This window comes from Palaemon carinicauda, chromosome 14, assembly GCF_036898095.1.
Source record: "Palaemon carinicauda isolate YSFRI2023 chromosome 14, ASM3689809v2, whole genome shotgun sequence".
NCBI classification, from domain to species: domain Eukaryota; kingdom Metazoa; phylum Arthropoda; class Malacostraca; order Decapoda; family Palaemonidae; genus Palaemon; species Palaemon carinicauda.
The window spans coordinates 137,360,492-137,432,580 of record NC_090738.1 but is presented as its reverse complement, the minus strand read 5'-3'; the positions used below and the strand labels follow the sequence as shown (position 1 = coordinate 137,432,580).

General features: G+C 37.7%; 1 long non-coding RNA gene across 1 annotated transcript; it reads right to left on the bottom strand.

Moving 5' to 3' along the window:
• Positions 1-43,233: 43,233 nt before the first annotated feature.
• Positions 43,234-50,674, bottom strand: LOC137653385 (uncharacterized). Its single transcript, XR_011046469.1, has 3 exons — positions 50,632-50,674; positions 44,832-44,979; positions 43,234-43,353 (listed from the first exon to the last, which is right to left on the bottom strand). It is a non-coding gene; the product is annotated as an uncharacterized lncRNA (long non-coding RNA).
• Between the last annotated feature and the right edge of the window lie 21,415 nt (positions 50,675-72,089).

Sequence of the window (72,089 nt, the reverse complement as noted above, 5' to 3'; positions counted from 1 at the left end):
ATCACCAGAACGCTCACCCTTGCTATAGATACATACATACATCCATATACCAAGGCACTTCCCCCAATTTGGGGGGTAGCCGACATCAACAAAGAAACAAACACAAAAAGGGGACCTCTACTCTCTACGTTCCTCCCAGCCTAACAAGGGACTCAACCGAGTTCAGCTGGTACTGCTAGGGTGTCACAGCCCACCCTCCCACATTATCCACCACAGATGAAGCTTCATAATGCTGAATCCCTTACTGCTGCTACCTCCGCGGTCATCTAAGGCATCGGAGGCAGCAGCAGGATGCTATAGATAAAGCGAGGTATTATTGTTTTCAAAGGCGTTAGGCTGAAAACAAAATTAGATTCGTTCTGCGTGTGTTACGTTTCATGCAGCGCAGACGCAGTACCGCCACCTCCACCTGATGGGTGTTGTCTCTCGACAGTGGCAAGCGCTATGGATCGACGAAGATAATGCTGAATACGTTTCGCCTAAGGTTGATCCTTGATCTTTGTAGTTAGGCATGAAACAGCATCTACAGTATCTTCGTGTATGCAGTCTTTTTAGCCTGCCATTAACAGTGCGGTTGGGTGTCTCGATTCCGGTCTTTGACACGATCGCACAGGCGACGTGTCTTTAACGGTGAGGACTCGTTGTCGCACAGGCGGCCTACCAACCGCAATGTTCAATGGTGGGGGAAAGTGGATGCTTTACTTCGATTACCTGCTCAACGCAAAATGACTGCTCATAGCACCTAGTATCAGTCTATACAGACACGCCGACGTTCGCCAGGCAGCAGAGCCGGCGAAGCGTCATCGGAACGGTGCGGCAAAGGAAACGGAATGTCGACAGAATGGAGCGAAGCGCCACGTTGTTGTGGACGCTTCAGCGTCAGTGAGGACGCTTCAGTGTCAGTGTGGACGCCTCAGCGTCAGTGTGGACGCTTTCAGTGTCAGTATGGACACTTCAGCGTCAGTATGGACGCTTCAGCGCCAGTGTGGACGCTTCAGCGCTAGTGTGGGCGCTTCAGCATCAGTGTGGACGCTTCAGCGTCAGGGTGGACGCTTCGCTACCTATGACAATAGACTTTGATGTCTACTTGACCATGAACGTCTTGTGTTAAGTTATTGTTGCTTCAGGCGCTATATTAAGAAATAAATCTTAACTAGAAAGATATTATATTCTCGGACCAAGGCCTGCTGGGCTAACTCTTGGTTGTGAGAACTAGAATTAAAACCTCTAAGTATTGAGGTCTGAATTCAGAATCATAAGGAGTGGATTCCTAAGAATCAAGACTTCTCTTCCTAGGATAGAGATTGTAAAAGGAAGGAAATAACTTTCAGAAACTCGTGAAAATTTTTCTAAAGAGTTTCCCTCATATTTTTTACCTGCTGCTCCCCGTTCCGACTTCAGAGTTTTCGCTAGTTGAGTTGATGGTGTCGCTATTTATTTTATTTTATTTTTATTACTAGCCACCTACAACCCTAGTTGGGAAAGCAAGATGCTTCAACCCAAAGGGCTCCTTTAGGGAACGATGGCCTAGTAAATTAATGGTAAAATAAATAAATAAATTAACATTAAATCATTCTCAGAAAAATAACTAACATTACTGTAGAGATTGATACAGCGCTTGCAGCTGCAACAACAGAAAGGGCATTAAGGCCTTTATGAGAATAGAACGTAAAAGTATTTCTCTCACCACGGGCAGATCTTTTATGATTTACTGTAATGTATTATGTTTTTAAACTGCTCTTGTTAGTGACTCGTAAACATAGCGCAGTGGTCTGGAGGAGGTGTTTGTTCGTGTCTACCTTGCCCCTAGTCCTATATCTCTTCCTTACGTTCCAACCCTTGGGAGAAGGAAGGTCGGTAGGCTGAGGTTCTTATCGGACCTTGTGCATTAAACGTCTGTTCCGCCGAGCGATATTGTTGATGCAGTCCAAGACGTTCTTTCTCCACTTTGGAATGATGAAGTAATGCTCTTTTCTTCGCCTATGATTGGCGAGCTATGACATCACAACCATGTGACATAGTATCTTGAAAAGAGTGAAGTTGGAATGTCTTGAAGCGATCAGTTCGTCATCGCTATGGTATCATGGATCTTGTAACTGTTTTCTGCATATTAGAATGCAGTTCCCTGACGAGAATGACATTCTACGTTTTCCCTGTCTACCAGACTAGGAAGTTACTCGTCATGTATGCACGCGAACAGAACTTACCTTTGCAGCAGACGTGTTTTGATGCTTAAACAGGAAGCAATCGAGTGTGTTTTTTCTTACAGCGAGAGAAGCGGAAGTCAGACAAGTCACATACAATCCTAGCTCTTCCTCTGGAATCTGACTCACTTTCAAGGAGGAAAGACTTTGTCCTCATCGAAGGACGCAAAAGCTAGACTTGGTAGTCACTAATCAATTTGTCCAAGCCCTTTCAGGAGTCGTATGTTTTTATTAACTTATCCTGCAGTATCTAACGTTCGCCGGAAGTTTTTTTCTTTTCGGAAGAAGGCGAGGTGTCGGCACCAAAATCGTGTAAGACACATAGTTCTTCGGGGGGAAAAAGGTGCTCAGTTTGCTTCTGTTCACACTTCTTCTCCTCCCCCAGTTTGGGGAAAGGCCTATTACTTTCTTCTTCTGAGGTCTAGCGACTACTGTTAACGATATCTCACAGCATTGGATACGTTCAGTTCGCGCACAAGGCGCGCTTGAAATGTCATAGGGACTCTCCCAGGTCGCTCACAGGACTGCGGTTGATGTTCTCTCCTGGCCTTCGCCCATGCTTGAGTTGGCGCACTCGCTACCCCGTGAGTGTAGATTTGGTCTGAGCTAAAAGAGGTCTATTTCATCTGTGTTTAGCATTTACGATTCTCGGGGGGAGAAAATTTTCTCCTTAAGAGTCTAAGGACTACCATAGATCAAAGAAATGGTTTTCCGATTAGTGTTAGAAGGCATAGTTCTCCTATGCTTAGTAACGCTTCCTTGCAGAGATACGCTCGCGTTACGAGAAGCATTAGAGCGGGTGCTTGTAGCAGTCTGGTCTCTCTCTTACCGCAGACGTCACGCTGACACAGACGCAAGTTCTGGTCTCTCCCTCATGCAGTCACAGACGCAGACGCCAGTCTGGTCATATGTTGGACGCTGACAATCAAAGTTGATCCTTTCAACAAGTTGTCCCATTTTCGCGGTCTGCGGGACGCGTGACTATCACTCATGCGAACGCATCCTACACGCGGACAACTCTCGGCAATCAGTTCCATCTTTCCTTCAATGACCGGACGCGATGCTGTCGCCTCCACGCAGCACGCTGTAGATTTACAACAAGCGGGGCACACACACAGCGCTGTATCCACACGACAAGGTGAACGCATACAGCACACTGACACCTTACGGCAATGCAAGCACATGCGACATTATGGTCGCATGCTAGACGCATACAGTCAAGTCTTTTTTCTCATAGCAGTATAAACAGACTATTGTCTCTCCTTCGCGTCTCTCTGGCCTCGTGTCAAGCTTTGGCTTTAAGTTTGTTGAACACTCGCTGATTACACACGATCAGGTCTTAACCTCACAGCATGAGGTTCACGTTGTTGATGCTTCTTTTCAACAAGCCTAGCTTTAATATCGGTTTCTTGCGACCGATATGGACGAGTTTTGGGAGGCGGTTCTAGATACCGATTCTCTCTCTCGACATGTTGAGTGTAGGCAGCATGCTGGAACCATACTGGGACCATGCTGGGTGCATGCTGGAAGCATGTCTTTAGTCCTTTTCCCCGTGTCAGGATCACGAACGTTTTATGTTAAACCATCAAGCTTTAGGTCTAGCTGCCTCCAGTATTTCGGAAAACCCCTAAGATCTAGAGGGTTGTTTGAAGGAGACAGCTGAGGCTTTTGCTTTTACAAAGGACATTTGCCTCAAGGTTTTCCAACCCAATTAGAGTGTTATATGGAGTGGTGTAGAGTTAGAGCCAGCTCTTCATTAGGTAACTCTTAACACAAGTGGCCTATTTTTTCTTAGACCTTAGAAGAAAACACATTTTCTTTCCTCCTCGACCATCAAAGGGTACAGGAGTATGCGGGCATCTGTCTTCAGATGCAGAAGATTGGATCTATCAAATAGAGACCTTATAGATCTTCTCAGATCATTTGAGAGGACTTGGAGGCATCAGCAAGATGCGCCAGCCTGAAATTTAGGGTTCGTTTCTGGAGTTTCGCGGTAGTAACAGATCCGACCTTTTACACTTGGTTTCTTTTTAAGGCCTAACTTTGGAGACTTTCTGATTAAGTCTACCATAGTTGAGAGTCAGTGAAGTTCACTCTTTTAGCAAGAACACGGACTTCACATTGGTTAAGCCATAGGTACCTTGCAACCTGGATTCTTGATCATTAACAAACATCTTTCTCATCCATAGTCTAAATCTTTCGGGATCACTATTCTCTCGAATTTGGTTTCTGATGGGCTGGGAAGAGTTTTTTGCCCGATTAAAACGATGAAGTTTTATTGGGACAAGAACAAAGAAGTTAAGAGTCTATTCATAACTCTTGGGTGCACGGTCAAGAAGCCTGCGCTATCCATGTCTAAAACATTCTATCATCTCGTATAGACTTTGATTACAAAGGTTCTTCCACACGGTTGGGTGACAGATCATAAGGTGTTGAAAGAGTAAAGACTCACGAAGTTAGAGCTGTAGAAACTTCTGTAACTTTTAAACTAAACTGTTCTCTGCAAAGCATCGTGTATACAGCCTTGTGAAGGGGTAATCCTGTATTCGCCTTGCATTACTTTTACCGTGTGCAGTCTCTTTATGAAGACGTCTACGTTTTGGGATCACTTGCAACAACGAGTGCAGTAGTAGGTGAAACATTCTCCATTACATTTCCCTAAATTCCTAGTACCCTTGTTCTTCTCTTGGAACTGTTATATATATTTTTATGAATGTACGTGAAGATTGATCGGCAATCTTCCGCAATCTTTGACCTAGTCAGGTGGTCATTTTGTTCCTAGAGAGTGCCCAGAACAAGGGTATTAGTTGAGATCCTGTCATGTTATAGGTGGTTGTACCGTTTGACAGCTCCTTGAGATCATCAGCCCCGAGTGGATCACTGGATCTCCTAAGGATAACAGACAAAATGAGGCAGAGCATTGCTGTCAGCTTCCTTATCAGGTTAGAACCGCTTAAGTTGTTTATGTAACTCATAAGTGAATTTCCATTTATGCAGCTGTCTCTGACCCACCACCAATGGGTGTCAATCAACCATTATATAACCAGCGGGTAAGTTTTATATTTAAAAATTATATTTTCATAATAAAATAAATTTTTGAATATAATTACCCACTTTTTATATAAGTTTTAGACCCACCCTCCTCCCCTCTAGAGACCATGGGGCATGGAAAATCTGAATGGGTTGAGTATAGTTCTACCTGTTGTACCACGAGGGCGCTGGGGTACACCTGGCATATCTGCGCTAAGTTGCGCAAGAGATTTTGAATTTCCTGCCGAGGCATCAGGGACTTTAGCCATTATATAACCAGCGGGTAAGTACATTAAAAAATTTATTTTATTATGAAAATATCATTTTTACCCAACACCGAATTTCAGTAAGTTGTGATATATAAATAGAAGGTTTAAAAATAAATTAGTTAGTTTCTAGTCAAGGTTTTAAATGTATGGATTTATTTAATCTTTAATTTATGAATTATGAGGGAAATTTACCGCGTTCCATGCCTCTTGTCATACATGAATTTTTATCTTGCAGAAAGAAAGTTATTTAAATCTTCAGGATAGAATTGAGTTGTACTTCATGTTGTATTCATGCAAATGATATTTTGTGAGGAGTGACATTGAAGGTACTGTACCATATAGTTGTAGGATAGGATTTAACTGACAAATTTGCTCTGCTTCTTTTTCTGAAAACTAGGTATAACTAATTCTCAGTCATCGCAAGATGTTTCTTTTAGCGAAGTCATTTTCTTACAGTCAGGTGCAAGAATCTAATCAGTCGTCAGTCATCTGTAAACCTATTTATGGTCTTCAAAAGAGAAGAAAGAAGTACCAACTAAAAATGGTAATTGGTTTAAATTGCCACATTTTTCTAAAAGTAGTTTCAATGGCAGTTGTTTAAAATAGAAATTACTTCATAAGACTGGGCCCTATAGATTATATTAAGGGGGAAATGTTTAGAATAAGTATGATAACAAGAGCTTAGTTTTGTACTGTATTTGGTATGAGTAGGTAGTTGTAACTTATGTTACTTGATATTGTGTAAGGTACATACATCATACATATACCAAAGGCACTTCCCCCAATTTTGGGGGGTAGCCGACATCAACAAGAAACAAAACAAAAAAGGGGACCTCTACTCTCTACGTTCCTCCAGCCTAACCAGGGACTCAGCCGAGTTCAGCTGGTACTGCGAGGGTGCCACAGCCCAACCTCCCACATTTCCACCACAGATGAAGCTTCATACTGCTGAGTCCCCTACTGCTGCTACCTCCGCGGTCATCTAAGGCACCGGAGGAAGCAGCAGGGCCTACCGGAACTGCGTCACAATCGCTCGCCATTCATTCCTATTTCTAGCACGCTCTCTTGCCTCTCTCACATCTATCCTCCTATCACCCAGAGCTTTCTTCACACCATCCATCCACCCAAACCTTGGCCTTCCTCTTGTACTTCTCCCATCAACTCTTGCATTCATCACCTTCTTTAGCAGACAGCCATTTTCCATTCTCTCAACATGGCCAAACCACCTCAACACATTCATATCCACTCTAGCCGCTAACTCATTTCTTACACCCGTTCTCACCCTCACCACTTCGTTCCTAACCCTATCAACTCGAGATACACCAGCCATACTCCTTAGACACTTCATCTCAAACACATTCAATTTCTGTCTCTCCATCACTTTCATTCCCCACAACTCCGATCCATACATCACAGTTGGTACAATCACTTTCTCATATAAGGTAAGGTAAATGGTGTAAATCACAGTAATTTGAATTTTACACGGGCTCTTCCTGTTCAGTAACTTAATGACTTAAAATGTTTTTTTTTTATATAAAAAGTAATTGTTCTGTAACTGGAATATAAACCACGCACGCTATTTAATAGCTGAAATGACGAGCCATTAAAATTTAATGAGGGTTTACTACCCACACCACTAGTTAGCGGGGGTAGGGGAGGGTAGCTTGCTACCCCCGTCCTCCCCTCACACACACACCTGTGCTTGAGCTCACTTTACTTTTGGCTCGGAGCGAGAACGGTTGTTTCCTCTCTCTCTCCTCGCCTATTTGGACTGCCATTAATTTTTGTCTTTTTACTTACTTTTTCTTATACTTGTAAATATATATATAAACATTCTTAATGTTTGTGTATATATATGTGTATAGAAATGTAGTAAGTTTTCTTTTCAGTGTTTGTGATGTGTGTGTGATATACAGTACAACAACGACACTTGCAGCCATCGCTCCAGACTCACCTACACTCGCGCAATTGTCAGTAAAAAGAAGTAAAACTTTTTGGACAGATCACCATTGCCCCATTCCTCCCCGCAAGCACATAAACCTTGCCACCGGGAAAAGAGGAATAAGGCTCCGCAGAGGATTCAAGATCCCGAAGATTCCATCCTACAAGGGAATTGAATCGGGGAATCCTTGGTCCCTGTCTCTTCTAAAGTTTCTTTTTTCCTTGACAGACCAGCAGCAGTAAACAGGAAAGCATCAACAGACTGATCTCTAGATCACTGTTTGCTGATGGCTAGTTCACAGTTTACTGATCGGTAGGTCGCCGATCACCGGATCGCCAATTGCTACCTCAATGCTGATCTGTGACCTCTAGTCCCTCCAATGACTAACGATCTCCAATTGCTAGCATTTCCAATCATCGATTGCTAGTCAATAACGGGTCATCAGCTTGCTGATCACTAGATCACCGATGGGCAGCTCATCCTTCTTCGATCATTGAACTCAGCTCGCTGATCTCTGACCAGCCCATCTTCAGCTTGCTCATCTCTGACCAAACAGGGGGGATCATAATCAGCTGGCTGTTCTTGAATTCACCATCGGTGCACAGACCACCGATTCATGGTCATCTGTTATTTGCCAGCAGTTCGTGACTCGAACTTACTAGTCAACCGCTTCCTGTAGTTCCTAGATCAGAAGTTATACAACATACTTCTCGCTACTGGCCGTTTGCCATCACGCTAAAGTGATCGGTAAACGTTCAACAACCCTCATCAACAGCTTGCCAACAGGGAACTACTTGCGAGCACTCTCCAACTGCACAGTATCCACGATACACAACGGTTAACCAGTGATTAACATTCGCCAGATTAATTCTATTCTAAGGAATAGCATCAATCCCATCAGGGCGCGTGGTAAGGCTAAGCGTGGCCTTCCTTCTAAAGAAATTCTCTCTCAGAGAAGAATCCTTACACGGGATATCGCTCCTGTTCCTTTACGACACGAGTCAAGACTCCAGCGTCGACAATCTTCCATACAAAAGGATCGCCAAGGAGCTGTCCCTTTGGGTCGATGCCCACTCCATGTTGGAGTTTGATTGAGGGTTAAGACCTCAGGTCTTCTTTTGCACACTGGACCTTAAGGACACTTACTCCCAGGTCCAAACCATCCATCTAGGAAGGTTGGGAAATTCAGTCTAGACAAACAAGAAACACTAGTTCAAAGCACTGTGCTTCGGTCTTTCCATTACACCCATCCTGGTCTCACAGGATCGGCTTCCGTCTCCTCTCTCTCGGGACGGCTGACTGACCTTAGCAGACTCAGTGGCAACCTTGCATTAACACTGGAATTTCTGAAGTCTTTTTACCAAGATCCAGTGATCAGGGTAAACCTACGGAATCTTCCCTACTTCCCTCCCAGGAGACGTGTATCTGGGAATGATTCTAAATACCAATCTCCACAAAAACCTTCTCGAAACGAGAACGACTTCCATTCCAGGAGACTGGAGTCAGAAAAGAAGAAAGGAGGGACCATAGTGCTGCACCACACGACCTCAGCCCTCTGGACAGAGCCCGAAGGTACCTTCACTTAGATCTCTTAAGAGATGAAGGCCAACTTTCCGGTCCTTCAACAGCCTCATCGGTTCCTAACAGACCCTTCAGTGATGTGATGGACAACACACCACACACCACATAGAGACTCACATCGACAAGCAAATAGGATTTGGCATGTAGAATATTCCCATCTAATAGTATAAACACTAAGATGGGCCAAAGCCCGTTCGGTACCATAATGCTGCACCACACGACCTCAGCCCTCTGGACAGAGCCCGAAGGTACCTTCACTTAGATCTCTTAAGAGATGAAGGCCAACTTTCCGGTCCTTCAACAGCCTTATCGGTTCCTAACAGACCCCTCAGTGATGTGATGGACGACACACTGCACACCACATAAAGACTCACATCGACAAGCAAATAGGATCTGGCTTGTAGAATCTTCCCATCTAATAGTATAAACACTAAGATGGGCCAAAGCCCGTTCGGTACCACTTTCAGCACGCTTCATTCCAGACTGGAAGAACAGGCTCGCCGACAATCTGTGGACAGCATCACAGATAGGTATACTGAATGGACTTTGGATCGCCATGTAGCCGACAAAGTCCCGACTTTACGAGGTCCTCCAACTAGGGGGTCTGTTCACAATGCCCCTGAACCTCAGGCTACCGTTGCTCACCAACCCTAGACCCCAAGGCTCTCTGGCAACAACGGTGGGTACAACAATGTCGTTTACGTCTCGTCCCTGTTTTATCTAGAGAAGGGCACTCAACGAGGCTAGAACATCGGTCAACCTATCAAGGACTCTCCTAGCTCCGCTATGGCATTATGTTGAAAGGTCTCCAAACCTTTTGCAGCTCCTGATAGAGCCTCCAAGAGAACCCTCTCCGCATATCAGACAACCCACTTCGACACCTACCACAAGCTATAGCTTTGCTATGAGTGTACGCCTAAAGACTACCCAATGCCTCTTTGCAAAGAAGTTGTCTAGATACCTGAGGAGTTCCTCAGCATCAGTCTATTAGGCAGTATCATGTCTTGTGGGGTGGGCGTCATGGGAAAGTGTCTCTTCTCTCGATACCTCGATTCTAGCAATAGCGGAATTCTCAAGTATATGCAAGAGGAAAAGATCCCCTATTCAGTTTCGATAGGTAAAGATGATCACTCAACCTTGATCCTTCACCTTCATACTGAAAGAAAGGGACACCCTTTCATCGATAGACTTTTCCTAACTCATACGGACTTACTACTTGCCTTTCCCCAGTCAGAATTGAGACCTTCCTCTCAGAACATAGTTCAATCTCCGATCCCTAAAGGGACCTCCTTGTGTTCCACTTCACCAGGCAACAAATATCCTCCTGATTTAAGAACACAATGTTCCTACACACTCGGATAGCAACCATACGAGTTAAGGAACTTCATGGCCTCTCTTTCGACATCGCCCATTATTGAGAAGGGCGAAAGACAAGGGTCAGTTTCGTCCCTGAGTATGTCACCAGACACAGTCTCCAGAGATGAGTCTCAACTATATAACGGTCGATCCAGATCATCCGTTACTGTACCTCAGGGTGAGGTATGAGACTTTACCTAAAGAAAACGGCAACAGCCGGCCTGGGTCCCTCCTCTTGTCAACACCGAGAGAGACTAGAGGAGGACCGCCGAAACATCATCTCGACATGAAGACTCACAGTGTCAGGGGCATAACTATGCCCCTGGTCCTTCTTAGCAGATTACTCTGTGACGCAGGTTTTACAAGAAAGAATGTGAATGCTCCAGGTAACTTTCACAACCTTTCTCCTGCAAGACGTAACTCACAGGAACTCGATACGATCTCTATCGGTCCAGTGGTGGCTGCACAACAGCTGGTTGTATACCTCAAGCTCCTTATTGGACAAGTAGCAGAAGGTTGAGGGCACTGTTACCCAGTTTTAGTCTGCGTGAATGAAAAGATTTGACTGGCTCTTATTCTTTTCTTCATCCTACCCTCTCGTGGGGAAAGCAGCATCCTGGGTTCTCTGCATAGCTGACCTCAAACCACTGCGGGTAAACCATTCTCCCTTGTGTTCCTAGTATTAAGACTAATGCTGTTATGTCCCCATACCCTGACGAGGTGGTATTGGGAAAGTCCTAGGCAACTAAGTTTCCATCTAAAGAACTTCAGGACAACTTCCTAGGACGAGTCACACTTCTTCATACCTGCACACACAGCTTGCGTAGGCCGCAGTCCTTGCGTAGCAAGGTTCTAGCGAGGTGCAGGGACTAAATAACGAGCTCCCGGGCAAAGCCAAAATGCCAGACTGGCAGGGACATCCACCCTTCCTAATGGGTGAGTCACCCCTAATAAATAGCGTGGTTTGTATTCCAGTTACGAAACAAGTGACAGATTCGTAGATAATTTGTATTTTTCCTAACTACACAAACCTTAGCTATTTATACAAACTTACCCGCCAGTCCTATCCCCCTTGAAGTCCTACCTCCAAGCAAAGTGAGGTAAATCACTGATGTGTGAATGGGAGTGGTAGCAAGCTACCCCCCCTACCCCCCGCTAACTAACAGTGTGGATAGTTAACCCTCACTAAATTTTAATGGCTCTTCATTTCAGCTCCGCTGAAAGTATAACCCCTAATAAATAGCTAAGGTTTGTATAGTTAGGAAAAATACAAATTATCTACAAATTTTTCATATTATTCATTTAGATTACATGTTAAAACATTTTCATAAACTTGATATATTGAAAGCATGCGTGCTTTTTTTCTATTGGTTTTCATGAAAGAATAGGTATGAAAAACAAAATAATTTATATTGCTATAATCTCATCTGACAGTTTTTGTATGATGTTTTATTATATCTTTGAGTTTGCCGATTTAAGCATCTTTATTGTCCTAAATTGTAAGAGCAGTTATTTATAGTTGTTTTTATTTTCAGGATAACATTTTGTCGCTTGAGATTAACCGACGACTGATGGCAGATATCATTTTGATGTCCATTAATCACAAGAAAACTTCTGTTCTTCTGCACAAGTGTGAACAAATATGTATTTCATAGTTTCAAGTGTGGGGAAAAATAGTCATTTTCAAAATTCCTTTGTAGGTCTGTTTACAGTGAGGTTTCAAGTACCTTGATATTGCCTAAGTAATCTGTTGAAGTAAGCAGTTAGAATTCAACTGCAAAACTATTTTTTTATAATTTTTAACCCTTTTACCCCCAACGCTATTTGGAACTTTCCAACCCTTAACCCCTAGGCATTTTTTTTTCAAGCACATTTTGCAATATATTTTTTTTAAATTGCTCTAACAGCCTTAATTTTCGTCATAGAGAGGTCAGGTTGGTCTCATTCTTTTGGAAAATGTCTGAAGTTTCTTATAAAGTTATCAAAAATATGCCAAAAAATGTAAAAAACAGTTTTTTGCAAGGACGTACCGGTACATCCATGGGTGTAAAGGAATGAGTTTTGTGAAACGTACCAGTACGTCCATTGGGGGTAAAAGGGTTAAAATCTGTTTCTGTCTGTGCAATATGGTTTTCTTTTTAGATTATACTAATTATATTCTTAACTGTCATAAACACTAGTCAGTTTTTTATATGAAAATTTCAACAAACAACTTGAAGTATCACCGAATCACCTCTTCATTAACTTTGATCACCATCCCAGTTTTCTGCTATTTTGTGTCTTACTAAATTTACTAGAAGCCTCTATATCAAATCTCGTTCACGAATGTACTGCATGGTCATCGATTGAAAATTTTACTCAAAATATATTTTTTTTTCGTATTTATACACAGTATAAAATGATGGTAATATCTTGTTTTATCAGGACTATGGAAAATGTTTAATGATTTTCAATTTTGTGTCATAATTCTAATTTGGTTTGACCACAATTCTTGTATGTTTGTCATTCTTCTAAGCACATATGGGATAACTTTTTTATGCTACCTAAATTTGTATTAATGTATAATTGATAGCTGAAATTTCTATGTAGCATTTGAAGTAACACAGCCACTTGATCATAGTACTTTTATAAATCAGAAAACATATTTAGCTAAAACTTTTAATACTAATATTAAACAGCCATTTTATTACAAACAAGCATTGTTGGTATCTTTGGGTCATTTTTTTCTTGTTTTTACTAAAATAATATTGTAAATCTGATTATATGGTATAATGTATGTTTTTGAAATGCTATATTATCACGAGTCCAGATATCTGATCTGAACTTTATATATTTTTGTGACCTAAATTTCAACTGATAACCCATTTCTCAATTAGGTGAGGTCCTACTGGGTGAAGATCTTTCCTACAGCGATTTCAACTGTTCATTGTATGTCTATAGTACCTTTTCTCTTGGTGGTACCTTTGGATATTGGACTAAGGCTGATAGATTGGAAAGCTAGGACATTATAAGGTTTTGTTTCTATCCTTACTTTCCATTAGGGCTTCCTGTTCTGTGAGTATTTGTTTGACAATTCTTGGATTTTGACCCTGTGTTTTTGCTCGTCATTGCAATGTTTTGTCTCTACTTTCCATAGGCTTTCCTATTCTTTGAATATTTGTTGGCCATCCAGCTTTGCCTTTAATTGGTAACGTCTCTGCCTGGTGTTTGCCAGTCAGGGGTTCGAGTCCCGCTCAGACTCGTTAGTGCCATTAGTGTCTGCAACCTTACCATCATTGTGAGCTAAGGTTGGGGGGTTTGGGGGAGCCTATAGGTCTATCTGCTGAGTCATCAGCAGCCACTGCCTGGCCCTCCCTGGTCCTAGCTTGGGTGGAGAGGAGGCTTGGGCACTGGTCATATAATATATGGTCAGTCTCTAGGGCATTGTCCTGATTGCTAGGGAAATGTCACTGTCCCTTGCCTCTGCCATTCATGAGCGACCTTTAAACCTTTAAACCTATGAGACGAGTGTCATGCTTTTTCCAAGTTCACTTCTTGGATGATGCATTTTCTGGGAATAATCAAGTTTCAGCTGCAGTGATTTACTTCCGTTCTTGTGGCTTTTTTCATTTGAAATCTGCTCATGATGTTGAATAATCTGGAGAATTGCACATGATATATTCTGTTAGATCGTAGTTCTTACCTTTTGTTAATTGACTGATTTGAACGGACAATGCTATACTTTGCTTAAGCTACCAAGTTTATGTTGTTAGTACAACTGATTATAGATGAAGGTTCTGTCCATTGAGTTATTATCTCGGAGAACATGTAGACTTTTAATAAAAGTTTTGTAGTCTCTTTTCAGGGATCTTGGGGAAAGCTGATATTTTCATCATTGGCTAATTATCGATGGTTTGTTGAGTTGGAAACTTTAGGGTTTTTAAGGAGTCGCGGCTTTCCACGCAGTTCAAAGACTATGTAGCTTGAAAATTTATTCCTAATCAAGCCCTGAAACCTAATAATTTTGACTTTCTTAAAGTTTATTTCCCTTTTCATGATAGGTTTATTGTGTTTTTTTTATATAGAAAATATGGATCTCATTCATAGATGTGATGATGATTTCACACCTGAGTTTCCTTTACATCTCAGGTTTTCTAAAGGATTCTTGTTTATATCCTTTTTTAGGAATAGCTGAAATTATTTTCCTCTAGTGGTTACTGGAGGAAAGCGTTGAAATTGAATTTGAATTTAGAATATTTCTAAATATCCAGAGAATTAAATGTTTTAATAAGATCTGTTGAGACCAATAACTGGTTGTTAATAATAGTAATAATTTCTCATGTTTGTTTCCACATGGTGGCCGATGTGGTAACGTCCCTGACTGGTGAATGCCAGACTGTGGTTAGAGTCCCGCTCAAACTCGTTTGTTTCTTTGGTCGCTGCAACCTTACCATCCTTATGAGCTAAAGGGGGCGATGTTTGTTTGGGAGAGCCTTTAGGTCTATCTGCCGAGTCATCAGCCATTGCCTGGCCCTCCTTGGTCCTTTCTTGGGTGGAGAGGTGGCTTGGGCACTGATTATATGTATATGGTCAGTCTCTAGGGCATTGTCCAGCTCAATAGGGTAATGTCACTGTCCCTTGCCTCTGCCATTCATGAGCGGCCTTTAAACCTTCAAGTACACCAGTATATCTATGGTTTGCTTCTTTGGGACTCTTATTATTAGTTGTAATGATTTACAAGAGTTATGTAAACAGTTATGATCTTCCCATATCAATTTGAAATATTTTCCCTTCATATTTGAGTTGGCAAAGTTTTACAAAGGTTTTCTAAGTTTCAGGATTATGATTCCCTCGAGGAAATTCTTAGGCCACTTTACCTGACAGTTTTGAAAGGGCCAGTTTGGTTTTACCTGACAGTTTTGAAAGGGCCAGTTTGGTTTTACCCGACAGTTTTGAAAGGGCCAGTTTGGTTTTACCTGACAGTTTTGAAAGGGCCAGTTGAGTTTTACCCGACAGTTTTGAAAGGGCCAGTTTGGTTTTACCTGACAGTTTTGGAAGGGCCAGTTTGGTTTTACCCGTCAGTTTTGAAAGGTCCAGTTTGGTTTTACCCGACAGTTTTGAAAGGGCCAGTTTGGTTTTACCCGGCAGTTTTGAAAGGGCCAGTTTGGTCTTACCCGACAGTTTTGAAAGGGCCAATTTGGTTTTACTTTACAGTTTTGAAAGGGCCAGTTTGGTTTCAAGAGATTTTAGATATATCCTTGACTTGTTTTTTTTGTGAGGGTGTTATACAGCTTGGTTTAAAGTATCTCTGTAGAGTGAATTCTGATATTGTGTGTGTTAGTTCTCGAGTCTGTTGAGTTATGTTTGGCATTCCTTGCTTTATAGAGTTGTTTGTGAGCAATCCTTGTTTACAGATTTATTTTCAGATAACTGTGTTAAAGAAATCATTTTGGTCACTTTTGGATTAAAAGGGGGCTTTCTTTAGTAATCAGGTTTTTTGGGGCACTTGATCTTTGAAAAAGTCTTAGAGAGTTCCCTTCTTTTATGAATTTTCTTCGGGCAAAAATTGGCTGTTGGATATTGTCTTGATTTACCAAGCTTTCTGGATTATACTCTTTAGTTTTGATTTGATTAAAACCTCTTTCGGAGCACTCCTTGGTCAATGGAGTTATTAGAAGAACAACTTAGTCATGGATTGTGAATACTCGTTAGTCTATGTCGTAATCTTGGAATCCTTTATGTATGGAGTTATTTGAGGAGTTTGTTAATTCATTAAGCTATCGGGGCACTTATTTGATTTACCCGTTGGAGTATTCCCTTGTTTGCAGAATATTTTGTAGGACACAGTGGTTTATTCAGGACACCACTTTGTCTATGGAGTTATTTTGACCTTATTCCTTTGTCCATTCAGTTATTCATGACCCTTGTCGGTGTTGGAAATTATTCTGGATACTTCTGTCTTTAGTGTTATTTAGAACACTTATTGGGTTGGCTTAGGCACTCATTGTATAATGAAGTGATCTATTAGTTATGCAGAACACTATATTTCCTACGTAATTATTTGAGTAATCCTTTGTATATGGAATTGTCCACTAAACACCTTAGTCTAGGAGCTGTTTTGTGCGATCATTGGATTATTATTTTTTGACTTTTCTTGTTTCTATTTGAGTAATTCCTTGTTTCCTTTTTTTCAATCACTCTTGTTTTCAAGAGTTCCAGTTTTCTTACCAATCTTCAGGTTCCAGAGTTATTTGGGATTCCTCTGTGACAAAATATTTGTAATTAGCGAGTTTAAGATTTATATATATTTTTGATAATTTTGCTTTAATTTTTGGGTTGATATTTATAAAGAGAACTTCTTTGTCAATGGAATTCAAGGTATATTGTTAGCATGTAGTATCTTCAGTTTTTCTTCCTAAGCTGTCTGCCAAAATGTAAACCTAGCTAGAGATTTGCTTTGTCCCCTTTTGTTTATTAAATAAGTTAATATTAAAAGCATAATATTCTGTAAATTCTTTGTATAATGCTAAAGAAAACAGTGCCCAATAATTACCTTTGGCTTTTGAAAATAATGTATTCCCCTTTTCAATTCTGTTTTCTAAGGATGAAAACAAACAAGAATAGTTAATTTGATTTATATGATAAAGATAAAGAATAGAATGGTATCATGTATTTTTTATTGTTTAATATTTGAATAATTCTTAAATATTAGTCAAATTTTATCTTATTACCCATCCTCCCTTTAACGTTTTGTATTGCTTTAACACCCATACTCTCTCTCTCTCTCTCTCTCTCTCTCTCTCTCTCTCTCTCTCTCTCTCTCTCTCTCTCTCTCTCTCTCTCTCTCCTCTCTCTCTCTCTCTCTCTTTTATTTCCTTGGGGCTACATGAATATGCCTTGAAAAAAATGCTAATTGTTAAAAGTAATGGGAGATTTTATACATTTTCCAATAAGTTCGATTTAGGAAGTTCTCTTTTATATCAACCTGATGCTCAGCTCCAATTTCAGATCTCCCACTCCCCATCCTTGATCCTTCCTCATCCCAAAATTGGAAATGTTATGAAAACAAACAAAGACCTTCACCTCATATGGCTGATGTGACTCCCACTGCCCCCCTCCTCTTTGAGCATCAGCATTTGCCATTTTATTCCTCGCCATAAAAAGGGCTGAAAGGTTCATGAGGTAGATCCTGATCTTAACTAGAGTAACCACTTGTTCTTTTAGACTGTTATTTTATTCCTCATGTACAGAACTTGTTCCTTCTTTTACTGGTGTCTTGAGAGCTGAAGAACTATGTGTTATCTTGAATGTATTGTACTTGTCAAAGGCTGACAGCCTGTATTGGTAAACATGTTTGACTTTAGTTTACTTCTTGATTCAGGTGTCTTGTCAGTGTAGGTTTCATCCTGACAGCTAAAGTCATGAAAAATTTGTGTGTTATGCCATTATTAATTTGCTCAAAAGCCTCAAATTATTTAAGTCTGTAATGGTTTATCAGATCTTAGAATTTAGTATAAATGATCTTATTTAAATCAAATATTTCAGTATGTTTAAGAATCTTACATTGTAGGAGGTTATAATGTCAAATGTACAGGTTTTGGTATTATCATTTTCATTTCTAGTAAAGTTGTATACATTTGTGTCAATGACAAAAACATCAAATTGGTTATGAATTGTGTAATGTAAGTAGTGAAAAGTCTCTCTAATGTAAAAGGATTGTGATTTAATGTGCTCCAGACATGTTTATGCTCTTTTTGAAATTAATGTGTAATTCATGGTAATTGTTATTTCCAAAACTTTCATAAAAACTTAAAGTTCAGGTATAATTATAATGTTAAAGATTAATGATAAGTGTACTTGTAAGTGTTTCAAGGAATATGGTAAGAGGGTCATTTTCGAGTCTTGCATTTTAAAGCTTTCTATTATGGCGAGATACCTGGGCTCTCTGAAAAGGTGCACAGCTCGGTTCATAAATTCCATCTTGTTTCTTGTCTCGTGTCGTTTGTGCCCATGACATGAAGGAGGGATAAATAACACTTTAATCATTTTTAGATGAATTGTGTAATAAGTTCTTGAATATCTAGTCGTTTGCACGAAAGCTGTCTAGGTGTAGGTGTGTGTGTGTGTTTGTTTATGCTGTTGAAAGGGTGGAAAAACTGAGTCAGTATGAAGAATAGGTTTATAAAACATTGACAAAGAATCTCATCAGGTTTGTGTGTTTTAAATGCTAAGTTTCCTGGTTTTATGACAAAGAAATCTATTTCATTACATTAGTCAAGATATGCAAGTTCCATTTCCCTAAAATTGCTTGGTTTACGTATCCTCCTAACCCGTGTTTTAAAGATGCATTGATTTCTAGGTAGGTTTTTTGATTAATGCAATACTGATGTGCAGAAATAGACCTGTCTTCAAATAGTATCCTTCCTTGAGGAAAATTCTCAACATTGTTAGAGACATATTAGGTATTTTACACCTGTGCAGTTTACAATGATTGGAGTGTCGTACTCAAAAGTTGTTAATTCCCTCTAATATAGATCATTCATAATCCACTTTACTCCTTCTTTTAATCTATTAACTATTTCATGGTTAGATATCTTTACAGTATACAGAAATTATAAAATTATTAGATTATACATTGGATTAATGGTGGGTTCATACATGATATTTTTTTGTGTAGCCATTTTAGCTTTAGTTTGCTAGATTGTCTGGCCTTTTGACCAGTTTTCTTTATAACTCATTATATAACTGATATCAATTTATCATTTTTGAAACTAACATGAACTTTGATAAGAGTTGTAATGATTAAAATAGTTCCCATTCAGAACATTGATAGTCGTCAAAGTAATAACAAACCTTACTTATTTGTAATGAGACTTTCACAAATTGTCATATCTAAAGAGGGTACAATTTAAAATGTTACCGTACAATACTAAAGGATATGTTTTTATCATGTCTCTAAAGTACCTGTTCTTGACCATGTAAGTAATTATATCTGTGCCCACACTCTTTGAGGATACCATTGAATTAGCTGTTTGCTCATAACGGGTCATCGGAGCTCACTTGAGATATTGCATAACCTATCTACCATAGTGTTATTTTTCTTGTTCCACGATGCAGTGTGATAGGGTAAATTCTCTCTCTCTCTCTCTCTCTCTCTCTCTCTCTCTCTCTCTCTCTCTCTCTCATTATTGGTAACAAAGTAAATTGTTATTTTTCAAGTAACTTTTACTATACAAGATTGTTATTCATCGCACATCAGTATAGCAAAATAATTAAAACCCAGTATATTTTGATCCTCAATATCAGTCTGTGAGTTAATTGTGATGAGAATTTGCAAATATTTAATGTTGGGTCTTGGTGGTATAAAAGTGTTGTGAATTCCACTGCAAGGAGTGAGTGTGTTGTGCTGATATGTAGTGATTGGTGTGAGATTCTTATGGAGAAGTTAGCTCGTTCTTTAGAGTATTTCTCTTCAATAGATCACGTCCCAATGGGGACAAGGGAAGTCCGTAGGTTACCAGTGTTTCCTTGAAGTCAAATTAAAAGGATTGTAGGTACAGCATTTTATTTGTAGATAAATATGAATTATGATAGCAGGTTTTTTTTATGTAGCATTAGTTTGGGTTTTACCTTTATGCAGTGTAGCTTATGAGAAATTTTATTTAACTGAGAAGAAGAAAAATATCATATCTATATAGTAAGTACAACTCCCAGTCACCCCATTAACTAATTTCGAAATAGTTTCTTCAAAAAAACCATTTTCAAAGAGCAGAATCCTAAGTTTCAGTAAGCAGAGCATATACGGTAATAGAAAATTTGGTATTTTAATTTTTTGAAATATCCTCTAGTTATAATTTTGAAAATTTACTAGAGTTAAAAAAATCACGAAGTTTTAGTATATTCTTAAATAAAGATTTTTGGAGATAACTGTGTATTTAACTTGAAGGATTACTTTGTTTTATGAATTTATATTAGAAAAATCTCCAAAAAGTAAATTCTTTTCTCCATTTTAAAGTTTTGAGATATTAATTATATGATTTTCTGAATTATCAAGGAGAAAATTTTTGTCGTCATAAAGTCACAGAAATAAATGATGAAAGATTATAATTTGTCTTTTTGTTCATAGAGATTTGGGTTTGATGCTTTGCTCTTTTACAAATATATATTTTCGTAACTATAATTAACTTTAATAGAAGTTATAATTCCTGGTCCTGTGTTCCTCTGCTCAAAAACTAATCTAGTTTTTTATCATTTTGAATTAAAATGCGTAATGAGTTCATTATTATTAAACGTTATTATGTTGGTGAACTGCTGGTTATTATAGATAATTGGCGTTTTAATAATCTAAAGATATATTTGCCTTCGTTAATACGTTTTTCTAACTAACGTATAAGGAAATCAGAGACGTTCGTGTTCCAAACAATACTAAAATCATATTTGTAATTTAATAACTTCATCTTTTACTGGTTTTCAGCAGAGAATATTGTACTTGGCGAACATAATCTCCGTCTGTCCGTCTCTTGTGTTTGTCTCTTGTTTCCGAGTTCATTTGGTGATGTTAAAATTTCATTTTAAATTCCATTTCATGTTGGGTTAATCTAAAGTCTGTTCAAGGATAAAAATCCATAGTATCTAATTATTTCGATTGCTTAAAATAGCTCAAAAATTACCATTTTGACCGTAACGTGCACCGATGTATAGGGTTACGCAGGACCTGCGTAAAATACATGTTAAATAATAAAGAATCGTCTTTGATTATCGGCTGAGGATGCCTTAGTAAGGGAGTATATGCTCGTGGTAATGTAGTAAGGAGTTATGAGCTAAGAATAGTATTGTAAGAGGTTATAAGATTATAAGTAGGTTATAAATACTTATAAGATGATAGTATATTAAGGACCTATATGCTGAGGATATACTGCATTAAGGAATTATAAGTTGAAGATAGCAAATGTTGAGGATGGTATTTTGTGGGGTTGACTTTTATTTAATTCTACATCTGTATAAGGCATACTTTTATTTCTAGGAGTATTATATAGTTTTTGGGGATTGTTAATAGGATTTAGATGAATTGTTTCAGGTTAAACTTGCTTTCCAGCATTGCCTTTTCTAGGGTTTGCATTTGAGAACTTTATTACACAGCTAAAGTGATTCAGGTGTCCGTGTGTAAGATGAATGCGTACTTCGGTCCGATCTGACTGTCTGCTGGGGGAAGTAGCAAGGATGGTCAGGGCAGTAGTCTTGCACGGCTCTTCTCTTTTACCCGACTCAATCATATGTATAAAATGGGACGAGACAGGGAGGCAACTTTGGCATTTGTGAATCTTGTCTGCTTTTCAGTGAGCTTCAGGTGTCTGTAGTAATGGATCGTTCTGAAATTGCACAAAGGCCTGAAAATGACTCTTTTACTACGTTTAGATTTTTTCATTTATTTTCCAATCTAGAAATATTAATGATTTTTTTCTTGTCTTAAGTATATAATTTCATTTCATTAAAGAATTAATGTACTGTAACTATAACTAGAATCTTCCTTATAGTAATGTAAATAATGATATGAATGCTTTACCATTTAACTTCAGGAGAGCTACAAACTATTCCTGAAGTCATTAAATCACAATCCTGATATCATTGTTTGTAAAATTATCAATAAAATAAAAAAAAGAAAAAAAGAAGGAAAGGGAAAGCATTCAAGGGCCTAGTAACATTGCTTCCTCAGAAGAACATTTTGCATCAAGTTTCTGGTTACTAGGTGGGACAGGGGATGGCCTTGGTGGGCTTTCCTTTTCCTCCTTTTTTTATTAATAATTTTACTTTCTATTAGAGAAAGCACTACTTACTTACACAATCATGAAATATGTAACCCCAAATACTGAGCTTTAAATGCAAGTATAGTTGTTGAAAAAATAGAAAATGGATATACAAAAAAAACGGGATTTTTGTCATATATAAAGAGTGACTCGCTTAAGAGCATCTCTTGGTTGAATCACGAGCTTTATGCATGACAAACATCAACTTTTCTTTGAATCTAAGGCATTTAAAGCTTTCAGAAAAAGGGGTTTCACGAATTTGATATATGCCATTGACTTGTGTTCATTTCAATTATTGTATATAACTAAATTGATTACACTGAAACCTGTTTGATGTTTGACATTTAATCTTCTGCAATAAGTCTTCAATGAATTTTTAAGTTTTTCTTCACCCATACTGTATTAATTGGAAGCTTTAAGAATAAATTTAGGTATACTTCTGTACCTAACATTTTAATTCAGTATTTCAAGACTGAATAAGAGGCTTTTGAGGAATATTAACTAATGAAAATAAGGCCATTATTATCATGACTTTAGTTAGGAAAAAACCTACTGGATAGATATCTGGTTCAAGAAGTGGACTTTGGTCCAACATGAAATACCGATACAGTTCGGCCATCTTGACTTAGTACTTTATATTCATCAAACATTTATAGTGCTGCTCTCATCCCCCAGTAAGGGAGTGAACGAACTCTGTATGTGAGGGATTAATAACGGTCCTGACGGACAAGTGGCTAGTTAGGAGAAAGGACTATTTCATGAGCCTTTTAGCTCATTTTTTCATGGGGAATAGGGCATTTGCTGGTACTAGAAGGGGTAGGGGGCCCATTTGAGGAGAACACTCAGTCATATGAGGTTTAATAGAAGGAGAATACTCTGTCTCATTGCATTTTCTTTGTATTTTTTTCAGGTTTTCTTTGTATTTTTTTTTCAGGTTTTCTTTGTATAATAAGAGGTTAACTGAATTAAATACTGTAATACATTTTATGCCTTTTATTTTGGAATTCACTTATGTTACATAAAAGTAAATTGATATAGGAAGTAAGCACTACAGACATTTTCTTCTTCATGGAAATAAAGCAGTGCCATATATTAATTGCCCTGCTCAAATACCAACAAAACAATATTTTCAAGACAAGTTATAATGATCACTTCAAATATTTTATTGTAAATAGTAGATGCTACTGAATAAGGTCTATTGCATAACTTGGAATAATTGGTGTAGACAAGAGCTAGGGTCCTGAATGATTACTTATGACAAAAAAAGCGACAAAGCTAATGGTATAACATCAAATTGAATAAAGGTAGATGTCCCAGCATTCGGACGTCAGTGGTTAATACTATAGACATTAATGACTACTTTAGTCATATCTAGGGTTCAGTATAGTCTGGAACTGCTTAGGGTTTATTCATGATATGAGTAAAAGATATTTGACCAGCTAATTAGAAACCACTTCATCCAAATTGGAACTGAGAAGTCTTAAGTTGATTCAAATATCTTTAACTCAATATCACGAATAAACCTCAAAGCAGTTATCTGACAATAACGAACCTGAGATACGACTAAGGCAAGTCAGTAATGTCCATATTGCTAATCACTGATGTCCAAATGCTGGGACATATACCTTATTCAATATATGTAGTTACACCATTTGCAATTTTGTTTTTTTTGTTTCATAAATATCATTCAGAACCCTGGCTCTTCTATTTTCAAATATCATCTATACCAATTATTCTTATGCAATAGACCTTATGAAGTAGTGATAATTATTTACAACAAAATATTTGAAATAATCATTCTAATTAATACAGTCACGAGAGTTATACAAGCATCTCATGTCAAGTTTCAAGGATTGATATTTGTATCTAATAAAATCTTGAATGACAAAACTTGTATATATAAATCAACTGGTTTTAAGCATTTAATGTCTGCATTGCTACCTATATGTGAACAAATCTAAATGACCATTTTCAAATTGCACCCTATTTATATGAAATTATTTTCATCAGATTTGCTAAGTAATCTTACCTATAAAACCACTTTCGGTAGGTTAAAGAACAACTTACATTTCTATTACAACTGAAAATTCCAATAACAACGCTACCCTGTAATTTCTGTAAGTGTCATTTTGTAAGAAATAACCTTTAAAATACCATAGCTCTACTCCTTCAAAATTATCATCATTATTATTTGCTAAGTGTAACCCTAGTTGGAAAAGCAGGATCCTTTAAGGCCAAGGGGCCCAACACGGAAAATGGCCCAGTGAGGAAAGGAAACAAAAAATGAAATATTTCCAAAACGATATCATTAAAATAAATATTTCCCATATGAACTATAAAAACTTTAACAAAACGAGTGAAAGAAATAAGCTAGAATGGTGTACCTGAGTGTACCCTCAAGCATGAGAAATCTAACCCAAGACAGTGGCTACATTGAAAGGTACCTCGCAGTATTTTTTCCTTTGAGCTTCCCTATAGGTAATTAGTACTCCCATTGTTCTAAATAATTAATCACAAAATTACTATTTTTTTCCCTCTGTAGCATTGACCTAGGTACAATTCCTTCTTTTCTATATCCCTTAAGTTGAGCTTACTCTTCAAGAACTAGATGTCTTGAGAATTCTCTTTACAAAAATATCAATCTTAACACTTTCCTGAAGTATAACTACCACTTTAAACCTTTCGGGAACAATCTATTTGTTTGACATTAAAAACACTGATAGAACATCCACCTTTAAGTAATATTACGAGAATGTTGATTAAAAACTACTAATTCTTTCCTTCTCAACACTGATAGAACATCCACCTTTAAGTAATATTACAAGAATGTTGATTAAAAACTACTAATTCTTTCCTTCTCAAGTCATCATGAAAAAACTAATGCTTTGATATAACTCAAATTTAGTCTATTCCTTTCATAAAATCTTTTAATATAAATTTAATTTTTAAAATGTTTCAAACTACAACTGTATATCTATATAAGCTACATTCTAAACTAGAATGTGAGGCAAACAATTGTATCTTTTGTATCAAGAATATGCAAAGCTTAAAACCAGTGGACATGAGATTTGATTCTTTCAATATTAATTTTGTCATTTTATGTTTTGATACACAAAAATAGTCTTTCATACTGCAAACAAGCTACAATGTTTTTTGTGACTAGAATAATAAAAATATTAATATTTTGGAAAAATTATCAATCTAAGGAAAATGACTAAAACATTCTATGTGAAGTTATGATATTAAACTTACAAACACCTTGGGAAAAAAGTGTTTCCAAACAAAGTAAACTTATTTTGAAACAGGTATATTTTGTATTGTGAATATAACCTTATATATATATATATATATATATATATACACATACATATAAATATATATATATTAGTGAGAGAGAGAGAGAGAGAGAGAGAGAGAGAGAGGAGAGAGAGAGAGAGAGAGAGAGAGAGAGAGAGAGAGAGAGAGAGAGGAGAGAGAGAGAGAGAGAGAGGAGAGAGAGAGAGAGAGAGAGAGAGAGAGAGAGAGAGAGAGGAGAGAGAGAGAGAGAGAATTTTCTAATGCTCAGTAATATTTAAGCCCTTAAATACAGTGATCCCGTTCACAAATATTCCAAATTAATCTATTCATATCTACCCTTACTTCCAATTACACAAGACCAATTTAATTGCTCCCACAATATGTAAACCTACCTAATAAGGCAAAACTTGACAGAGCATACTTGGTTCTCCCTTGGTTCAACTGAAATATATAAGATACAGTAATTCCAGTGAAGCTGAACACTTTTCATTATTGCAAGTGGGAAGGGAATAAGATGCTTATTTTGAAACATTAAGCCAAAATCAATAAGTATGGTTCTACTTTATTATATTTATAATACCAATACTTATACAAGAGTTGACTCTTATATAAGATAAACCACAAATTAAAAAAAAAAAAAAGATTTAACAGCTCTGAAAAGGTGTGGCTGATTGGAGAACCAAGTTTTTTTTTTTTTTTTGTTCAATAGCTACTATCTGAACTAACTCTGCTTATACATTTTAAGATAACAGGGACCCTGATTGGACATTCAACGATAGATAAGAGAAGAAATGGTACACACAAGGACGAAATTATATTCATAGGTGTAGGTTATATTCACATACAATTAATATACTTTCATATAAAGATTGTAGAATGAATTTAAATCCATTGCTAAAAATGTTAATTTCCCATCAGTCACAAACTTGTTTACAGTACTTTAGACAATAAAAAAAAAATATGACCTAAAAGTACACAGTACTGAGAAGTCCAGAGGAAATTGACATTTGATTTAACATATAGATAATGAAAATTGAAAAAAAATCTGCAGCAAATTTCTAAGGGAAAGGGCCTTCCTCAGTTACATTTGATAGTTGATTTTTATTCAATTTCCTCATTTAAAAAACAAAAACAATACAAATATAAATCCATTAACACTGTCTATTCTTATTCACCAAATAGTTTTAGGCAATGTAATGAATCATTACACATGTTTAATATCAAATAAAAATAGGAAATTGAAAACTGAACTTTATATTTGAATGTCAAAAAAGCTCATACTGTAAATGTTGATCTGGACCTAATTCTCGGAAATTAGAATTTAATGGAAAAAAATAGCAACATGTTTTTTCTAACAGAAAGATGTATACTGTATAATTTAAAATTAAACTAAAATTAGCTTCATATGGACTGACTAAAAATTAAGAGCAAATAAAATACTTGCTAAAAGACTAAGTAAAAGTTAATAGCTTTAACAATTAAATTAATGTCTTCTAGAAATAGACACAGATAAACTTGAAATAATCCGGTAATATCGTCGTAAAAATAAAAAATTTTCAACTGTAACTCAACTTGTTTTTTATCTTAATATTGTTGTAAAAATTAAAAATAAATATTTTTCATGACTATATCTTGTTTTTTTTTATCTTCAGTTAGCAATTGTTATTTGAACCTATGGGATATAAATGGTATGACCACTGTAACACGCAACCCCCTAAAATCTCAACTTTGGTCAGCTGACCATTTTCCAGATATTTGTAGTATTGTAAGGATATGCTATCACCTCAGAGACTATCCTGTGCATCTTTTAAAATCGGAAATAAATCAGAATAGATGATAATCTGCACTGGAAACTGGATTTTTTTCTGTAGTAAATCCCAGATTATTTGTTGCTGTTCTTCATCTTGATGTCATGAGGAATGTCTCGTGTCACATGATGAACAGCTGACATGGTTTATTTTTCTGTTGAGGCTACAAATGATTTACTACTTCTGATGATTCTGGTCTGAAAAATAGATGAATAGATGTTAATTGTACAGATATATCAGTCTTATTCAAATATTTTACTGTGCACTTCAACATCAAGACTACACTTTTAATAAAAGATTCTGCATGAAAAACTATAAAAAATACAAAATATTAAATAGTGTAAATTACAAAAAAATAAAATAAACTTGTAAAGTAGAAAAGTATTACCTCCTAAATCCTAACGAGGAAATACTTCACTACAATAATCAAATGATTTCCCTCAGATAATCCACAGACTCACAGGAGCTCCCTTCCCTGATTGATACATTTTCTTCAGATTATTATTATTACTAGCCATGCTACAACCCTAATTGGAAAAGCAGGATGCTATAAGCCCAAGGGCTCCAACAGGGAAAAATAGCCCAGTGAGGAAAGGAAATAAGGAAGTAAATAAATGACAAGAATAAATTAACAATAAATCATTCTAGAAACAGTGACAACGTCAAAATAGATATGTCCTATATAAACTATTAACAATGTCAAAAACAGATATGTCATATATAAACTATAAAAAGACTCATGTCAGCCTGGTCAAAATAAAAACATTTGCTCCATCTTTGAACTTTGAAGTTCTACTGATTCAACTACCCGATTTGGAAGATCAGTAAAACAATTCCTTGAATAAAACATTCTACCTTACATCACAGAGGATACCTTGTCAAACACGCACTATACTCATGGCATTTATATAAAAAGAAGGGTATAGATTCTACTCTAAGCAAAAATATAATTTACTGAAAGTCAGTTTCTGGAGAATACTATTTATTATACAAGAGTAAAATGCTGTGCAAAATGACAAATTTGGAAATTTTGTATTTTTCCTGACTATACAAACCTGAGCTCTTAACAGCAGAGATATAATGCAATAGCTGAAACTAGCCATTAAAATTTTTGCAAGGTGTATCCACCCTTTGCTAGCTGGCGGAGGGGGAGCGGGAGTAGACCAATCGGGTCGGTTGGTCTACTCACACCTGCACTAGTAACCGACAGTCACTTTGTAATTCTGGCAGGACTTCTAGAAGGTGATGGCGGGACCAGTATGCATAAAGAACTCCAAGTTTGTATAGTTAGGAAAAATGTAAATTATTTCCTTATTTATTTGTTCTGGCACTATTTACAAACCCTTACGCTCTGCACAGCGGAGACTCAATCCATGGTGGGTGGAAATCTAAAATCCAACTGGCTGGTGACTAACCCGGGGTGGTGCTATGTGCTTCACGCAAGCTGTATACACACACCCTGACATCTCGTTAGCTCCTGAGAGTTAACTACCTGGGCAATTCAGGCTAGGTGTAAGAATTTAGAATAAGACTTAACCAGATAAGCATTAAATTGGAGGTAAACCCCACACTTAACCTAGACGATGACCTGAACTCCACCTTGCTTGGAGACCGGGGAAATAAATATATGTACATATATCAGGTTACACATGAGACAATGGTACCCACCTGCAGGTAGAGGTCAGCTTGCAGAGTACCTCGGATGCTGAAACGCCAAGAGAAGGGGAGAATGAAATAAGAAGTGGCCAACCACTCACACATTCATTCTAGTCTTGCTTGCAGGTAATGTCTGCCCTCAACCGATACTTGTCTTACAAGGGGAGCCGAGGTGTTTGTGCATTTTGTGGCAGCTATCAACAGGTCCTAAGGTAAAAGTGACTAGATTCCTGTGGGTTATGCCTTGCATGTAGTGGGCAGTGAATGTGGGTTGCCATTTCCACACACCCACTTGCGAGTACCTGGTGACGTCCCCGACGTCGTGAGCTCGAGGTCGGATGGTCGGAAGAGAGGAGCCTGGTTGTATGGCTAGCTCAATCACATGCCTAATACCAGAAGAGATTGAGTTCTTCAATATCTTTCTTTTGACATTTCCTGTGCCCACAAAGAGCCCTGCTGATGTGAGGGCGAGCTCTGGAGGTTCTTTAAAAGGTATTTCCTCATTGCCCTTATAGGGCAGAGTAATAGCTGATCTGGGTCATCTGTTACAGAACTGAGACTCAATCCGCAAGGGACCGAATCTACGATCTGTTACAGCCTGGTTTTTGAGTCTTTTCCCCAAACTCAGGGACGAAACAGTGTTACTTGCCTCCATCCTCCTGAATGAGCGACACTGTTGGACAGAACCTGTACCTTGCCGACTCTCTTTGCGGAGGCCAGGAATACCAGGAGAACCATCCTCAGGGTCAGGTCAGAGTCTGATGACTGACTGAACGGTTTGAAAGGCACTCCTTTCAGAGAATGTAGTATGTGAACTACATTCCAAGGTGTAAGTCCGACTTTTGTCTAAGGGCAAATGGACTCAAAACTTCGTATGAGGAGAGACCATTCCTTCGAGGAGGAAATGTAAACTCTGTTCGATTCAAAGTCAAGGCTTATGGCTGAGCAGTAGCCTTTCACTACTGAGATTTGAGTACAGTTTTTTCCCTCTCTGAGGTACAATGAAAATTTTGCTATCCCCAACCGATAGTGGCACTGAGGGGAGCAATAACAACGACAAAGGCGAACCACTTCGCTTGGTATATGGTGTTAGATGACTCATGAAGGCTCCTGGCTTCCTCCTTACAAACAGTTGCGAACAAGCACCGCGCTGTTGTGAGTTGCTGGAGAAACTCCTGGTGTAAAATCATGGTGAGGCTATGGCTCGGTGAAAGATCTTCACATGCAGTTGTCTGAGCAGTTCGGAAAGTAAAGGGAGCTCCCTCGGTGCCTCTGTAAGCAGATGCAGAGGGTATGGCAGCATCTGCATGTTGCCACAACGGAGCTATTCGGGTCATTGAGAGGTTTTGCTATGCCATTACCTTATTCAGAAACCGCCTTACTAGGCCAGGGCTCCAGCTACGCAATGAAGACTACTGCTAGAGAATTATAGATTCTTCTCTCTAGTTATGGCTCGTTTTACTTTTTCCCACACATACACCGAAGTCTGGCATATTCTCTACAATTCTCCTCTTTCCTTTTACACCTGACAACACATTACCATACAATTCTTCCTTGCTCAAGGGGTTAACTACTGTAATGTAATTGTTCAGTGGCTACTTTCCTCTTGGTAAGGGTAGAAGACTCTTTAGCTATGGTAAGCAGCTCTTCCAGGAAAAGGATACTCCAAAAATCAAACCATTGTTCTCTAGTCTTGGATAATGCCATAAGTCTCTGTACCATGGTCTTTTACTGTCTTGGGGTAGAGTCTCTTGCTCGAGGGGACACTCGGGCACACTATTCTACTGTATCTTACTTCTCGTCCTTTTTTTTTTTTTCAAAGTTTTTATAGTTAATATATAAAAGATTTATTTTAATGATGTTACTGATCATAAAATACTTCATTTTAATTAATTACTTCTCTTGTAGTTTCCTTATTTACTTTTCTCACTTGGCTATTTTCCTATTGGAGGCTTTTAGTATTGCACTTTTCCAACTAGGGTTGTAGCTTAGCAAGTAATAATAATATTAATAATAAACATCAAGGTTGTCCCACTGATGGTGGAAGGTATTCTGCAACCAGAGAGGTCAATTGTTGGGGAACCCCTTAAAGTCAAGACTTTGTTGGCTATATGTTGTTCAGAGACCATTCGGAGCCTACAATCTGAGTTTTCCTGCTGAGATTATTTGCCAGCAATTTTTCTTGCCCGGGATGAAACAGGCCGAGAGGGATACCGAGTTGTCCTTTCGTCCATCTTAAAAGTCTTACAGCTGGCTGGCAGAGGGCTGTGCAAAGTAGGCTACCTCCTTGATTGTTTATGTACACCACTACCGTAGTGTTGTCACTCGCCACACACCATGGAGTAGCCTGAATGGAGCTGATGGAATTGCTTGCGGGTTAGGAATGCTGCCCTCATTTCCAGGTTTTATGTGGGATTGTTGCTCGGACTTAGCCAGAGGGCGTTTTGTGCATCAGGTAAGCCCCAATCCCTTTCTTCCGAGGCATTTGTAAATAGCATCAATTCCAGGGGAGGAGAGAGAAGGTATACTCTCCTGAGCAGATTGGTGTCAGACAGCCAACGGCCTCAAGTACCTATTTTACTGACCCTATCGAAACCAACGATGTTGGAAGGGTCTAACTGCTGAGACCAAGAGGTCTTCAGCTGCCAGTGTAGAGCGCGAAAGCGCAGTACCAATTTCTTCGAGGAGGGCCCGGTGCTCCAGCAGCCTTTGCCACTACTATACTGGCAGAGCCGCCTGTGACAAAAAAACAGACCCGCTGCTCGTTTCATCCTCTCTATTCTTTCTTTGATATACCAGTTCTCCCACAGTGAGACGCGTACCTATGTGAGCCAGCTGCTCTCGTCCACTAACAAAGTAGGGCGAACCAGGTAGAGTGGGGGTGTATCCCAAAGCAGCAATCACCAGCGAGCGCGACTGCTGAACCACCTAATGGCAAGGCGAATGCTGCGATGTGAGTGTCGGTGAGCACCTGTATAGGGGTGCGAGTTTTAGGTAGTGGGCATCTTTGCTGTCTTGCTGATAGACCGTTATGTGGTGGCGAGTGAGTGCTTGCTACCGTGTAATGTGCACTCGTGGTGAATGCAATGTAAACCATGACTTGTGGGCGAGTAGGCTCTTACAAACTCGTTATGAGGTTGGTATATGACCTAGATCGCGTACAGAACTCTGTCAGGCAGATGAACTCACCCACCCACCTAACTAATGCTCCCTGAATGGGTGGGCAATGCTGCACAAGCTCCTCCCCGCGAGACTCGGGTCTGTGCTTACACACGCCAAAGCGGTATGGCCCAAAGCACTCTTATATGACCCACCTCCTGCAGAAGATGGTGAGTAGCATTATGCGCTCCTACGGGAGGAGGCATTCACTCGTAAAACATATGAGAGAGAGAGAGAGAGAGAGAGAGAGAGAGAGAGAGAGAGAGGGAGAGAGAGAGGAGAGAGAGAGAGAGAGAGAGGAGAGAGAGAGGGAGGAGAGAGAGAGAGAGAGAGAGAGAGAGGTCTTCCCTTCTGAATTACTGGGAACTGGGATGGCTCTGGGCTAGCTGACACCAGTAGGGTAGTCAGCACAGCCCCGGGATTGGGTCTGTTCCTCCACCCCGAAGGGTTGGCAAGTTCCATTGAGAGGAACAAAGAACCTTGACTCTGAAGCAAAAGATCAACTCTCATCAGTTGGCCCGAGGGGACGAGAGTATACATTTCAAGTCGATTGCTGTCGTATCATGCAATGAGTTGTAAGCGACTGTTCTGTAGGGGGGTGGTGAATTCTGTCCTCCAACTACCTTTAATCCAATGGGAATTGGTCGTGTAACTATGCCTCCAGATTTGTAACACTAGATTAGCCAGTACTCTCTAGAGGAAAATGGTATTGCAGTGAATCCTCTAGCGATTGCTATCAAGCAAGAGAGCGAGTGATTGCACGCAACTAATTCCAAAAAGCAAGATTGAGACGAGTCTTCAACCAATTGAAAGTTTGCACTACTTTCCTAAGACTGCGGATGCGATGCTACGAAGTTAGGATCTTCGCTTATGCTTTATCTATCAACATTCCCAGATCATCTCTCCATCCTCTGCTTGGCCTTGAGACTGGACTTCTGAAATTTATAACAATCCCCAGACTATGACAATAGGCAAGAAGTAACTCTCTGCTGAAGAAGTTGTCCTTGTAAAGGACAATATCAGTCATTCGCCGAGGTAATCTATCTCATAATACGAATACAATTGGCATATGCCAGTCTCTCTACCGAGACACTAAGGGTCAATATCATGAACTCCATGTCGATTGGAAGGGGATACGTGCTGGATCCTTCAAGAAAGTAAACCTCAGTCCACTGATAGGAGGGGATCATGGGTCAAGATCCTCCACTATACGCTTGCTCTTAGAAGTCTCAAGTTCTGACTAGGGAAGCTTTGAAGATGGTATTGACCCTTAAAGGGCACCACAGCACCAGTCAACAGGTCTTCCCTCCCTTCACAGGGCTCCTTGATGCCTTGCCCAAGTTTTTATCCCCAAGATTAGAGCTACCCTAGACAAAGGTTGACTCCATCTCTAGGTTCAATGCTTTTGCTGTAGTGGAACCATGGTTGGAGGTTATAGGCCCTGTGGTCTCTATTGACCATTTTTTTTCATTAAGGAGACAGTACATGATATTTTTGCCGTTTTTCACTTCTTGATTCCATGGCTCCAGTTCAAGACTTGGGTGAACTATTCCCTGTACAGCTGAGGCGCTCATGCTACCTGGTCAGAAGGACCCTTGGACTGACTCAATACCATGGTCTGGAGAATGAATACAGGAGAAGGTGACCATTAAGGAATCATAGCATGGAGAATGATCACGTTCTTGCAGCAACTGACAATCTTGTGAAGATCTTCTCCTTGAGCTATTCTCCTCTGTGGGTTCTGCCTTGATCAATGCATGCATGTACCTTTGGGTACGTGATGGCGAATGCCTGCACGTTGGTAGGTCACGAACAGGTGAGCGAGCAATCTAGATTATAGGGGCATTCCATAACCAGAGCCTAACCCCTAGTGTGTGAGTGCGAGCGTGTACAGGACGATGTACTTTCTTGTACCAAAAAATTATATGGCGAGTGATCATGTGCAAGTTAATGAAAAAAAACTAGATAAGCGTGACGAGTTGTGCATGTCCAAATTGGGGAATGCACCCAGTGCTCAGTCTCCTTAGAGTGCATTATAATAGAAGAGGACAGGGCACAGGAGAATGTACTTAAACAAAAGGCTGTGTGTGACCAGGAGAGGATGTCTTCGTCAGAGTGCAAACAAATAGGCTCATCAAATGAACATCTGATGCACAATGGGGAGCATGCAGCAAGGGATGAGAGCGAGAACGTAGGAGCATGCACAGGCGATGGGCGCATGTGATTAGGAGTGTGTGGGCAATTGGTACAGCAGAAAATGGCAGCCCATGAATAGGTAAACATAACTAGCAAGCACATATAGGTAACCGCATCTAGGTGGGTGCTCTCTGTCCAGGGTGCGCAGGCTAACACATGAGGGTAAGCAATGATATGGAAGAGCAAGTGAGGTTTTACATAGTGCTCCAAAGAATCTGATGATATTATGGCCCTCATTTTACTTGCAATCAAAAGCGTCTGTCTTTTTACCTCTGCAAAGATAGCAGGGATCAGCAAAAAGAAAAAGTGGAGGGTAAGGATGATTAAATTAGACTAGCCAGAGAAGGCATTCAAGGTTATTGCTTTTCCTTTCTTGAAGTGGTGGTCAGTGTTTCCATGGTCGAGTCACTGGGAATACAAACGAGGAAGAGCGGGTCCAAATTAGGAATTTCCTTTGCCCCTCTGGCAGGTGAGTAAGATACCTACCGGCCTGTAAATACTCAGGACTTGAAGCAATTTCTGCTTTGAGGGGATGCACTACAAGCACATGAAAGGCTGGTGTCTCCTTATGGACATTTCCTTAGCATTGTTGTTAACTTAGGTTTAAGGCTCATAATCAGGCAAAGCGGGGAATAACTGCCTCTTATGGGTAACCAGTTACCACCGTCTCTCGCATAGCTTACCCATAAGGGAAATCAGAAATGCCATCTTTCTGTCACCATCCCTAGGAGGGTCAAAAGTTCAGGCACCAGAAGAAGAGAGAGTGCCCGAGGATTTCCTCGACTTCGAGGATGACCCCTAAGATGAATGGTTTCGTTTTGGCTTCTTTTTCTTCTTGCTGAACATCACCCAATGTGCTGATGGACAATCCTTACACTGACTGCAAGGGGAAGACTGCAGAAAAATCATGCCCTAGGTCAGAGGCATACAAAGAATAGGGATCTACATGGCTCCTGCTCATGAAGGTTCCACACATATGTCTAGCAACTCAAGGGATTGATTATATATGCACCATCACAAACATACTCTTTTCCCCTGAAAATAGAAAGAAGAAAAAGTGAAACAGTCAAGATAGGGAGACAGAGCTTACGTGTGTACAACCCGGCAGCTTTAGTCAAAGTGGCTTCTTGCTGCGCTGACGAGGGGCAGGGCCTCCCTGTCACCCACCAGTAACAACCGACACATTATAAATCTTGATAGCCTAGTTCCAGCCTAGCTGAGATCCTACTCCTATTAGAGGATGATGGATTATTTGTGTAGGAACATACATTGAAAATCTAACACTATCCTGATCTATTGGCAATCATATCCCAGCTTAATTCATTAGTAATCCAATACTACTTTAGTCAGTGCTGTTTTGGTATGCGATTTCACCTAATTGTACCGATCTCACCACTTCATGGCGAAGTAAGAACAATTAGATTTTCAAAAAAAATATATACCGGGAAATAATAATCAATCATTGATATTAGCGTGTGCAGCTCAACATTACTGCTTGCCAGTACATACACAACTCAATGTTTTTATTTTTTCGTGAGCAAAGCGAGCGTACGGTGAAGCAAGAACCACTAGATTTTCTGTTATTGTTTTTCACCTATCAAAAATATTGAGATCGCATACTAAACCAAAAGAATAATTTCTGAGATCACGCCATAAATGAGATCGCATACCAAAACAGCACCCTTCAGTATTCAAACAATAGCACTTAAAACTTCCACGTCCTTCATTTGGTGAAATGATATTTTCATAATAAAATAAATTTTTGAATATACTTACCCGCTGGTTATATAAGAATGGCTAGCGTCCCTCACGCCTCTGTAGGAAATTAAAAATTCTCGCATGGCTATCGCAAATATGCCAGGTGTACACTAGTGCCCTCTCGGTACAACAGGTAGAACTATACCCACCTCTTCAGATTTTCCATGCCCCATGGTCTCTAGAGGGGAGGAGGGTGGGTTTTTAACTTATATAACCAGCGGGTAAGTACTGTATATTCAAAAATTTATTTTATTATGAAAATGTAATTTTTAAATATAAAACTTACCCGCTGGTTATATAAGTATGGCTGATTGACACGCTTGGTGGTGGGTCAGAGTCAGCTACATAATTGGAAATTCACTTAAGCGTTACACAAACTACTTAAGAGGTTCTCACCTGATAAGGAAGCCGACAGTAATGCTCTGCCTCATTTTGTCCGCTATCCTTAGAAGATCCAGCGGTCCACCCAGGGGGCTGATGATCTCTAGGAGCTGTCAAACGGTTCAATAACCTATAACATGACAGGACCTCAACCAATACCCTTATTCCGGGCACTCTCTATTAACAAAATGACCACCTGACTAGGTCAAAGATTGCGGAGGATTGTCGACCAATCTTCACGTACAATCATAAAAACCTATATAATAGTTCCAAGAGAGGAACAGGGGTACTAGGAATATAGGGAAATGTAGTGGTGAATGTCTCACCTACTACTTCACTCGTTATTACGAGTGAACCCAAAACGTAGACGTCCCCATAAAGAGACTGAATACGATCTAAGAAAAACAAGGCGAATACAGGAATACCCCTTCACAAGGCTGTATACACGATGCTTTGCAGAGAACAGATTAGTTTAAAAGTTACAGAAGCTCTTATAGCTCTAACTTCATGAGTCTTTACCCTTTCGACATGTTACGATCTGCTACCCAACAGTCTGAAAGAACTCTTGTCATTAAAGTCTATACTAGACGATAGAGCTTTTTAGACATAGATAGCGCAGGCTTCTTGACCGTGCACCAAAGAGTCATGAATAGACTCTTAACCTCTTTGGTCCTGACCCGATAAAACTCCATCGTTTTAACCGGGTAAAATATTCTTCATAGCCCTTCACAAACCAAATCTGAGAGGATAAAGATCCCGAAAGATTTAGCCCATGGATGAGAAGGACTTTTGTTCATGATCAAGAATCCAGGATGCAAGGAGCCTATGGCTTAACCATTGTGAAGTCTATGTTCTTGCTAAAAGATTGAACTTCACTGGCTCTCAACTATAGTAGACTTATTTAGAAAGTCTCCAAAGTTAGGCCTTAAAATGAAACCAAGTGTAAAGGCTCGGATCTGTCACTACCGCGAAATTCCAGAAACGAATCCTAAATTTCAACTGGAGCATCTTGCTGACCCTTCTAAATTATCTTAATGACCCGAGAAGATCTATAAGGTCTTTATTTGATAGATGCAATCTTCTGCGTCTGCAGACAACTGACCGCATACTCCCTTGATGGTCAAGGAGGAAAAAATGTGTTTTCCCTCCGAGGTCTGAGGAGAAACAGGCCGCTTGTCTTAGAGTTACCAAATGAAGAGCCCTTTAGCTCTACACTACTCCATAAAACACCCTAATTGGGTAGTAAAATCTTGAGGCAAAGGTCCCTTGTACCAGCGATAGCCTCCGCTGTTTCTTTCGACCAGCCTCTTGATCATAGGGGTTTTCAAAAATATTGGAGGCAGCTATACCTAAAGCTTGATGGTTTAAAAAATAAAGCGTTCGTGATCCTGACACAGGAAAAAATGGAGTGATGACATGCTTCCAGCAAACACCCAGCCTGGGACCAGTATGGTTCCAGCCTGCAGTATATGCTCATCAAGTCGTGAGAGAGAGACAAGATCTAGACCTCCTCCCAACATGCATCTATATCAGTCGCAAGAAACCAATACTGAAGCTAGGCCTGCTGAAAAGAAGCATCAACCACATGAACCTCATGCTGTGAAGTTAAGACCTGATCATGTGTACCAACAAATGTTCAACACACGAAGCCAAAGTTTGACGCAAGAAAGCGTTAGCTGTGAGGTGAGAGCGACGCGAAGATAAGACAACAGTCTGTCCATACTGCTGTGAGCCAACGACTAGACTGTATACGTCTACTGTAATATGCGACTAAAATGTCGCCTGTGCTTGCATCCCCGTAGGGTGCTAGCGTGCTGTATGCGTTCACCTTGTCGAGTGGATACAGAGCTGTGTACGACTCGCCTGCTGTAAATCTACAGCGTGCTGCCCGTAGACAACAGTATCGTGTCCGGTCAGTGGCACACCGGAGCACCTGTTAGTCTAACATGATGCGGAAAAACCCGACTGACCTTATCCAGTATATGTCCAGGCTGGAACATGCGTCTAGGTTGCTTAGAATTTCAGGTTGCCATGTTTGTCGAGAGATGCTCGTGTGTAGTATGCGTCCGCATGAGTGGAGACGCGTATCCCGCCGACCGCGAGGATGGGACAACTAGTTGAAAGGATCAACTTTGACTGTCAGCGTCTGAGCATGCATGTGCGTCTGAGCCGCTACAAGCGTCTGCTCTACCGCCTCCCGACACAAGAGCCTATCTTTGCGAGGAGACGCTGCTGAGCATCGGAGAACTATGCTATATGATACTAAAGGAAAACCATACCTTTGATGTAGTGGTAGTCCTCACTCTTTTAGGAGAAAACATTTTTCCCCCAGAAATCATAAACGCTAAAAAGAGATGAAATTGACCTCCTTTAGCTCAGACCAACCCTACACTCGCGGGGCAGCTTGTGTGCCACCTCGTGAGCGAAGGTTAGAAGAGATCATCAACCGCAGCCCCGAGAGCGACCTGGGAGAGTCCCTATGACATTCCCAGTGCGCCTAGTGCGTGACCTGAACGTATTCCATGCTATGAGATATCGTTAACAGTAGTCACCCGACCCCAGAAGAAAGTACTAAACAATTCCTCAAACTGGGGGCGGAGAGGAAGTGTAAACAGAAGCAAACTGAGCACCTCTTCTCTCGAAGAATTATACGTCTTGCGCGCTTTTGCCGCTAACACGTCGCCTTTTTTCAACAGAAAAACTTTCAGTAAACATCAGTAACTGAGGGATAAATTACTAGAAAACATATGACTCCTGAAAGGTCTCGGACGTATTGATTGTTGATGACCAAGTCTAGGCTCTGCGACCTTCTAAGAGGACCAACTCTGTCTTCCCTGACTGTGCTTCAGATTCCAGAGGAAGAGCCAGGATTATATATAACTCTTCTGACTTCCGCTCCTCTCGTGGAAGAAAAAACACACTCGATTGCTTCCCATTTAAGAATCGCAACACACCTGCTGGGAGAGCAGGTTCTGTTCGCGTGCCTACCTGACGACTAACTTCCTAGTCTAGTAGACACGAAGAACGTCAAACGTCATTCGATTGAAGCTGCGCTCTGATTAAATAGACGACGTACGGACCAAGGGTCCGCTCTGTTCTTCTACCAGGGCTGCCAGAAGTTGTTTAGCCTGGCTCCCACTGCTGCTTGAAGGGGAGAGTAGTCAAACCCTGCCTCGACTGGGCTTGACTCCTCTTTACCTTTGCTTCCTTGCCTCTGGTTTGAAAGTACTTCTGCCTATTGGTTTACCTCGAAAAGGTTGGGCAGAATGAGAATATGATGTCCCCTCCTTAGTTCTACGAGAAGAGAAGGGCGTAGGAAAACCTTACTGACTGTTTTAGTAACCAAAGTTTGAGTAGTCTTCTGAGCCCAATTTGCAGGCACTCCCTTAACTAAATCCTGCGGAAAAGGAGCCGAAGATATGGGCACAAAAGCAACTCCGATCTCTAACATGGAGAGATACCCTCAGAACAGAAGGAACACAAAGTACCTCTTTTCTTTATAACTCCTGCAGTAAGTAAAGCAGCCAGCTCTTAAGAACCATCCCTCACTGCCCTCGCCATACAAGACATAAGTTGAATAAGACTACTTGTGTCCGTGTCCTTTATCTCAGTTACTCTTCTGCTTAAGACTCCCAGTGACCACTCAAGTAAATTAAATAGTTCCACTCTCTGAACTATCCTTTCAAGAGCTGGTCAAACTTCGACATTGACCACTACAGTCTATTCCTTCTCATGGCCAGGAGACGGGAAGAATCTACCAGGTTTGAGAAGTCTCCCTGCGCAGACGCCGGCACTCCCAAACCCAAGACCTCCCACGTCTCATACCAAACGTTCGACTTAGAATTTAACTAGTCTGGTGGGAAAGCGAAGCATGTCCTGCCCAGAGCTTTCCTTAAATCCATCAATGCTCTTATTAACTTCAATACTCTCTTAGAGCAGGAAATCAGGGGAAGATCGCGGAGTAACTGGTGTAAAAAAGTCTGGAAAAAATTCCCGAGAAGAGTTTTATATAAGTCCACCGAATATTGAGGTGGTTTCTCTTCTTTTCTCTCTGAGATATCCTCCAATTGATCCTTGTGACAGAGAACCTCATCCGGGTCTACTTCTAACAAATCAGAGATTGGAGCTAAGCAGGCGCATCAGTGGTAACATGGACGCGCTTGCGCTGTTCCATATCCACATCCAATTGACAGCCACTTGCCTTGGTTTGCTGTCACGATTGATTTTATAACAGAATAAATCCAGCTGGCGCTGGCGCTTCGCCTCGTCCTGGTGCGCCGCGCACATGTGATATTAGCACTACCGCCGCTGGTCGCGCTGGCGCTCTGCCCACTCATGACTCGACTGGCGTGGGTCGTCGCGCTGGCACTTGTCTGGCGCTTACACTCAGCGCCTTCATTAATTAACTTCTGAGCCTCGTCTCGCTTCCGCTCAGGCTCCGCTTGCGCCTCGTGCCTGCCATTTGGCGAACGTCATAAAGCTTAAACTAACGATCGGCTGTCTGCTTATTTTAATAGTTGTTGTGAAACAGAGCTGTGCCGAGAAAAATCTGCATCGACCCGCCGCTGAACAGTGAAACTGGGAGACCGCCTGTGCGATATCACGTCGCTCCCAGAGATAGCAGGCCGCCTGTGCGACAACCGGTCTACCACTGAAGGCTAACGCCCAGGATCACCGTCAACAGCCGGACGATAAGACTTCATCATCAACGAGAGCTGTTGTTTGAAACGTAAATACGCAAAAGGAATCTAATATTGTTTTCAGCTCAGTGCCTGAAAAGGGCCTATAATATTTGACAACACTAATACCTCGCTTTATCTATAACGAGGGTGAGCGCTCTGTGCTCAAGAGTACTTCTTTTCGGGTCTAAAAAGACTGTAGCCCCTGGCTACTCTCTCGATTCCTTTCGTCGTTCGACTTAACTCCTCCCCTCCCGGGAGCTTGACAGAGGTCTAAGACTAGGATAACGACAGATCCGAACCGAAGCACTCTCCACTGAATAAAATTCACTGCATAATTTAACATCAAAAATTTTCATTCCATTGTTTATTAAAAAGAAAGCTTCACAATCAATTGAAAATCATAGTATACGTTCTCTCAAACGAAATGAACTCATTTAAAGAGAGACTTAGCATTCTCTCAATCGTTCGAATGGGAATGAAAAATACAACTCCAATATAAATGCAGCGAAAAATTTAATAAGTAATAAATATTACCTTAATAGGTATAATATTTATAACATAAAATAAACCCTTAAATTAGGGAATTCCAATAAGAGATGAATCATCACTCATATTTATTGGAACATTTACACTTAGTATATAAAAGTATAAAAATAATTTTAGTATTCCACTAAGGAGACAACGATACATAGAATCGTGTACTGTACATCGATTCGTATAAACATCAAGTGAAATTTAACTTCCTTTAATTTCTGACTAAGGAAAAGTACTGACAGGATCAATTAATTTCATAATAAAATGTTCCTTTTATATAGTACAGCTAAAAAACTTGAGAAGTAGGAAAAATGTACTATTCATAAAAATATCTACGAAATATTGTAGTATTGTAACAATACTGATAACTGCGTAACAACTGAACGCTAGTTAATCTTTTCAAACAAATTGAAGATTACCTCAAGAAAAACTATTAAAAGGATAAAATTATCTTAGATTAATAATCCTTTAATTAAATTTATAACTTAATATTTCAAAAGAAAGTATTCACTTATAATTATTTGTAAAAGCAAGTCGACTTATAGCCTACGACATAAGGCTGTGACGTCATCAATGGACGAAATGTTTACCTTTCGTCCTATGCTTTAGTGAGGTTTAAAAAAGGTCGATAAATCTTTTAATCTTACTTTTTAAGTTATAAATATGTGAACACAGTTCAAATAAAAGAAAAAGCGAAAACCTAAACTCAAAAAACGTTAATACATCACCAAATAACGTCCAAAAAGAGTAAGATGCGAGAGCGAATTTCCAATAGAACCGACGGCCAAGCCGTCATGGAAAATCTGAAGAGGTGGGTATAGTTCTACCTGTTGTACCGAGAGGGCACTAGTGTACACCTGGCATATCTGCGATAGCCACGCGAGAATTTTGAATTTCCTACCGAGGCGTCAGGGACGCTAGCCGTTCTTATATAACCAGCGGGTAAGTTTACGCTAGCCGTTCTTATATAACCAGCGGGTAAGTTTACGCTAGCCGTTCTTATATAACCAGCGGGTAAGTTTACGCTAGCCGTTCTTATATAACCAGCGGGTAAGTTTACGCTAGCCGTTCTTATATAACCAGCGGGTAAGTTTACGCTAGCCGTTCTTATATAACCAGCGGGTAAGTTTACGCTAGCCGTTCTTATATAACCAGCGGGTAAGTTTACGCTAGCCGTTCTTATATAACCAGCGGGTAAGTTTACGCTAGCCGTTCTTATATAACCAGCGGGTAAGTTTACGCTAGCCGTTCTTATATAACCAGCGGGTAAGTTTTATATTTAAAAATCTACAATTAGTCCAACTAACAATTGTTAATGCAGTACAGAATGAAGACAATCCTACTGTAATTTACTTACAAGAAAGTTCTGCTATAACTAATTATGAATATACACTAATTAGAATTGAAATTAAATCTTACCCAATTCATAAAACTGTGCTAATGCAATCCATTGACAATCTATAATCATCATAATCCAAAACGGTGTTCATAAAATTTTAATTTACTTGAAAAGTTAATTTGATCTCCATCTACTGACAAGCCCACATTTTATTATAATTCCATTCAAATCTAACAAAATTCTCTTTATTAATCTTACCTTCAACATTGCCGATAATGCAGTTATCTTGTTTTTGTACATTCTATGCTTCCACAGAAGAGCAGCAAAATTAGAAACCTTCAATTTTCAGTCTCCCATTGCACAATGCTCAAGATGCACCTGCAATAGAAAAAAAAAACATGTGAAAATGTTTAAAAAAAATCCCATTTTGTATAATCATTCAAGAGAATTAAACATAACACTTTATTATAATTATCTAAACATGCCTTTCAAAAAGCAATGTTAACAACAGTATTCACTGATCATTATGGATTGATATGCTCCAATGAGAATGCAGTAGCTGTAGAAAACCCATGATTTATTGTTAATTTGTTCTCTTCATTTATTTATTTCCTTATTTCCTTTCCTCACTGGGCTATTTTTCCCTGTTGGAGCCCCTGGGCTTATAGCATCTTGCTTTTCCAACTAGGGTTGTAGCTTGGATAGTAATAATAATAATAATACTATTATCTTGTGATTTTAGGCTGTTTTCAAGGGACGAGTTTTAAGACCAATACTGTACCTGTTTACGGATGCACTGATTTGACTACGCCTCATCAGAAACTGTCCAATCCTATTCTAAATATATATTAATAGTTTCAGCTTTCATTTCAAATGATAAAAATTCCTCATTTTAGTCATGATGGACAGTTGTGAGGGTTGTAACCTGACTCAGTTCCAGACAGTCCTATTTTACGTATTAATTCAGAAACTTTAAAGATTTTACGTAACCTCAATGTTCTTCCAGGACATACTAAGTATCTTTAATATTACTATTTTATCATGTCAAAGTTCATAAGCCTAAAACACTTGCTTAATTATGGGCTTCCCCTGCACCAGTCGCTCTCGTGCTATTGCTACCCTTCACCCGGAAACATCAAACGACGACTAATTAGCCAAGACAGTACGTTATCCTAGGTCAGCTTAATAATGCTAAAACATATGATACCTTATATAGTGACCCATGTGGCTGGCATGCACAGCACATATATGTACCGCTTGCTAAAACTGAGGATCAGTGATGTGTATTTCGTGAGTGAAGGGAGCTACAGCATAGCATAAACCATTAGACATACGTGATGTGAATTATGGGTAATTATGATACTTTAATACATGAACCATGTATTTTTCCTACTCGTTATCTTGTGTTTTATGCATTTCTGACCTTGACTATTAGGGCAAATGACCCATTCATGGGTTTTTGGACCCCCTTATATAAAGACAATTATGGGGGACCCCAGTGGGAAACCGGGGTTTCTAGGGTGGAGAAATGTCATAAACGAGTGAATTACAGCAATAATAATGGTCAGAAATGCAAAATAAGAACAAGATAACCAGTTGGAAAAATAGTTCCCAGGTCACAACCCCTAGCAGGGGGCAAGCCCCGGACCCCCTTCCCAGGTCACAGCCCCTAGCCGGGGCAAGCACTCGGACCCCTTTCCCAGGTCACAGCCCTTAGCTGGGGCAAGCCCCCAGACCCCCTTTCCCAGGTCACAACCGCTAGCCGGGGGCTTGCCCCTTTCCCAGGTTGCAAGCCCCGGACCCCCTTCCCAGGTCACAAACTAAAACAAAATCAAAATTCACAAATAAATCCTTACCTCAAGTTTGGGAGGTCGAAGGCTGAGGGTCTTCCATTGACAAAGGAAGAACTGTCACTGACCCTGTCGTAGACGTAGATGGGTGGGGGTACAGTTTGGCAGCTTGAAGCAGGAAATTACCGGTATGTAAACGCTCAGACCTCTTGTGCTGGAAAAATAAGCACACTTAAGTTTGCTAATTACTGAAAAAACGAAACTGAACATTAAAATACGTATCATAATAACTTTTACCTGGCGGATAAAGAAATAACGAGATAAATATTGAATAAAATACTCTTTTTGAATTCCGCCACAGAGAACGTAACTCTTGATATCCCGCCACAGCCTTTCGATGTTTTGAGTATGTGCACCTGCCTTGCGATCCACAAAATTTTGTGAGATTTACAGTGAGGTGCACATTCTGCCACCCTATAATACATATCCTATTTGCTGCACTATTCAATGCCTGTATAATGCACCAATATCTCCCCGAAACCCTTCTATTTGTCCACTTAATACCTCTCGTAAAAAACAAACTGAAGGATGCGAGTGACCCAGGAAACTACCGCCCCATCGTCATCACAACAATTTCATCGAAAATATTTGAATCTCTTCTATTGCGTCACCTTGCACCCTTTCTCCACACAGCACACAATCAACTTGGTTTTAAGACTAACCACTCGACTGACACCTGTATACTGTGTATATTCTAAAGGAAATATTGAATTTCTACATATCCTCGGCCTCACCCGTCTACTTATGTTTTGTGGACGTGCGGAAGACATTTGACAAACTACCTGAAACTTTTTGAAACTACGCAAAAGGGGAACTCCTCTATATCTCATCGGCATACTATACTGTTGGTTCTCAACACAGCAATTCTGTGACAAATGGGGCAATGTCCTTTCCCAGCCATTTGGTTCATCTAACGGTCTCAGGCAAGGAGGCATCCTCTCACCATATTTATTTAATGTTTACACAGATGATTTGAATATCAAACTGAATTCACTTCCCATTGGTTGTACGATTAATGGCTTTACCATAAATAACCTTTGCTATGCTGACGATATGGTCCTCATCTCCCCCTCTTCCCAAGGCCTACAACGTCTTATTGACACCTGCAACGCATACGCTAATGAACAAGACAATCTATAACGAATCAAAGACCCAGTGCATGTCTATCCTTCCTAAGTGCTCCGATTCGTAAAAGACCCACATATTTTCCTCTAAAACCATCAGCTAGCATTTGTTAATGATTTTCCTTCCCTAAGTCATATCACTACGAAAGATTTAAAGGACACATCTGACATTGAAAACAGGCGACACAAATTGTGTTGTCTAGGGAACGTGGTGACAAGAAGATTTGCCTTCTGCCGCCAAGCTATAACGTGTGCGGCTGCTTGCTATGGTCAAACTATACGCGTGAATCGATGAGACGTATCACAGTCATTCACAATGATATCCTAAAAAGCCTCACCGATACCCCAAGGCACCATTCAGCTTCAGCGATGTTTGTTGAAAATAGACTGGATAACCTAAAAACCATAATTCGACGCTCTATAGTAAGTCTCACCTCCTGCCTACGATCTAGTGAAAATCCCTTAACTCAAAATGTGCTTGCAAGTGCAGCTAGAAGAAAATCCAAAATGTGGGAAACCTGGAATAGGGAAGTGTCAGTGTAATGAATTGTATTTACTAATCTTCGTTAGTGTGGCTATGCCAAATCTTCATCACTTAATAACTTAGGTATAATACCCAGTAATGTTATGATAATGTGTTTTATTATGCTATATCTCTGTTGTCTGGAAGTCCTGCATTTCCTTCACACCACCTGCTCTGTGACTAGATTTTTTCCCCCTAGTTCTATCATTATCGAAGCAATTTTTGTTCCAACATAATTATCATTGTCATTTTTTTTTCTCTTTTTGTTTGCTGATATTCATGTTATCATCATTATTAAGTGATAATGCTATTGTGATTTTATTACCCAGATCTTAGAACTCTGTGGTCAACCTGCTAATTGATGTTTGTACTATATCACTGATATTATTGCATATCTCATCTTTTTTGCTGATATCAAAAGTGTAAGATCACTGTACCCCTATTGTAACTCTGTATATGGCTTTTGCTGAAATAAAGATTATTTTTATTATTATTACATACCCCGCAGTGACGAGATCTTTGTATCCTTTTCATGAATCACTGTGGATTACGCTCCCCGCCTTGATATAACGTTTTATCAAGGGCACAAGGGTCTCGGCATTTCTTGGTTGGTCCACCAATGGGACCACAAACATTTTTTTGCTCTCCCGCTCCATGCCACCAAACACCCACACACCAGACTAAGGCCTACCTCTGTTACATTTCGACCTCCCAAACTTGAATTCATCCACTTCGACGGCACTGCCAGGCCCACAAATAGCCGGCAAGTTCTGGCAGTAATTTTCCGCGACTTCTGAACAATAAGACCTCCAGTTAACAGAAGTTTGTAATGTCCAGCCAAGGTTATAGGTGACATCGCCGTGCGAAAAGGCCCTTTCATGGAATGATTCACGACCAGCAGTATTTTCCATGCTTGAACATGAGCCTTTACAAAGAAAGTGCCGTTAAATGCGGTTACGGAAAAACCGCATGCACGATGCTTTCCCTTCTTAGCAACCTTAACTGATCGATTACAAGCCCACTGATTAACTTGATATTTAAAGACATACGGCTGTTGGCAGGAAAGGCATTGAACGTCTGAAGGGATGACTCCATGGTTCTGTAGGAACTCGTATGCCTGTTTATTTTCTCTGAAAAAGAGGGAATGTATCTCCCACCACAGAGAACAACCTTGACATATGGAAGCCATAATGAAACTGAAGAGAAAAGGGGGTGGGGATAGGCGTTGTAATAGAACATCCAGGAACTTATGAAGAACTACTTGTAAGCTGTTAATTGGTTTTAAAAAACCACCTGACAGATACGTCATTGTAAAGGCACAGAAAGCTCCGCAATCCATGGAAAAAAACGCATGTGCAGTAAGTCCCCTTCAGTCTCAAATGTAAACAATGGACTTAAAAAACATACTTCACATTTAAATCGACCGATACACAAGTTATTATGCCCCAGCCCCCATTAAACATACAAAGAAAAACCACAAGCTGGCCAGCACTCGTCCATTTCTTATAGCGAATTTCATTTTCACTAGCAATTAAACTATCATATAGTAACCAATGGCTGTTATCTTAGTAAGCAAATCCATTGGAACTTAAGAGAGCTGACACTATTACATTTATATGAGGTACGTTTGCGAATGAACATTGAATATTGACAAACAGGACACTTGCCAAAGTATGGCGGTACAAGGTTATAAACGTAACTGATGCACATCAGCATTATGAACATTCATTCAAAACTTGACATGAGTACGAGTATGTTGGTTAACCCTTTTACCCCCAGGGCTATTTGGAACTTTCCAACCCTTAACCCCCAAGCGTTTTTTTTTTTTCAAGCACATTTGGCAATATATATCTTTTCAAATTGCTCCAACAGCCTTAATTTTCGTCATAGAGGTCAGGTTGGTCTCATTCTTTTGTAAAATGCCTGAAGTTTCTCATAAAGTTATCAAAAATAAGCAAAAAAAAAAAAAAAAGGTAAATAGCCGTTTTTTGCAAGGACGTACCAGTACGCCCATGGGGTAAGGGGTCGAGTTTTGTGAAACATACAATGGGGTAAAAGGGCTAATGAACTAACACTTATTATTCACTGACAGGTCTTTACTCTGCTGTGGCTTACTTTGCTTGCAATTAAACAAACATATATTATGACTTCTCTCTTCCGGCAAGTGGTAGCCTACATGTTGCGCTACGCAAGTTACCCAAGTGGGCAAGTATTTTGCTGGACAAAAGTTTAGTGACCCCACCACCTATACACTACCTGACAGAAGGAATAACTGGTTGATTTGGTCCAAAATGACTATGGTACAAGGTGACCAGATCCCCATGTTTCGCTTGTCAGTGATGTGTTTATTTTGCGAGCGAAGCAAGCCACAGTGGAGCAAAAATAATAAGTGTGACATCAAATCACGATGCTTGTGATCGTACTAGCTCCACGTTAAATTTAGAAAATGGAGCTCGATCGAGATACCACTAACACAATTACTCCCTAGGTGTTGCTTCCCTCTTATTTAAGAATGGAAAATATTTTGGTAAAATTATAGTAACGGACAGAACAGCATTTTGAACAGAAAAGTTTATCCCTTAGTAAATAATGTGCTTCCACTGACTTTGACCTTCATTTCAACAGCAAATATACCGAAAATCTATTATACCGTCTGAGAATGGGGATTTTTTTATTTTTTATAAATCAAATGGTTTTTGCTTTGCCGAGAGCTCGATTTGTTCGCTAAAAAAGAAAATGATCATGCTTCTATGTAGTGGTAAGAGGACATTTTGAACTGCGCACGCTAAACCCATTGATTATTATTTCTTAGATAATTAAGTTTTTATTTACAGTGAAAATAAAGAGTATTTTGAAGAAAACGGACATTTCTCTAAAGGACAAACCTGTTTTATAAAGAAAAAAAAAAAAAAAGTGAAGTTTTACAGTACTGTATTACAGATTATCATTTTGAACAGAAAATATGTTTTCCTGTAGTAAATGACGTGATTCAATCGAATTTGACTTTCATTTCAACCGCAAACAAACAGAACAACCAGTTCGACTAACTTCAAGTAGCCGAACTGGTTGTGGTTGCGGTTAAAATGGTGAAAACCGGTTGAATCACATTATTTACTCAAGAAAATATATATTTTCTGTTAAAATGTTTAAATATAATGGCTCTTGTTCTGCCATGGGCTCGCTTCGCTCGCCAGGAAACGAAAACATCAAGCTCGTATGTACTGGCAAGCGGTAATAATGAGCTGCGCACGTTAACATTAGCAATGTTCCGCTAACATTAGCAACGCTAAATATAATGATTTTGTTCCAACACTGGCTCGCTTTGCTAACATTAGCAATGTTACGTTAACATATATATATTTCTGAAACTATTCATTTACGACAGGAACGAATGTCGTTATCAAAGAGCAGACCTTTTTCTTTAGAAAAAAATGGTATAAGTTTACTGTATTACAGATTCTCATTTCGAACAGGAAATACGTTTTCCTGTAGTAAATAACGTGATTTGACCTTCATTTGATTTTCTTTAGAAAAAAAGTGATTTTTTCCCCTAGGTTACATTGCCCTGTAAAACAGTAAAACAATAACATTTTTTTTCCTAGGTTACATTACCCTGTAATACAGTACAATACTGCCAAAAAAACATTTTCCGTCCGTAACTATAACAAAGCCCTTTTTTTTTTTTAGTTTACTTCTTTGGTTGGATTCTTCTGTTACTATCTTCTGTAAATTAGGTTTTAATTCTATCCCCCAATACACCGAGGGAAACACCATTACTGTTGGTGATAATCAGAAAGATAATTTGGTAATTTTTTATTGTATTACAGGGTAAAATTTGAATTTTGGATTGGCAGGCAGCCTTATTGACATGCGTGATTATATCTTCAAACGACTTTTCATATTTCCACATAGGTTGCATGAAATAATTAAAAGGTCAATTTCGGAGTGGCACTTTGTTTATACCTAAACCTCACCTTAGCACAAAATCTAAATCAATTTCCGTAAAATATAAGAATTTTACATACGACATAAAACTCCTGTGGTTTCAGAAAAGATTTGACATGGTCACAGTTTCTGTAATAATCACTGCATAAAGAAAAAGCATTTAGCAGAAGGCACGTTATGTATATGATATTATAAAAATTAAGAAATAACTCACATTTGATTTATCTTTGAAGGTTAGCAGGGAGAACAAGAAGGCTCGGGGCTCCCGAAACAAACACAACGTCGCCATGTTGGAACTTCGTGACTTTGAGAGGTAGTGTTGCCAGATGGGTTAGTCTAAAGATCCCCAAAACAAAAACAAAACTAACGCAAAAATCCCTAATTTCCACAAATATATTTTCTCCCCATCCTGTAGGCTTTACTATTATAGAAATTACTCTTTATACATCATATAAGTGCAAGCAAATTGGTATAGAATATTCCCATCAGACACCCAAAAATTCCCAAATCTAAGGATAAATAGGTATATCTGGCAACACTGACTTGGTGAACGAGAAATTCGAGAATCTGGAAAAATTATAAAATATTTTCGTACCTACGAATTGCTCCTGTAAATTATAAAATAAAGCTCTTGAAAATAGAAATTTTTTTAAACACCATGGACAGTACAGTAAACGTGGAATTATAATTTATAACTTAATTATGGATGGTAACAAGAAAGTTGACTGAGAAGCGTTTCCTTATTCTTTAAGGACTGCTTTCCTGGTCCTATAAATGGAATACATTATCTTATAATTAATTATAATTATTAAATAATGAATATTCAACACTATAAAGTGATATGTCTAACCTAAAACATTAAACAAATCTAGATTTGTGCTGGCAGACAATTTTCTAATAGGGAAAAAACTAAAGTAATTCAATAATGCAGAAGAATTCATCCAATTGTTTTATATAATGTTAATTTTGAATATTTTGAAATAAGAGCTGTTTATTGTATTTAATGATTTATAGATGTTTATTTTCTATTTAAGGCTTTTAATTTAAGAAATTCATGGATACTGCGATGGTATGGACACCTACTGACAGCCAACATAACTAATTATGCTAATAAGAAATCTCAACTTAGTGAATTATGCAAAGGTATTATGTGCAAGACATGCTCAATATGATGAATGAAATTTACAACGTATATCATAGAAATCGTATCTACTGTCATTCCCAACCCTAATATATTAAATTCTTAAGATAGAAACTGGTAAAAATCTAAAATTTTAAAAACTGCTAGCAACTTCTGCCTTTTCTAGATTGGTCATGAATACATCTATTGTTTAATGATTCGAATAATTTTGTATTAAATATATATTTCATAAAAAATCACTAGATGAATAAAGTTTAGTTACAGTTTTTATACTTTTAATGCCGGACCTTCCTTCAAAATCAGATACTTCAAAGGTATTTTGTTTTCTTGTTTGGTAAAACAAGTGGCAAACCAGTTTCCATAACTGCCACGTGGCATAAAATGAAATTATAATGTACACAAATAAATCAACCTTAAAGATGCAACGGAATAAAAATTTGGTTGAACAAAATACTATCTAAAGATCGTGTGTTTTTACCTGTCCATTGATACATATGAACACAAAGAAGGAGACATAACTGAAAGACCTTCTTTATAAGCTTATATAAGAGCATAATGTCATTATAAAGACAATATATTCCTTCCAAATTGAATTTAATTAATCAATAATGCATATTCAACAATGGAAATATCTATATTTAATCCAAAACGTAATAAAATATAGATTTTCTGTTGGCAGACGATTTTCTAACAGGGAAACCAAACTAAAGTATTAAAATACTACAAGAGAAATCATCTGACTGCCTATTGTAACATTAAAACTGATTTCTTAAGATACTGGATGTCTATTCTATTCAATAATTCTTCAATATTTATATATTTTATTAGGGTTGTAATCCCAAAAAATTCATGGGCACTGCGATGGTAGGGACCCCTACTGACAGTAAAAGTAACTATTCGAGATACCTTTATGAATTATGCAAAGGTATTTTTGTGCAAGATGTGCTCATTATAATCAATTAAATTTAAAACGTATATGATAATTATATTTTCTTTAATTCCCAACCTTGATATATTGAATTCTTGAAATAGAAACTGGTGAAAATCTAAAATTATAAAAACTTCTGGCAACTTTTCTCTTTTCTAAATAGTCATAAATATCTCTATTGTTTAATGTTAAAAATAATTTCGTATTAAATTTACATTATATAAAAAATCACTAGATAAATAAAGTTGAAATCCAGTTTATATACTTTTAATGCCATATTTTCCTTCAAACTCAGATAATTTAAAGGTATTTTGTTTTCTTGTTTGGTAAAAACAAGTGGCAGACCAGTTTCCATAACTGCCACGTGGCATAAAATGAAAATATAATATACCAAATAAATAAATCTTAAATATGCAATGGAATAAAAATTTGGTTGAACAAACTACTATCTAAAGATCAAATGCTTTTATGTGTTCATTATTACATATGAACACAAAGCAAGATACATTACTGAAAAAAAAAACTTCTTTAAAACTTATATAACATTAAAACGTCGTTTTAAAGACAGTGTTTTCTTTTCAAATTAAAAATAATTAATCAACAATGAAGATTCAGTACTGGAAATGTCTATATTTGACCTAAAACGTAATATAATCTTTATATTTATTATTATTATTATTATTATTATTATTATTATTATTAAAATTACTTTTATTATTATTATTATTATTATTGTTATTATTATTATTATTTTAATTATTATTATTATTATTATTATTATTATAAAAATTATTATTATTATTAATATTATTATCATTATTATTATTATTATTATTAAAATTATTATTATTATTATTATTATCAAAATTACTTTTTATTATTATTATTATTACTATTAATAAAATTATTATTATTATTATTATTATTATTATTATTTTGCAGACGATTTTCCAATAGGGAAACAAAACTCAATTAATACAATAATATAGGATAAAAACCCATTGTACTATATTATATATATATATATATATATATATATATATATATATATATATATATATATATATATATATATATAGCCTTCCACTAAATTTATTTTCAATATTGGCTGTTGATTCTATTCAGTCATTTCTCAGTATTCATTTCATCATTTTTGGCTTGTAGACCTACTCTTAAGAAATTCAAACCTATTGTTGAATTCGCAAATTATTTCATATGAAACATATCTTTTACGAAGGCTACTATAAGGTTATTTTGAATATGATAAAAATTGAGACTTTGTCTGTCATTATTGCTCAAAATGACTAAAATTAAAGATCTTAAAAAGGAATTTTGTTCATTTCGTTTGGTAAATAAAAAAAAGAAAGAAATAAACGAATTCCCAGCCTAAAAATCTAGACCTTGCTAACAAAACTAAGTTACCACTTAAGGAAATGGAAATATGCAATGGTTCGAACTTAGATTGCATCAGAATAAATATATATATATATATATATATATATATATATATATATATATATATATATATATATATATATATATATATATATACATTGTGTGTAGGCTATTACTTTTAACAAGATTAATTAGTTCGTAAAAGTTAATTAATGGAAAATTCGAAAAAAAAGAAAAAATATTCTTAAGTAAAACAGGAACAACCGTTTAAAAATCTGAGTATCTGACATTATTATAACTAGCCAAGCTACAAAGAGAGATTTATGTCAACCTGTTCAATGGAAAACGAATTTACAAGTTTGAACTTTTGAAGTTCCACCGATTTAATCGCCAGATTAGAGAAACATCATTCCACAATCTGTGACAGCTGAAATAAAACTTTTAGATTGCTGGGTAGTATGTATATATATATATATATATATATATATATATATATATATATATATATATATATATATATATATATATATATATAAAGAGAGAGAGAGAGAGAGAGAGAGAGAGAGAGAGAGAGAGAGAGAGAGAGAGAGAGAGAGAGAGAGAGAGAGAGAGAGAGAGAGAGAGAGAGTATAAGAAACGTTGAAGAAATATCATCAAATTGCTAATGCTTTCACACAATCTATTTCAAAATCTGAAGATCTACGTTCGAGAAAACTACTTTCAGATGTTAACGTTTAATTCGGGGCTATGGTATGTACATTGATTATTTGTTTATTTATTTATCTATAAAGAAAAACTTGTGAATATTTACGTAGACAAAAGCCGCCCGCAACAGCTAGTGGCTACACTTTCCTCACTAGAAAGCGTGGAGTTTAAAACATCTACACAAAGGAAACATCCATAGAACAATATTAATCAATATACTACACATTGAAATCAAATGTTGTACTTACATTTCACAATGATGTACCACTGCAGCTTGAAATTATGTATCTCCGATGAACCGAAATAGAAAACGCGCGCAGACATCTCTACTCTACCACACTTAAAGCAACACTGAATTAGTTTCAACTTGAGGTGATGAATCATATTATCATCAGATCACCTGGATGCTAGTTACCTAAATTTGGTAACTATAATTGGTTAGCCTTGAATGCTATATTTTCGGCCTTTTTCTACTATCATGTTGGCCTTTTAAAGCTGAATTTGATAAGAATATAATTTAATATTTAAATGATATACAGTATACGAGTGACATGTATAAGCAAGTTACCCCTAGAAAAGCGGGCTCAAGTAAAAGAAAATGACGCGACTTTCCATTTAGAGAAAACCTAATTTAAGGCTAACTATATTATATTTAATCACCACGATTTTTTTTTGTTTTGTTTTGTTATAGAGTCGCCTTAGCAAATTTATGAGTTAATACCTCTAGGGATATTATCTTCCATAACTTGTATAATTGTACGATGTAAAATTAGTAAGATATACTTAAGAATAGTAAAACTATCACCATAAACTGAAAGTAGATAGTATCTTAAAATCTAGGATTGATAGTTTTCGCTGTCTGATTGTGATGTAGGCAGATTCCAGAAAGATTTCAACTTTTTTGCAATAAATATTCAAATATATTTCTACTTTATCATCAGGTAACATTTCTAAGCCTGAAAATCTGTTTCGGCACTATAACAATCCTTTTTACTACTTGTGTTATCTTAGTTTTTCAATGTCATATCTAAGAATTATAAGTTAGGTTTTCATTACTTTTCCTGGTCTTCAACTTAGTGTCTCAAGTGTTTAGTAGTGACTTTTTACATTATTGATAAATGGTCAAGTTGGTTGCTATATTTTCCGCATATCTGTGTTCAAGCAATGTGTTCCCTATTATCAGTTCGTGAGAAAAAATAAGAAAGAAAAACCTTCTTGCTGATATGGAGTGCCATACTCTCTCCCAGAATGTAGAAACCACGTTCCTCCATCTAAGTCTTTTCTTTTTCGAATCCAGTCAAGTCTTCCTTCAGTGAATACACATATCCAGGCCATATATTACAAGAACTGACAAAGGCTGCTCTAATTTGCCATCTTAGTTCAATTTTGGACACTAAGTTTCCATGATGTTAAGCTTTACTCTGGTATTTTAAACTTACTTAAGATCTTTATTTATTTATCGTGAGATACTTCGCACCCTTCTCCCACTTGAAAGGGTTGCACTGGACCAAGGGACATTTCTACCATTTGAGAGTTCACTAAAGGCCACTGATCTTTCTCCCTCTACCTTGCTGGAAACCTCAAGAGTTATGCGCTTTTACGAGTAAAGAAAAAATTAAGAGTTTGCATAGAAATACACACACACACACACACACACACACACACACACACACACACACACACACACACACACACACACATTGTCGTGTAATGGTTTTTACATTTTACATTCCATGAACTCTGGTTCTTTTAAAAATATATTTGATTGCTAATTTTTAAGTTTCCTTGTTTAATTTTTAATATAAATTCTATTAACTTAAAATATATTTACAAACTGAAACATACAAAATTAACAAACTTCGTGTATAACACCAGGAACTTCTATAATAATATAAAGGTCTATTGAAGATCTTGCGAGTATAATCATGATAAGGAAAAGTACTGTACGTGATTACAGTCTGACGAAGAATCACTTGTATCTAAGGATGAAATAAGATCCAATGACCAAGAGTCTAAGGTCTAGGACCAATAATGAAGAAGACTGACCAAGGTCTAAGGCAGTGGTTCTTAACCTGTGTTCGATCGAACCCCAGGGGTTCAGTGAGGCAGTCTCAGGGGTTCAGCGAAGGTAACGCACCACAAATGATATGAGAGTGGCACTTGCCAAGGTTAAGCCTCTGATTTCTGAAATTGTCTCTGAAAGGCAACTGGAAAAGTCGAATTGATTTGCAATAAGTATTCATTATGTTTCTGTTTTTGTGTGAAGTTCATATTTTGTTGATATATTTAGGTGTAACTTTCTGTTTCTTTTCCTCTCTCTCTCTCTATCTATATATACATATATACATATATATATATATATATATATATATATATATATATATATATATATATATATCCAACTAAGAAGGGTTCAATGAGTATATATGTGACGATTGCAGGGTTCAGTACCTCCAACAAGGTTAAGAACCTCTGGTCTAAGGAGTTCTGCAAAATATAAACATATTTACAACAATATAACTTGATATAATATAAAAGTTCTTGACTGCAGAAAATGCACAATGAAGTAAAACTTGATTCTAACCTTATTGTTTATACATTATAAACTATCAAACACTCACAGGTTAACATAGGACATTTCCAATACACAAACAATCTTCATTAGTTATACAGTATACCCTTATAAACACTAAATCACTTTAACACACGACATTATATAATACACTAATACATAGAACAATTTGAATAAAGGAGTCTTTTCAGTACTTACTGTTACGGATGGCTAGGTGTCAAGTAGTGATAAGAGAAATGCCGGGGACTCTCCATGTTGAGAAAAAAAAAAAAAAAAAAAGGTTCAACCAAATAAAGTAATAACTTCTTTAGTCCATGGAGTAAAAATATATACAAGAGATGGCAGCACAGCATTCCTCGACACACACACAAATAATCTATATGTATATGTTGTTATACCATTGGTAACAATGATGAATTTGTCTAAAGAGAGTGTGCGATGATAAGATGTGATATACAATAAAGGAGACAAAAAAATTAAAGGAAAACTTAACCTAACTTGCACTTGAATAAGACTTAGGCCTATATGTAGAAACAATTTATATATATCTAGGTTTATCTTTAGATAATCAAATCACCACATAAGAAAACTTAATGCACAACTCCTAATCAAATAAAGTAATGACATAAAAACCAATTCCTGCGGGAGCGAATTACGAAATACTTGGAGATAATTGAATTTAACCTTTACAGTTACACAGACTCGGTGAATCTACTCTTAAAAAAAAAAAAAAAAAAAAAAAAAAAAAAAAAACTATTAAAGTATAGCAGCAAGAATAACAAAATGCAAACAATAACAGTTCAATACAATCACATAAATTTCATGAAAGTAAATATTGAACACAAAAAGAGACAAATATCACGATGCCTCTTAACATGTCCCTCCCCTTAAGGGGAGACAACATGTACATCCAAATAACAAACTAATAAATTAGAATTTTTGTATACAGAAGCAAAATTCAACATTTGGGAAGGATGTCGGCAATGAGGTTTAATCTTGCCTTTGATATGCAATACCCCCAGTGTTATACTGCTGCAGGACCAAGGCCCATAGAGTTAATGAGTTAATTTTGAAGTTTTTAATTTTACTTACAAAAGACAATGGATTACGGTCAGAAAAAAAAACTATACAAGAGATGGATTATCTATTAATTTTATATACAAGAGATAATTAGATGATTTATACACGAATCAATATTTTTTCAAGAGCATGAACGAGAGCCCAAGCTTCCTTTTCCACTGTACTCTAGGAACTGAGGCGGCTTCACTTTACTTCTGGTGTAGTACATTATCGTCACTGGTCTGCATCAAAACTGCTCCTACAGCCATATCACTAGCTTCTACTTTGATAAACAGCTTGTCGGATTCAGATTCCTTCAAAATGAAGACTTCAAGACAAAACTTTGATAGCTTCAGAAGCATGTTGATAATCTGTCCACTGGCGTCAATCTTAGGGCTGGTGATATTAATCAGAGGTACAGCAACTTCTGAAAAGTTCAGAAAGAACCTCGTAATAAGATCCAGCCATACCAATAAATTCTGTACTGCCTTGTTTATAGGAGTAGGCAATAATGTGATGCATGCAACTATCACACTTGGGTGCAATCATTCCGCTCCCGACATCCATGACCCAAGTTACAAAACATTTCCCAATGGTAGTTTTCTGCCAGGTCTTTCCTAAGGCCAAGAAACAGGTCTCACGTTCTTCTAATGTTCTTTCCAAGTACTATCGTGGACCAATGTCATCAAAGGTAACATTTCTCATCTGAAACAGAACATTAAAGATGTTAAGGTTTCAACAGCATTTGTCATTTCAAAGGGGAAGAATAGTATTGAAATTAACTACAGACATGACCCAGGCAGAAGCTTTCTTAGCATTTTCTGTCAAGGGTACTTTGTATTATCATTTTGATAAGTTAAAAATTTAGAATTTGCAATACCAATAATGAAAACTCTTATCAAAGGATTAGTGGCGTTAATGGTGGCAGATTCCCGAAAGATTAACATTTTTTTTCTAGGGTTAAATCTACCCGACCCCAACAAGTAATTATGCAATAGGCCTGACTTTCTATCTTTATGCTAGTCATGGCAAGTAGTGAATTAATATTAACATGATATGCTGTAGTAATTTTTGACATACCTTTTATTCGAAGAGAAGCTATGTCTTTACAATAATCAGGTTTCTCTCTGAAATCAGAAAAAAAATAAATTGTTGTGCCATAAACACCCTTTTCAAAACGTGCTTAAATAGAAACGGAATTTATCACTAAAACTTGAATAACGTATTTCCTAAAATTAAGGTTTCCTTACAGTACAACAAGAAGTATTTCATATTAGAATTAATTATACAAATCAATTAAACCCGCTCCAAAAAAATTCATTTAAAATTCATTTTGAAGCCAATTCAATACCTTCTACAATAAAACAAAAATTCAAAGACTGTTTAAAATTCAAAAAGAATAGGCCTACATAAAGGCCAAGTCCAAAATAAATATTTATTACAAATAAATTAAAAAAAGTAACTATAAAAAAATTACCACAAAAATATTCACCTAAAATCTAAATAAGAAAATAAACAAAAACTATTCTAAGCACTTATTCTACGATAATTGAGCACCCTTTGGTCAGATCCAGGGCAGGGGGGGGGGGTGGAGGAACAACAAGGTAACTTTTCCTAAAATGAGGAAAAAAGTAAATGTTTTTTTGGCGAAAAAAAAAATCAATACTCTTCTCAACATTTATTTGCGGTATGTAAATAACATAGTTAATCTTACAACAAAATTGTGTAAAAGAATCTCAAAATGGCTGCCAACCACACCATCTTGTAAGGCCAAATCTGTTACCTGAAAGGGTGAAAGATATGTCAATATCAGCGAGTTATTTACTTATATAATTGTTAGAGGATTTGCATAGAAATATTATGGCAGCTAGTATGAAGTTTATAGATTATTTAACAATTAAAAAAATTAAATAATGATCATATTTAAGTTATCATAAAGATCCAAACTTACAAAAACAGGAAAAATAATAAACTATTTTATAAATATATATGGGGTAGAAGACATTCCCAAACTCTTTACAACAATCCCTTTTTTATGCGCACCTAAAAACTACTACACATTCGATAATTATATAAAAACTGATATTTCACAACTTACCTTAACCAGGATTTCAGATTTAGCCTACAGAAATTTTCTATGAACATGACCACTATACAGCAATTTGTACCTTAAGATATACTTCTATGCAATCAAGTTTTTTACCCCCAAAATACCTGACACATTAAGACCTACCTAAAGACCATCAAGTCCAAAGTTGTGTAAAGTCATTTGACTTAAAATTGCAAAATTTATTTCATTTCAAGTTAAACCAACAAAAAGTACCACTTAATCTACTGTATCACCATTCCTGTATTATCCCCCTTTGCATTTTTTAGAGCTATTGATACTAATGTAATATGTTGAAACTATTTCAACCCTAGGAAATATTATCATTAAGTTCTAAAGGTGCTTTTCCCTTTCAGTACAAGCAGGAGACTTTAAACCAATGGTGTTATGGTCATAGTTAGCCATGCTTATAAAATTTTGTAGTGTATTGAAGCACACCATGTATGAAGCATGTTGCCACTGTCTCACCACGATGAGGTCATGACCTTCGAGACAGGGGGGACGTCCACTGTACAAGATCAGTACCATGCACCCACCTCCATGTGTTGCGAGCACATTTTGGGAGCACATGTCACCAACACTTGAGCGTCTCTGGAACCCCAAACCAGAGCGGATCAAAGTAGTAACAATCAAGAGGCTTGTGATCACCCCAACATTGAGACTACCCCGACATCCTGAAACCTTATTTTGAGGGGGGTTCTAAGTCCCTCGCCATAAGGTAACGGGACCGTTTACTAGCCGGTTTCCGACTTTTGCCAGAAACCGGATATTCCAAAACACGCCTTTAACACTGTAACCAACCCGTGACAGAGTCACAGAAGTAAGCCAGGAATCAGCGTGAATCGCGCATGAGCGCTATGATGTGCCTTTACACCTCACTGAGCCCAGACAGGCTCAGCCAGGAATCAGCACATTACGTCACAGAGGTCAGCTAGGAATCGGCATACTTTTGCAAGTCTTTCCTTTAAGCCTAACTGACCCGGACACAAGAGATTTAAAAAGCTGGAAATAAAGTAAGAGGCGACTTAGACTCGTAGAGTACTTTCCATTGTTAGTAATTTTTTGTTAATTAGGTCACAGAGGCCAGCTAGGAATCGGCGTAGTTTTCCGCCTATCTTTATCCCTAACTGACCCGGACCTTGGAGATAAAAAGCTGGAAATAAAGTAAGAGGCGACTTAGACTCGTAGAGTACTTTCCATTGTTAGTAATTTTTTGTTAATTAGGTCACAGAGGCCAGCTAGGAATCGGCGTAGTTTTCCGCCTATCTTTATCCCTAACTGACCCGGAACTTGGAGATAAAAAGTGCGAAGTAAAGTAATAAGTGATATAGACTCTTAGAGAATGTTAGTAAAGGATTTGGCTAAAGTCTCCTGCAATTGACCATTAGCATACCTTCATAAATTAGCAATGATACCTAACTCAGTATATCTAATTCGTTCCTTTGGCTCTTGCTTCCTTTCTATATAGAGGACTACTTTTGGACTATCACTATCAATACTTTCTTTACATATATCGCCGTCTACTTTGGGTTCTTATGCCTATTTTCTTCCTCAGAGGACTAGGCTACTCTGTCAATATATCTAACTTTTCTTCCATGAAGGGCTACTCTGGCCAGTACAGTCACTGGTTTTCTTTTCATTAATTAAAGACTGCAATCATGATACCTTGTAAAGGTGAAAAAACTTTGGCAATATTGAGGAGTGCTGAATAAAGTTCTATTAGGAATCAATGAAAGTTTGCCTGCCTACATCACAAACTGTCTAAGAACATAGAATGTCCATAAACTACTAGTCTTATGTTCTGATAATCCAGCGATAACATTTGAGAAATTAAAACAAAATAATGTTAAATTTAACAATAAAAAGTGAAAGATTAAAAACTTGCAGCAGGAGAGACATCACGGGCAGCAGAAGGGACGTCATAGGTAGCAGAAGAGACGTCACGGGCAGCAGAAGGGACGTCATAGGTAGCAGAAGAGACGTCATGGGCAACAGCAGAGACAGCACGGGCAGCAGCAAAGACATCGCAAGCAACAGAAGAGACAGCACACGCAGCAGGAGTGACTGGTTTTGTTAAACCTTGAACAGCCGCACTCTGCAGCCTTTTACGGTACCTAGCAACAGCCTTTACAGCCGAGATAGCAGAGGGAGAAGGCAGGCATGGATCTTGGGGTTTACTGGTGGAAGAGTGGTGTTGTTGGCCTACACGCTGGACACCCCATTTCTTGTGAGGTGTTGGTCTAGGTGTGTCTCTTGCACGCACTACTTTGTAATTTCATACAATCAAACTCATCACATCACTGTCCACATCACATTTAGAGGGTTGCTCATAATATTTGTCAGATTCAGAGCTATTCAAAATCTCTTTCAACATTATCTTCATTTTCAATTTCACTTGGCAACAAAGAACAGTTTGTATGTTATTATTTTTATACGTTTTTCTGGTCAATATTATCCAACTCAAGCTATAGAAAAACCGACTGGGATGCCTCCACCTATGCATCTCTACACCCATGAAACAAATGTGTTTAAGGTAAAAATCACCCACAACAGTGTTTTAGGATTAAATCTACCAGACACAAATTAGTAATTATATAATGTGATTGACTTTCTATCCTTATGTTAATCACAGCAAGCAGTAAATTGATATTAACTTATTATACTGTAGTAGTTTTGTTGACATACCTTGGATTCGAAGAGCTGCTAGTGCCTTTTCGGTAACCAGGTTTCTCTCTGAAATCAGAACAAAAATAAATTGTTGTGCCATAAAAACCCTTTCCAAAAAGTGCTTAAATGGATACGAAATTTATCACTAAAACTTGAATAACGTATTTCCTAAAATTAAGGTTTCCTTACAGTACAACAAGAAGTATTTCATATTAGAATTAATTATACAAATCAATTAAACAACCTTATAATTATTAGAAATAACAATTCAATAACCCTGGATAAGTATTGTTATTTCACCACCTTGGATAGGTTTCGATGGGTCGATTTTGACCCGCTCCAAAAAAATTCATTAAAAATTCATTTTGAAGCCAATTCAATACCTTCTAAAATAAAACAAAAATTCAAAGACTGTTTAATATTCAAAAAGAATAGATAAAGGCCAAGTCCAAAATAAATATTTATTACAAATAGATTAAAATAAAGTATAAAAAAATGACCACAAAAATATTCAATTAAAATCTAAATATAAAAATAAACAAACTATTCTAAGTACTTATTCTACAATAATTGAGCACCCTTTGGTCAGATCCAGGACGGGGGGGGGGGGGGGGGGGGGGGGGGGTTGGAGGAACAACAAAGTAACTTTTCCTAAAATGAGAAAAAAAAGTAAATGTTTTTTTGGCCAAAAAAAAAATCAATACTCTTTTCAACATTTATTTGCAGTAGGTAAATAAAAGTTAATGGCTGAAATTTTTACAGGATATTATCATCATCTTACAGCAAAAGTGTAAAAGAATCTCAAAATGGCTGCCAACCACACCACCTTGTAAGGCCAAATCTGTTACCTGAAAGGGAGAAAGATATGTCAATATCAGCGAGTTATTTACTTATATAATTGTTAGAGGATTTGCATAGAAATATTATGGCAGCTAGTATGAAGTTAATAGGTTATTTAACAATTAAAAAAAAAATAATGATCATAAGTTATCATAAAGGTCCAAACTTACAAAAACAGGAAAAATAATAAACTATTTTATAAATATATACGGGGTAGAAGACATTCCCAAACTCTTTAAAACAATCCCTTTTTTATAAGTACCTAAAAACTACTACACATTCGATAATCATATAAAAACTTTGATATTTCACGACTCATCTTAACCAGGATTTCAGAATTAGCCTACAGAAATTTTCTATGAACATGACCACTATACAGCAATTTGTACCTTAAGATATACTTCTATGCAATCAAGTTTTTTACCCCCAAAATACCTGACACATTAAGACCTACCTAAAGACCATCAAGTCCAAAGTTGTGTAAAGTCATTTGACTTAAAATTGCAAAATTTATTTCATTTCAAGTTAAACCAACAAAAAAGTACCACTTAATCTACTGTATCACCATTCCTGTATTATCCCCCTTTGCATTTTTTAGAGCTATTGATACTAATGTAATATGTTGAAACTATTTCAACCCTAGGAAATATTATCATTAAGTTCTAAAGGTGCTTTTCCCTTTCAGTACAAGCAGGAGACTTTAAACCAATGGTGTTATGGTCATAGTTAGCCATGCTTATAAAATTTTGTAGTGTATTGAAGCACACCATGTATGAAGCATGTTGCCACTGTCTCACCACGATGAGGTCATGACCTTCGAGACAGGGGGGACGTCCACTGTACAAGATCAGTACCATGCACCCACCTCCATGTGTTGCGAGCACATTTTGGGAGCACATGTCACCAACACTTGAGCGTCTCTGGAACCCCAAACCAGAGCGGATCAAAGTAGTAACAATCAAGAGGCTTGTGATCACCCCAACATTGAGACTACCCCGACATCCTGAAACCTTATTTTGAGGGGGGTTCTAAGTCCCTCGCCATAAGGTAACGGGACCGTTTACTAGCCGGTTTCCGACTTTTGCCAGAAACCGGATATTCCAAAACACGCCTTTAACACTGTAACCAACCCGTGACAGAGTCACAGAAGTAAGCCAGGAATCAGCGTGAATCGCGCATGAGCGCTATGATGTGCCTTTACACCTCACTGAGCCCAGACAGGCTCAGCCAGGAATCAGCACATTACGTCACAGAGGTCAGCTAGGAATCGGCATACTTTTGCAAGTCTTTCCTTTAAGCCTAACTGACCCGGACACAAGAGATTTAAAAAGCTGGAAATAAAGTAAGAGGCGACTTAGACTCGTAGAGTACTTTCCATTGTTAGTAATTTTTTGTTAATTAGGTCACAGAGGCCAGCTAGGAATCGGCGTAGTTTTCCGCCTATCTTTATCCCTAACTGACCCGGACCTTGGAGATAAAAAGCTGGAAATAAAGTAAGAGGCGACTTAGACTCGTAGAGTACTTTCCATTGTTAGTAATTTTTTGTTAATTAGGTCACAGAGGCCAGCTAGGAATCGGCGTAGTTTTCCGCCTATCTTTATCCCTAACTGACCCGGAACTTGGAGATAAAAAGTGCGAAGTAAAGTAATAAGTGATATAGACTCTTAGAGAATGTTAGTAAAGGATTTGGCTAAAGTCTCCTGCAATTGACCATTAGCATACCTTCATAAATTAGCAATGATACCTAACTCAGTATATCTAATTCGTTCCTTTGGCTCTTGCTTCCTTTCTATATAGAGGACTACTTTTGGACTATCACTATCAATACTTTCTTTACATATATCGCCGTCTACTTTGGGTTCTTATGCCTATTTTCTTCCTCAGAGGACTAGGCTACTCTGTCAATATATCTAACTTTTCTTCCATGAAGGGCTACTCTGGCCAGTACAGTCACTGGTTTTCTTTTCATTAATTAAAGACTGAAATCAAGATACCTTGTAAAGTTGAAAAAACTTTGGCAATATTAAGGAGTGCTGAATAAAGTTCTATTAGGAATCAATGAAAGTTTGCCTGCCTACATCACAAACTGTCTAAGAACATAGAATGTCCATAAACTACTAGTCTTATGTTCTGATAATCCAGCGATAACATTTGAGAAATTTAAAAAAAATAATGTTAAATTTAACAATAAAAAGTGAAAGATTAAAAACTTGCAGCAGGAGAGACATCACGGGCAGCAGAAGGGACGTCATAGGTAGCAGAAGAGACGTCACGGGCAGCAGAAGGGACGTCATAGGTAGCAGAAGAGACGTCATGGGCAACAGCAGAGACAGCACGGGCAGCAGCAAAGACATCGCAAGCAGCAGAAGAGACAGCACACGCAGCAGGAGTGACTGGTTTTGTTAAACCTTGAACAGCCGCACTCTGCAGCCTTTTACGGTACCTAGCAACAGCCTTTACAGCCGAGATAGCAGAGGGAGAAGGCAGGCATGGATCTTGGGGTTTACTGGTGGAAGAGTGGTGGTGTTGGCCTACACGCTGGACACCCCATTTCTTGTGAGGTGTTGGTCTAGGTGTGTCTCTTGCACGCACTACTTTGTAATTTCATACAATCAAACTCATCACTGTCCACATCACATTTAGAGGGTTGCTCATAATATTTGTCAGATTCAGAGCTATTCAATATCTCTTTCAACATTATCATCTTCATTTTCAATTTCACTTGGCAACAAAGAACAGTTTGTATGTTATTATTTTGATACGTTTTTGTGGTCAATATTATCCAACTCAAGCTATAGAAAAACCGACTGGGATGCCTCCACCTATGCATCTCTACGCGCATGAAACAAATGTGTTTAAGGTAAAAATCACCCACAACAGTGTTTTAGGATTAAATCTACCAGACACAAATTAGTAATTATATAATGTGATTGACTTTCTATCCTTATGTTAATCACAGCAAGCAGTAAATTGATATTAACTTATTATACTGTAGTAGTTTTGTTGACATACCTTTGATTCGAAGAGCTGCTAGTGCCTTTTCGGTAACCAGGTTTCTCTCTGAAATCAGAACAAAAATAAATTGTTGTGCCATAAAAACCCTTTCCAAAAAGTGCTTAAATGGATACGAAATTTATCACTAAAACTTGAATAACGTATTTCCTAAAATTAAGGTTTCCTTACAGTACAACAAGAAGTATTTCATATTAGAATTAATTATACAAATCAATTAAACAACCTTATAATTATTAGAAATAACAATTCAATAACCCTGGATAAGTATTGTTATTTCACCACCTTGGATAGGTTTCGATGGGTCGATTTTGACCCGCTCCAAAAAAATTCATTAAAAATTCATTTTGAAGCCAATTCAATACCTTCTAAAATAAAACAAAAATTCAAAGACTGTTTAATATTAAAAAAGAATAGATAAAGGCCAAGTCCAAAATAAATATTTATTACAAATAGATTAAAATAAAGTAAAAAAAAATGACCACAAAAATATTCAATTAAAATCTAAATATAAAAATAAACAAACTATTCTAAGTACTTATTCTACAATAATTGAGCACCTTATGGTCAGATCCAGGATGGGGGGGGGGGTGGAGGAACAACAAAGTAACTTTTCCTAAAATGAGAAAAAAAAGTAAATGTTTTTTTGGCCAAAAAAAAAAATCAATACTCTTTTCAACATTTATTTGCAGTAGGTAAATAACAGTTAATGGCTGAAATTTTTACAGGATATTATTATCATCTTACAGCAAAAGTGTAAAAGAATCTCAAAATGGCTGCCAACCACACCACCTTGTAAGGCCAAATCTGTTACCTGAAAGGGAGAAAGATATGTCAATATCAGCGAGTTATTTACTTATATAATTGTTAGAGGATTTGCATAGAAATATTATGGCAGCTAGTATGAAGTTAATAGGTTATTTAACAATTAAAAAAAAAATAATGATCATATTTAAGTTATCATAAAGGTCCAAACTTACAAAAACAGGAAAAATAATAAACTATTTTATAAATATATACGGGGTAGAAGACATTCCCAAACTCTTTAAAACAATCCCTTTTTTATACGCACCTAAAAACTACTACACATTCGATAATTATATAAAAACTTTGATATTTCACAACTTACCTTAACCAGGATTTCAGAATTAGCCTACAGAAATTTTCTATGAACATGACTACTATACAGCAATTTGTACCTTAAGATATACTTCTATGTAATCAAGTTTTTTACCCCCAAAATACCTGACACATTAAGACCTACCTAAAGACCATCAAGTCCAAAGTTGTGTAAAGTCATTTGACTTAAAATTGCAAAATTTATTTCATTTCAAGTTAAACCAACAAAAAAGTACCACTTAATCTACTGTATCACCATTCCTGTATTATCCCCCTTTGCATTTTTTTTAGAGCTATTGATACTAATGTAATATGTTGAAACTATTTCAACCCTAGGAAATATTATCATTAAGTTCTAAAGGTGCTTTTCCCTTTCAGTACAAGCAGGAGACTTTAAACCAATGGTGTTATGGTCATAGTTAGCCATGCTTATAAAATTTTGTAGTGTATTGAAGCACACCATGTATGAAGCATGTTGCCACTGTCTCACCACGATGAGGTCATGACCTTCGAGACAGGGGGGACGTCCACTCAAGATCAGTACCATGCACCCACCTCCATGTGTTGCGAGCACATTTTGGGAGCACATGTCACCAACACTTGAGCGTCTCTGGAACCCCAAACCAGAGCGGATCAAAGTAGTAACAATCAAGAGGCTTGTGATCACCCCAACATTGAGACTACCCCGACATCCTGAAACCTTATTTTGAGGGGGGTTCTAAGTCCCTCGCCATAAGGTAACGGGACCGTTTACTAGCCGGTTTCCGACTTTTGCCAGAAACCGGATATTCCAAAACACGCCTTTAACACTGTAACCAACCCGTGACAGAGTCACAGAAGTAAGCCAGGAATCAGCGTGAATCGCGCATGAGCGCTATGATGTGCCTTTACACCTCACTGAGCCCAGACAGGCTCAGCCAGGAATCAGCACATTACGTCACAGAGGTCAGCTAGGAATCGGCATACTTTTGCAAGTCTTTCCTTTAAGCCTAACTGACCCGGACACAAGAGATTTAAAAAGCTGGAAATAAAGTAAGAGGCGACTTAGACTCGTAGAGTACTTTCCATTGTTAGTAATTTTTTGTTAATTAGGTCACAGAGGCCAGCTAAGAATCGGCGTAGTTTTCCACCTATCTTTATCCCTAACTGACCCGGACCTTGGAGATAAAAAGCTGGAAATAAAGTAAGAGGCGACTTAGACTCGTAGAGTACTTTCCATTGTTAGTAATTTTTTGTTAATTAGGTCACAGAGGCCAGCTAGGAATCGGCGTAGTTTTCCGCCTATCTTTATCCCTAACTGACCCGGACCTTGGAGATAAAAAGTGCGAAGTAAAGTAATAAGTGATATAGACTCTTAGAGAATGTTAGTAAAGGATTTGGCTAAAGTCTCCTGCAATTGACCATTAGCATACCTTCATAAATTAGCAATGATACCTAACTCAGTATATCTAATTCGTTCCTTTGGCTCTTGCTTCCTTTCTATATAGAGGACTACTTTTGGACTATCACTATCAATACTTTCTTTACATATATCGCCGTCTACTTTGGGTTCTTATGCCTATTTTCTTCCTCAGAGGACTAGGCTACTCTGTCAATATATCTAACTTTTCTTCCATGAAGGGCTACTCTGGCCAGTACAGTCACTGGTTTTCTTTTCATTAATTAAAGACTGAAATCAAGATACCTTGTAAAGTTGAAAAAACTTTGGCAATATTAAGGAGTGCTGAATAAAGTTCTATTAGGAATCAATGAAAGTTTGCCTGCCTACATCACAAACTGTCTAAGAACATAGAATGTCCATAAACTACTAGTCTTATGTTCTGATAATCCAGCGATAACATTTGAGAAATTTAAAAAAAATAATGTAAAATTAACAATAAAAAGTGAAAGATTAAAAACTTGCAGCAGGAGAGACATCACGGGCAGCAGAAGGGACGTCATAGGTAGCAGAAGAGACGTCACGGGCAGCAGAAGGGACGTCATAGGTAGCAGAAGAGACGTCATGGGCAACAGCAGAGACAGCACGGGCAGCAGCAAAGACATCGCAAGCAGCAGAAGAGACAGCACACGCAGCAGGAGTGACTGGTTTTGTTAAACCTTGAACAGCCGCACTCTGCAGCCTTTTACGGTACCTAGCAACAGCCTTTACAGCCGAGATAGCAGAGGGAGAAGGCAGGCATGGATCTTGGGGTTTACTGGTGGAAGAGTGGTGGTGTTGGCCTACACGCTGGACACCCCATTTCTTGTGAGGTGTTGGTCTAGGTGTGTCTCTTGCACGCACTACTTTGTAATTTCATTTCATCAAACTCATCACATCACTGTCCACATCACATTTAGAGGGTTGCTCATAATATTTGTCAGATTCAGAGCTATTCAAAATCTCTTTCAACATTACCATCTTCATTTTCAATTTCACTTGGCAACAAAGAACAGTTTGTATGTTATTATTTTGATACGTTTTTGTGGTCAATATTATCCAACTCAAGCTATAGAAAAACCGACTGGGATGCCTCCACCTATGCATCTCTACGCGCATGAAACAAATGTGTTTAAGGTAAAAATCACCCACAACAGTGTTTTAGGATTAAATCTACCAGACACAAATTAGTAATTATATAATGTGATTGACTTTCTATCCTTATGTTAATCACAGCAAGCAGTAAATTGATATTAACTTATTATACTGTAGTAGTTTTGTTGACATACCTTTGATTCGAAGAGCTGCTAGTGCCTTTTCGGTAACCAGGTTTCTCTCTGAAATCAGAACAAAAATAAATTGTTGTGCCATAAAAACCCTTTCCAAAAAGTGCTTAAATGGATACGAAATTTATCACTAAAACTTGAATAACGTATTTCCTAAAATTAAGGTTTCCTTACAGTACAACAAGAAGTATTTCATATTAGAATTAATTATACAAATCAATTAAACAACCTTATAATTATTAGAAATAACAATTCAATAACCCTGGATAAGTATTGTTATTTCACCACCTTGGATAGGTTTCGATGGGTCGATTTTGACCCGCTCCAAAAAAATTCATTAAAAATTCATTTTGAAGCCAATTCAATACCTTCTAAAATAAAACAAAAATTCAAAGACTGTTTAATATTCAAAAAGAATAGATAAAGGCCAAGTCCAAAATAAATATTTATTACAAATAGATTAAAATAAAGTAAAAAAAAATGACCACAAAAATATTCAATTAAAATCTAAATATAAAAATAAACAAACTATTCTAAGTACTTATTCTACAATAATTGAGCACCTTATGGTCAGATCCAGGATGGGGGGGGGGGTGGAGGAACAACAAAGTAACTTTTCCTAAAATGAGAAAAAAAAGTAAATGTTTTTTTGGCCAAAAAAAAAAAATCAATACTCTTTTCAACATTTATTTGCAGTAGGTAAATAACAGTTAATGGCTGAAATTTTTACAGGATATTATTATCATCTTACAGCAAAAGTGTAAAAGAATCTCAAAATGGCTGCCAACCACACCACCTTGTAAGGCCAAATCTGTTACCTGAAAGGGAGAAAGATATGTCAATATCAGCGAGTTATTTACTTATATAATTGTTAGAGGATTTGCATAGAAATATTATGGCAGCTAGTATGAAGTTAATAGGTTATTTAACAAATAAAAAAAAAATAATGATCATATTTAAGTTATCATAAAGGTCCAAACTTACAAAAACAGGAAAAATAATAAACTATTTTATAAATATATACGGGGTAGAAGACATTCCCAAACTCTTTAAAACAATCCCTTTTTTATACGCACCTAAAAACTACTACACATTCGATAATTATATAAAAACTTTGATATTTCACAACTTACCTTAACCAGGATTTCAGAATTAGCCTACAGAAATTTTCTATGAACATGACCACTATACAGCAATTTGTACCTTAAGATATACTTCTATGTAATCAAGTTTTTTACCCCCAAAATACCTGACACATTAAGACCTACCTAAAGACCATCAAGTCCAAAGTTGTGTAAAGTCATTTGACTTAAAATTGCAAAATTTATTTCATTTCAAGTTAAACCAACAAAAAAGTACCACTTAATCTACTGTATCACCATTCCTGTATTATCCCCCTTTGCATTTTTTTTAGAGCTATTGAT